At 38.4% G+C, this 72,089-nt stretch overlaps 1 protein-coding gene across 1 annotated transcript; it reads right to left on the bottom strand.

The window, feature by feature from the left end:
• Window positions 1–44,086: 44,086 nt before the first annotated feature.
• Window positions 44,087–44,695, bottom strand: LOC125869795 (uncharacterized). Its single transcript, XM_049550230.1, has one exon. It carries the CDS (start codon window positions 44,693–44,695, stop codon window positions 44,087–44,089), a length of 609 nt encoding a protein of 202 aa, XP_049406187.1.
• Window positions 44,696–72,089: the final 27,394 nt, after the last annotated feature.

The raw sequence follows: 72,089 nt of genomic DNA, 5'->3' as shown, positions 1-72,089 counted from the left end.
TTCCTCCTTGGTTGTATGCATTTAGATGAACTTGCATCAATATGGGTTACTAGTTTAGAGTCCTTTTCTTCATGTGATGTGTTGAATCTCATTGGAGGATGAAGGATCCCAAGGGGGAGATTATGTAACACCTCGCATTCGAGAAAGGACTAAATAACAAGTTTCAGGATTTTCTGGTGCCATCCTACGGAGGCCAACCATAGCCCGTGAACTAAGCTATGGACTGTAGGTCTGGTCCGTGAATGGTCACCCAAGATTGTCTAGAAGTACTAGAACCAAAGCCGGACCAATGGACCGTCCTGGGGGTTACAATCTGCGTTTGAGGGTCCATGGTCAAGACCCCAAATTTCCAGCTTCTAACGCCAGATGACGGACCAACATGATGGACTATCAGTCAGAACACTGTCCATCAATTAAGGTTCGTAGGTCGTGGGTCGGCATTTATTTTTAGGGGAAGTTGGGTCTTTTCCAATTTAGTCTAGCCTAATACTATGTTGTTTTACCCTTCCCTAAAATTTCTATATAAGTGTTTTAACTTTAAAATTTTGCCATTGAAAATCATTCTCTTAACCTCACCAAAAGAAATCAAGTTCTTCCTCCCAAATAATTCTCTCTCTAGAAAACATGAAGAAGAAGGGTCCAAGCTAGGGTTAGCAAGTCAAGTCTTCAATTTCTCCATTGAAGTTAAGCAATTGGTATTAAGGTGTGATAGTTTTCTTCTGTGGATTCCTTCAATTCATGTTGTTCCAAAATTCTCATATTTTCGAAGTAAGAATTCCCCAATTGCGTTAGGGTTGTCTTGTATGTTATTGGTTCTCCTAATTTTTTTTATCTAATTCATTTATTTATGAATCTGTGATGCATGAAATGTGTTAATCTCATTTTTTTATGACGATCCCCCGTGAACCCATGTTTTCCAATTATGAGCAAATAATGTGGGTCTTGGACTATGAAAGAAGAGGTATATGAAATCAAGCATGAATTGATAAGATTATATAAAACTATGATGAATTTCTATGAACCTATGCCAAACCCGTGTGTTATAGATGTTGATGATTGAAAGTCGGTTTTGATCCATGAACGGTGAATTATGGAATTATGAATGTCTTATGAAATCGATGTAAATGTTTTAAGGATGCTTTGAGATTGAAGTATCACTCATGTTTCTATTGTTGTGTTGTTGAAAAGATTTCTCATATACACATGTAATCATGAATTGTCAAAGGTTTCTCACATGATAAGAGTTCTTAGGGTTGAAAGGCTTTCTCACCTTAAAAGAACCAATGTTAAGAAGCTATATTAATAATGAGGCAAGAGGCGATTACCCATGCTCTCTAATTAAATGACAACATGCAATTATCCGTGTCATATGATGTAAGGACGCAAGGCGATTACTGATGCTTATCGTGACCAACGACAATATCCTACGGTATGAGTGTCTACGATCGTCGATAATATAGCAACCCAACCAAGAGTTGGGGTCGTGTCCCAAGGGAGAGGTTTTAAGAAGCAATAGCCAATTAGAATTTCGTTTGAATTAGTCGTAGCTAAAAATATTTGTGATAAAATACATTGTAAAATAAAAGGGGTGACACAGAAGTGTCAAATATCAAAAGGGGTTTTGTAACAGGTGATAAAACAACAAAATAAACAAGAAAATCAAGTATGGGGAAAGTTCTTGGGATGTGACCGCAATACAAGTTGAGATAAGTCGTTGGGTACATGCTTTCAATAAGAAATTTGCAAGACAATAGTGACTAGGCTAAGATTAAAATGGAAATAAGTTCCCTCTCGGGCAACTTACCCCTTTTCAAATGAGTTCCTCTCGAACACCCATTTGTAACATGAAGACTAGCCCACGCCTTACCCCACTCACTCTCTCGAGCTGAGTGTTAGGATATGGGACTAGGGCTCACCTTCTCGGGCTGAACCTCATGTCGACCCACTCCTTAGGCCATCAGTCTAGTAGTTTTGGTTTTGTGACCTCCCTCTTAGGCAAGCCGAAAACACATGGGTGACTTTGTATTTTCAACTACAAACCTTTTAGATTAAACCACAATCATTAGGTGAAATCACCATTAAAATACATCTAACCTATCAGTAAGCAAGACCCAACAAGAATATCAACCCATATTTGCTAAATCACACCACAAGAATGGGGTTTTTTTAGCCACACATAAAGAAATAAGAAATTATACCTAACATGATAAAGAAATCAACTAGGTATAAGAAATTAAACCTTGAATTAAGCTATGAAAGAAGAATAAAGAATACCCACTTCCAACTTAGGGAAGATGAACTCCTTTCTTCAAGTCTCCACAAAACCCTCTCCAAACTTGAGAGAAAAATACTATAGACTAATAATAATTTTTACTCTAAAATGTTCCACACTAAGACTAAAACTCTAACTAGTATTTATAGTTTCCATAGATTGTGCTGCAGAGGATCGTTCAGCGACATTAGTTTAGATCGCTGATGAACTCGGCGATCCGCCCTTTAATCAACTCATCGCCTTCAGTGTCTTGCCTTCAAGATCCTCGTATTCTGGATCATTGGGTGGTACAGTACTGCTTCGCGGAACTAATCGGCGACTCACCGACTGCTCCTTTCCTCGCCTTTTGATCCACTTCCTTCAATGCTTCGTGTACTGGAACAAAGGGCAGTGCATGTCAATTCGAGGACTCGCCAAGTTGGACTGGACGATCCGCAGACTTTCATTTCTTGTTCTTTTCAACCCTTATTGCTCTGTTTTGTGCCTAAGTGTCTATGTTTCTAGTAAAACTTCAAATACCTGAAACTTAAGCAATTTAATCAGGTATTGAGATAAAACAAGCATTCGAGGACACTATTTCTATTAAAATAAAGCCCTAAATGAGTCCAATTTGTGGACTCATCAACACCCCCAACTTAAACTTTTGCTTGTCCTCAAGCAAACTCAAGTTCAGCAGTTCAAATAGGGTGCCTCAAGTAGTGCTACAGAAGACTAAATCATGAATGCACACAACAAGACTCAATTTTCTTATGCAAGGATCACTTGTGTACTCAAAGATTCAAATTGTGACCCATTACCAAAGATTCGCATGCTCGCATTACTTGCTACTTGTGCAGGTTCAAGCTTAACAAAAGTATCTAAATGCCCTCACCGTAAGAATGATTCTATATTCACACACACATATATGAGTCAATTTAAGATCAGGAATCAGATACAACGCTCACACTCAAAAAGAGGAATACAATGCATGTTTTCACCAATAGGTTTGCCCTTATTTTCCAATTGACTTTCGATTCAGCTTACTCAAGATCAAAAAAAGTCTTTCTAAAGCTTGTAATAAGGCTGAGTGTAAAGGTATGGTCGTTAGGGCTCAGTGACTCTTTCCTCATGAGATGTGGTATTCTCAAGGCATTCCCTTCTTTTCCTTTATCAATTATTTTTCTAGTGCTTCTAAGCCATCCTTTTATTCATTTCCCATGAATTACTTGGAATCCCAATATCCTTTGTGCTTTATTCCACCAATTTCTTTTTCATTCATTTTTTTAGGAGGTTTCCATTGTTCTGCAACATCATGGGTTAAGGGCGATTTCTTGTAGCACTTCTTGACTACTCATTTTCCTTTTCACCATACCCCCAACTTAGGCTTTTTGTCCTACGTTGGCTATTCACTAAACCACAATTCAACAGGATTGTAGGTAGTGGATCTAGTAAGGTCTAGGATTTATCAAGGTTCTTAAAAAAAAGTAAGGTTCAAGGGGTGTTCAAGAGAGTTTCACACACTCACGGGTAGGCCACAAAAAGAGGTATATGTTAAATTGGTTCACACTCATCAAAAGTTGCCTAAGATCATCTCAAGACTACACCTTTCTAAATCAATCAGACTAACGGGGCAAATTATACGTTTATTCATGCATGGTTCAAAGTAAGCTAATCACAGAAGGCGAAGATACTTCAGTCAAACAAGACTAGACACGTTCGCTAGGATGCAACGGTCTTCACAAGAAAATCAATTTGATAAATGGCTAGTCACAACGAGATGCAAAGAGTGTCCATATTGTCTACATAACTTCATTTGGCCTCGTCGTAGCCGTGCATTAATATTTGTTCAATTGGGACCACTATTCAAGTCATCGTTATTGATCGAAACTGACATTCAATTTTTTTGCAAAAGAATACCTACTTTCAACACAAGAGGTGGCGAAATTTTTTCGAAAGCATCAAAATTATTTTTAATTAGAATAATAGGAGCCATGAGCTCAAACATCCACAGAAAAGCAGTATTTAAAACACAAATTAAAGCAGACAACCCAAATATATATAGAACAAAACATGAATGTCAACACAAAAGGTGTGGGCCTCACCCCACTACAAAAGAAATGTGTTTGTGCTCAAATGCAAGTAACAAAATATTCAGAATCTAGAATAGAGAAAGACAAAGCGGGAGGTAAAAAGGTGATCCTGTCTAAGCAATCGCTCCATCTGTCTAGGCATCAGTGCCTTGAATATTATCATTCTGACTCTAGTTCTCTGCTTCAGCGAGATTAGCCTTAACCATATTATCAAAATCATGAGCTGCTCCAAAGGCATGTACCACATTGATGAACCCTCGGGTCCACGAAGGGACATTAGGGTCAATGGGAATCCTCCTACTAGACTTGGCTTCCTTGCTCTTGCTCTTTGCTTTGGTCTTGTTTGGCTTTTCTGCATCTCTTCTAAAATTTTGTGCTCTTATGTGTCGGGGTGGCACGTCTCTTTCTGCAACTTTGGATTTGGCCATGTCTGCAAAATCTTGAGATAATGTAAGAACGTTTTTGACAAACTAAGCAGAGATATTCAGTTGTAGGTAGATGGTCAATCTATTCAACTTGTCGCCGAATACCTTCGGTGAGCCACGGTTAGTTCGCCAAAGGTCATAGTACAAAGGGTTTAGGGGTGCAGAAAAAGGGCGATTAAGATAATATTCGGTGAGTCACCGAGGGTACTTGGCAATCCCATGTTTCTCGCTGAAAGTTACTGCAGGCACAACAAATAAAACATGATAATACGGGAAAGATGGGGCACTTAGGCGAACCGCGGAGTGGTTTAGTGAGCTCGTCACAGCTCGCCGAATGACCAAACGTACCTACTTTTGACCCAACTTGTTGAAATAGGCCCTGCAACCCCCGAAAACATAATTTAGGCACAAATAGCATAAATTTGACCAAGACCCATAACATACGAAGACCACCCATCACACATTAACCCTACTTCATGCATTAGAAAACAAGGTTTTAACAGTTAAGGTAGTTTATGTGAGGTTATCTCAGACAAATCGACACATAAACAATTCAATCTAATCAAGGAGGTTCAACAGATTTCATCATAGCATTTGCAAATAAGTACAATTTTGACAAGACAATCACGGGGTTTGAGAAACTAACATTTTGCACTTCTCAAATGGTTATTGAAATGCTAGGAAGTAATGTGATCCAATCCTGCGCACAAATCAACTAACCAAAATACTCTGAAAGTGTAAGAAAAATATAACTATAGTGCAGGTGTGAGTTTGTGTAGGTGGAAAAGTGATGGAAAGATAATGAAGTTAGAACTTTCTAAACCTTTGGCTGAAAGACCGTCCAGTACTTGTCCATTTGGTGACATTAGTCCCGATCGCCAAACCTCTTGGCGTTTCGCAGAGTGTTAACTTATCACGCAGAATTTTACATGACCTTCCGTCGAGATGAAGATCCAAAAGACAGTCTGCATCGAAATCGCTGATATTATAGGTGAATAGCCAATAATTTCGTTGAGTCCGCTGAGTTTTACCAACCCAATCCTAAACTAGGTTGAATCAAACGGTGGAGTGCATCAGGGTTGCCGAACCACTCAGCGATTCACCGACCGGGCTTTCCGTTTGCCAATCTACACCTCTCATTCAACTTCCACAATTTCACGTGCGCAATGAACACACCATTATTTCATCAATGTAACTTAAAATAATAAAAAAAGGTTTTGGGTTGTCTCCCAAACAACCCCTTATTTGACATCGTGCATGACACAAGTTCTCACTCAAGTTCCATTAGTGAGGCTTTCCTCATTTTCATGAGGCCACCGCTCTTTTGGCTCTGGGTAGAGAGAATATAGCACTTGGTCCATTTGGGACCTTTGTCATAATTCACACTCATTCTTCCTATTTCAACACACAAACAAGCAAAAGAAAACTAAAATTTAAGTTAGTAAAACTACAAGTATTAAAAATAGAAATTTTACTTAACTAAGAATTCCCAAATAACACCACTCCTCGGCAGTGGCACCATTTTGATGCTTATCGTGACCAACGATACTATCCTATGGTATGAGTGTCTATGATCGGCGATAATATAGTAACCCAACCAAGGGTTGCGATCGTGTCCTAAGGGAGCGGTTTTAGAATCAATAGCCAATTAGAATTTCGTTTGAATTAGTCATAGCTAAAAAACATTTGCGATAAAATACATTCTAAATTAAAGGGGGTGACACAGAAGTGATAAATATCAAAAGGGGTTTTGTAACAAGTGATAAAACAGCAAAATAAACAAGAAAATCAAGTATGGGGAAGGTTCTTGGGATGTGACCGCAATACAAGTTGAGATAAATCGTTGGGTACATGCTTTCAATAGGAAATTTGCAAGACAATAGTGAATAGGTTAAGCTTTAAATGGAAATAAGTTCCCTCTCGGGCAACTTACCCACTTTCAAATAAGTTCCTATCGGACACCCATTTGTCGCATGAAGACCAGCGTACGCCTTACCCCACTCACTTTCTCGAGCTGAGTGTTAGGATATGGGACTAGGGCTTACCCTCTCGGGCTGAAGCTCCTGTCAGCCCACTCCTTAGGCGATCAGTCTAGTGATTTTGGTTTCGTGACCTCTCTCTCGGGCAAGCCAAAATCACATGGGTGGCTTTGTATTTGCAACTACAAACCCTTTAGATTAAACCACAACCACTAGGTGAAATCACCATTAAAATACATCTAATCTATCAGCAAGCAACACCCAACCAGAATATCAACCGATATTTGCTAAATCACACACCACGAATGGGGTTTTTTAGCCACACATCAAGAAATAAGAAATTATACCTAACATGGTAAAGAAATCAACTGAGTATAAGAAATTAAACCTTGAATTGAGCTACGGAAGAAGAATAAAGAAGACCCACTTCCAACTTGGGGAAGATGAGCTCTTTCCTTCAAGTCTCCGCAAAACCCTCTCCAAACTTGAGAGAAAAATACCTTAGACTAATAATAATTTTTACTCTAAAATGTTCCACACTAAGACTACAACTCTAACAAGTATTTATAGTTTTCCTAGATTATGCTGCGGAGGATCGTTCAGCGACATTAGTAGAGATCGCCGATGAACTCGGGGATTTGCCCTTTAATCAGCTCATCGCCTTCAGAGTCTCTCCTTCAGCATCCTCATATTCTGGATCATTGGGCGATATATTACTGCTTCGCGGAACTTATCGGTGACTCGCCGACTGCTCCTTTCCTCGCCTTTCGATCTACTTCCTTCAAGGATTCGCGTACTGGGACAAAGGGCAGTGCATGTCAATTCGGCAACTCACCAAATTGGACTCGGTGATCTGCAGACTTTCATCTCTTGTTCTTTTCAGCCCTTTTTGCTCCGTTTTGCGCCAAATTGTCCATGCTTCCAGTAAAACTTCAAATACCTGAAACTTAAGCATTTTAATCAGGTATTGAGTAAAAACAGGCATTCGAGGACACTATTTTTATTAAAATAAAGCCCTACATGAGTCCAATTTATGGACTAATCGATTACCCATGTCCCATAACTAGGTGCCAACATAGGATTGTCTAGATAAACATTAGCTAGTGGATCCACAATAGCTAAAAGTTCATGGTCCTTACTGTGGAAAGTATGATACCTCTTTTCGGTGTGGGGTAGACAATGGATTCCATGTTGGTTGCTCACATAGTCTTATATGTCGGTTAAGGCTACTTTCCACAATCAAGTAAAGTTATGATGAACCAAGTTTACTTAAAGAAGTATCGTAAATGTGTTTCAAGATGATATTCACCTGCATTGATCATGTTTTATGGCTTATGCTTTCCACAACATCAAGATTCATGTTTTAACTTGATCATTGCATGTTCATGAAAATGTCCGATTTTAGCATGACTTAAATGTTTATATGCATGGCTAATATACATGGTACATTATTTTGTACCAACGCATACCCTTGCCTATATTTCTCCAATTGTAGAGTCTGATAGTCAGGTTTCTTAGTTTTGTGACTAGAGGTTGACTTGAGAGATTTTGAGCTTTTGTGAGTCCTCATGCTTTGAGAACGGGTTTTCATTGTTTTCAGTCTTCTTTATTATTTCCATATTTTGAACATGATGTATGGTCTAGGCCCAATTTCATTCTATTGTACTATATGGCTATTGAGACAAAGTGGTTAGACTTCCGCTTTACATTTATAAAACTTTTGGGACTTGAAATGTATTCCTTTTATCTCTTTGTTGTATTTATTATTTTGTGAATGCTAAGTGGATTGTATGGTTTTTGGAAGGGCTTACTTTGATTGCCTTTCCATTTATTGCATTGACCCAAAATAAAGTTAAGTTCTTATGGTCAGAAGGGTGTGAGAAGAGTTTCCAAGAATTGAAAGATAGAGTTACCTCCGCTCCGTTGTTGACTTTACCAGAAGGTTCTAATTTGTTCATTTTGTATTGTGATGCTTCAAGAATTAGATTAGGATGTGAACTAATGAAAATGTGAAATTCATTGCCTACGCTTCAAGGAAACTTAAAATTCATATAAATAACCATCCTACCCATGTCTTAGATCTAGCAGCAGTTGTTTTTTCTTTAATTTTTTTTAGTCATTACGTGTATGGTTTTCATGTTGATGTCTTTACCAAACATAAGAGCTTGCAATATGTGTTCAAAATAAAAGGATATATACCTTCACCAACGTACATAGCTAGAACTCCTGAAGGATTACGACATGAGTGTCCTCTATCACCCTGGTAAGGTGAATATGGTGGAAGATTCTCTTAGTTTAATATCAATTTGTAGTGTTTATCATATTGAGAAAGAGGAAAAGGAGTTGGTTGGTGATGTTCATATATTGGCCCAATTGGGTGTTCAGTTGGTTGATTCTATTATAGTCGGTGTTATTGTTCATAATGATTTAAAATCATCAACTGTGTTGGATGTGAAAGCCAAACAAGGTCTTGATCCAATTTTTTTTGAGTTGAAGGAAGTGGTTCTTAAAAAGTCTGTTGAGGTTTTCTCCTAGTGAGGAGATGGTGTGCTTCGATACGAAGGTCATTTGTATTTTCCTAGTGTTGATGACTTGATAGAGAAAATATTATAAGAAACCCATAGTTCTTGATAGTCCATTAGCCTGGGAGCCACAAAGATGTACCGTGACCTATAGGAGGTCTATTTGTGGAATGTGGTGAAGAAGGATATTGTTGAATTTTTGGCTAAGTGCCTAACTGTCAACAAATGAAAGTTGAGCATCAGAAGCTAGTAGGTTTGTCCGAAGATATTAGCATTCCTTCTTTGTAGTGGGAAGATTTGAATAAGGACTTTATTATTAAATTACCTCATACCTGGTAACAACATTACTCAATTTGGTTTATTGTACATCGTACCACGAATTCAATTCATTTTATTCCCGTCAAGGTTTCCTATTTTTTGGAAGATTATGCTATGTTGTATTTGAGGGAAATGGTTAGGTTGGATGGAGTGCCCTTATCCATTATTTTCAATTGTGGTACACAATTCACTTCTCAAATTTGGAAGTCTTTCAAAAATGGCCTCGGTACTAATGATAATCTTAATACGCCATTTCATCTTCAAATGAATAGGAAAGCATAGCTTACTATCAAAACTTTAAAAGATATGTTGAGAGCTTGTTTTATTGACTTCGTAATTGGGATGATCATTTTCCTTTTATTGAATTTGATCACGTAGTGGACTCTGGGTTTCCAAATTAATCTCATGAGATGGAAGCCTTCACAAAGTGGAGTCTGGGTTTCTAGTATCATTCTCTTTATCACATAAATATGTGCCAACATAGGTTGATTAGCTAGTTGATCCACTTAAGCTAGATGTTCATGGTTCTTCCTTAGACAAGTAGAACAACCTCTTTTCGATGTGGAGTATACATCAGATTCCATGTTATAGCTCACATGGTCTCAATGTCGGCAGCTATTTCCTCACAAGTTATAATGAACTACGGTTAGTTAAGGAGTATCACATATGAGTTTAAAATGTTAAACAAGAAGTTACAACTGAGCTATGCTTAAAAATCGATAAGGAATTATCTAAAAAGTATGACCCTTTCTACCAACATTGGCTATATGGTTTATGATGACTTTGAGTTATCTTAATTCGTCCCATATAGATTCTCAATACTACTACAAAAATATATCTTAGCTCATATGTTTACAAACATTTCCTCATTCTTAAATTTGACATTATTACTGAAAAGATTTCTCTTAAAAGAGATAGTATTCAAAACTCCTCGTGAACTCCTTCGGAAATCGGTGTTTCCCCTTAGTTTATTATAAATATAAAAATATTTACTCTTGGGAATACTTAGTTCCCATACATTAATTTTGAAAAATTAAACTCAACTCTCCTCATCCTCAAACTAAAGTACTCAAGCCTTAAAACATGTTTTAAAAGATAGTAAAAGGCTCCTCAAAATGACTCGAAAGAACTCTCAAGACTTTACTCTTAATTCTACCTTGAATTTGAATCATGAATTCAGAGGTTATGATTCATGTTATTAATAATCACTAGTTATTTAACGAAGATTTTAGTGTGGATATCAAGTAGAAAACATAGGTACGATTCGAGGGAATAAAACACAAACTTCAAGAAACTCATAAAGAATTTGTCAAGAACTCAATGTTCTCAATCTTATGGATGAAATTCGAATATATAAATCATGATTGGTGTGTGGGTGAACGAACCCAATACTATGAAAACTTAAATACCTCGATTTGGCAAAACAAATCCTCGATTCGCAAGAGATCTTGTTTGTTTTTCCTTTTCTCCTAGTTTCCTCTTCTTGAACTTCTCTCAAAACCCTAAGTAATTTAGGATTGCCAAACTGGCCCAAATCAGATTTGACCCCAAAAATAATACTAAAAACGTTTTAAGCTGATGGGATAAGGAAAAGACCAAAATACGCCTCACAAATTAGGCTAACTTTCCTTAACTGGACAGGCTGACTTCAAACGGGCATATTCTCCCTCATACGAGCTCAAAAATTAGCAAACTCAGTGGCATTGGAAGAGGGATTCAAAGAACTTTCATATGATATCTTATGGGTCACCTAACTCATCATGTACTAAATGTTATGATCATTTGAAGAGTATTCAAAACTCATAACTTAAGCTTAACTTGAACAAAACTAAATTGGCTCTTTTCAAATTATTTCTTTCTAGTTTTTGTTCTTTCTAAGGCGCGATGTTACAGATTAGGGGAGATACATATAGATTTACAATCTATCCCATAGGTTTAGAATGATGAAAGAAGTAGAATTTCCTAAATATCTTATAGCATCTTATCAAAAAATGTTGTGTGTTTCACACGAATGAACAAGACGCTACTTGACATATCTTGTGAAACATCCTAAAGACTTTCAAAACCTTATTCTCTGATACCAAGTTTGTCAGGATCCAAAGTATACCCTAGACGTAACATAATGTATAAAACCTCGAAAGTTACTACAAAAGCCACTTAGCATACATAATAAGAGATAATAGAAATAAAGACTTCAAAAGACTATCTGATACAATAAAAAGAGTTTAAAAAAATTAAAGTGGATTTCTAACATAAGTCTTAATGACAAGACATCTACTACATAAAAAGATATGTTTGGGATGTAACCTATACACCACATACAAAACTTCAACTGACATAAAACTATAAAATTGTCCCGACCCTCAAATCATGAGAATTTACCAATCTTCAAAAGCCAAATGGATCAACTAACCACGAGTGCGAGTGGTAGGAGCATCGAACCCTACATTATTGAAACCATGTAGGCACAAATATGCATTAGTACATGTAATGTACTAAGTATGATAGCAATGCATAAAAGGTATGAAATCATGTTAAAAAGTACTTTACATGACATGCAATGACCAAGCTACATCATAAGATAAAAGGGTTAGAAAACATAAATCATAATCATGGTCAATGCAATGTAAGCCTAACATATTTAAAATACTTCGTGAAATACTTTGAAAGTGACTTAGTTCGTTATTGTTGGAAGTTTATCACATAATTGAAATATACTATGTAAGCAATAACATAAAATCAAGTGTGTGTCCCACAATGAAAAGGGATGCGTTTACTTGCCGAGGTAAGAACTATGATTTGAGCTAAAGTGGATCCACAAGGTAGTGTCTATCTGAGACAAACCCTATAGTGGCACATAGTTATGGGATAAGGAGATTTCTACTAGAGACCCAACCTTTCCTAACGGAAGACCCTCTATCTCTTTTTCCTCTCGGTGCTAAGGATAAATCCCATGGAATAGTCATTAATCATATTCATATTATCATCCATGGAAAAAGTATAGTTAAATTACTAATCCAAGCTAGAAACATAATAAATTAGCTCCTTAGTCCATGTGTGAGAAAACCTTTCACTATCCATGATCATTTCATAGTAGCTTCATATGACCCATAATCATTAAATTCATACTAATAGTGTCATACATCTAATGATATTAGTTTTACAAAAATAGATCCATTATCATTAATGTAATATTTGTCTACAATACTAATCAAGATCTAATATAGGATAATAATCAAAAGCCTTGAAGGTAAATCTAGATGTCATTCATGTCATGCGGCCAAGTTTGATAGAACATATAGATACTTTCATATATAAGCTTAGTTTAATCATAACCATTTCTTTCATATAACATGTTCATAGATTCATAAATTCATTATGTATTTATAGTCAAAGTATCCTGAAATTCATTTACAACAATATCATAAAAGCATGCATATCTTCATAAAGATCATAGTTCATGGTTCATAAGCTTCATGATAGATTCATAGTCTAGAATCATGGATCATGCATGAGTTTATGTGAATTCAACTCAAAATCATGTAATTACTTCAATTCATGCATTAGAAGTAAGAAATTAATCAATAAAATCACAACTAAAGAGAACCCATGAAGATTGATTAAAATCCTAACTTTGAATTTAGAATCTAACTTGTAAAGCTTAAAGAATTTAGAAACCCCATGGAGGAAAGGACTACGAAGGTAAATACTAACATACCTTAGTGATCAATGCCCAAAATCTATGGTGAACTAGAGTTCTTGAAGCCAACCCTAGTTTTTTCTTCCTTAGATCTTAATAGGATTTTGGGGGTCATCTTGGAAAGAAACTTAGGAATTAGGTTAATGATTTTGAATGGGTAGTTTTAGGAATTACTTCACTTATATAGGTCTTGAAATAATGGTTAAAATGATGTAGCTTAGGTACCAAACACTTGGGGTAAAGACTAAAATGACCCTAAATTAAACTGACGGTGACCCTAGATAGACCCCTAAACTGACTGCTTAGGGCTTGATTGACCGTTTTGGGAACCGGCTAGGTGGTCCCTTTTCAAAGCTACCGTAAACAGTTGGGTTTTTCTCCCTAAACGGGTTTTACAGCTCTTGATGTACAATTAAGAGAGTCGTCCAGGTAACTCCAAATCCTGGCAACACTGGATGGCCAATCCATTTCCCTTAAATGGCCAGTTATCCCTAAACGGACCGTAAAAGGGTATGGTGAAGGGTCCCTGACCTATTTTTGGCTTGTGGACTTGCCCTTTAACCTTCTTAAACCTTTTTCCAAAGTCTGACGTATTACAGTATGCATAACATACAATAGCCTAACTAGCATGGTACTACCCTCGTAAAACCCTGAATCAATCCTAAAACGTGGTTTCTAAAAAGAAAAGAAGGGACAACTAGGTACACGACCCCAATTCACACTAATCCTCATGAATTTACACATCCATGTTTGATTTCACGTATCAAGACACTTCATCTATTACTAAGTGCTAAGGATCCTTAGTCAGTAATATAGCCCAACTAAGTGAGTTGGGTTGAATCCCACAGGAGTGGTTTGTAATTAAGAATTAATAGGAAAGTAAGAATATTATCAAGTAAATAATAGCTATACACATTTACGAATAAAAGCATGGTTTAAATTAAGAGTGCCACAAGTGTCAAATGTTATGGAGTTTGGTTTCAACTAACAGCTACAACAGCAAATAACACAAAAATATGAATATAGAGACGGGTTCTTACGATGTAATTGGACTATGGGCTAAGGTAGAAAACCAAGTAATTGCAATTAATAGTAAATAGTTGTAAATCACTGATTAAGCTAGACTTTAGTGGGGTAAACTTTCTCTCGAACAATTTACCCGGAATCAAATTGGTATCTCTCGAACACTAATAAGTAGCAAATAAGCACAACCTTCGCTTTAGTCCATTCATTCTCTCTAGCTAAATGTATAGAAAAGGGTTTAGGATTCACTCTATCAAGCTGAACCCATAACAAACCAATACCCACAGACCATCGATTCAGTAACTTTTGTTTTAAAACCTCTCTCAAGCAAGCCAAAAACACGAAGTTAAGATTGTATTTGCAACTACAACCCATTAAATTCATCCATAATTACTAAACAAAAACACCTTTAAACAACAATTAAACTATCAATTAACAATACCCATCAGTTAAATCAACCCATAATCATATAATCACACCCGAAAAATTAGGGTATTAGCTACACATCATAAAAAGGTGAAAAATATTAACAAATTGTGTTTCCATCAACTGGGTAAGATTGATAATGCCTTTACAGAAGTCTAAGATGAAGAATCTTCAACACCCACTTCCAATTTCTTAGAAATAGAAATATTCAAAGCTAAGAAAATATTGTCTCTCTATTTTCAGTTCTAAGCACTCAACTCAAAAACTGAATAATAATGAAAACTATTGAATGCTAGTTATTAAACTAAGAATTTTAAAATGTATTTATAGTTGCCAAAAAATATGTTGCGAAGGACCATTCAGCGCAATAAGTCGGGATGACCAATCCACTCGACGATCCGCCCTTTGGCCAATTCCACTGCATTTCTGCTTTTGCCTTTAGCATCCTCAAGTTCTGTAACTTTAGACAATTTGTGGACCCGTTTGGCGACTTGTCAACTGCTCCTTTCTATCGGCAACTTGATGTTCTCCTTCAGGGCTTGGCAGACTGGAACATTAGGAGAGACCATGGCTATTAGGTGACTCGCCCAACGGGTTAGTCGATCCTCATGCTTTCTTTTCTTCGTTCTTTCAACTGCCTTGTTCCTTTTTGCTCAATAGTATCCATACTTTGTTCCTCAATCCAAATACCTAAAATTCAAGGATTTACATTAGTTATTGGCACAAAATATGCATTTGAGGACACTAAATCTATTCATATAAAACCCTAAATGAGTCCAAATTGTGGACTCATCAACACCCCCAAATTAAACTTTTGCTGGTCCTCAAGTAAAACTCGTGTTCAGCAGTTCAAAAAGGATGTCTCAAATAGTGCTACACAAGACTCAATCATGAATACACACAAAAAGACTCAACTTACTCATGCAAGGATCAATTGTGCACTCAAAGATTCAAGTGGTGACTCACCATTACCAAAGAATCTCAAGCTCACAATACCTGCTTCAAATGCAAGTTTAAGCTCAACAAAGGTAATCTAATGCCCTCACACAAAGAATGATTCCATATTCACACACAATGGTTCACAATTTAAATCTCTGGAATCAAATGCAACGCTCACACTCACAAAGATGAACACAATGCATGATTTCACCCATAGGTTTGCCCGTATTTTCCAATCAACTCTTGTTTCAACTCACTCAAGATCAAAAAGGTTTTTCAAGGCTTGTAACGGGGCTGAGTGTAAAGGTATGGTCATGTAGTCTCGATGGCTGCAATCCTCATGAAATGTGGTGTGAACAACACTTTCTTTCGTTTTCTTCATCATTTTCATTTGTGCTCACAAGTCATCCCATTATTCACTTTCCATGGATTGTATGGAAAACCCATTTTCTTTGCATTTTCACAACTTTATTCCAGAACTATTTCATTCTCTTTTTTTTGCATTCTTTTCCTCTTTCTTTTTTTTTTGTATGGAGGGGTTCCATTTTTCTCCTAACCATGGGTCAAAGGGGACTTTGTTGCACTTTTTAATTTAACTTCTCTTTTCACCACAGTCCAACTTAGGATTTTGGCCTAAGTTGGTTGTTCAAACGAACCACAAATCATGAGGATTATGGGTAATGGATCATGAAAGGTCACGATTTTATCAAGTTTTTTCCAAGAAAAGGTTAAGGCTCATAGGGTGTTCAAAAGGGGCTCACACACTCACAACGTAGGCCACAAAAAGAGGTATAATGTCAAATTATTTCACACTCTTCAAAGTTTCCTAAGATCATATCAAGACATTTCGTCATCTAGTCAACCAAACCAACATGGAAAATTCTAGGTGTCATCATATATGGTTCACGGTAAGCTCATCACACAAGGCATTGATACCGATGTTAGACAAGACTCCACATATTCACTAGTGTGCAATGTTGATGTTTACGTAATTAATGACACAACTTCCGATGCAAGTGTCTACGATCGTGCAATAGTATAATAACCTAACCAAGGGTTGGACTCGTGTCCCAAGGGAGTGGTTTTGAGAATTAATAGAAAAATAAAATTGGTTTTAACTAGTCGTAGTTAAAGACATTAACGACTAAAAAAATTGTAAATTAAATAGGGTGACACAGAAGTGTCAAATATCAATTGGTGGTTTTGTCACAAATATAGCAAAAACAGTAAAAATAACAAAGAAATCTATGAATGAGAGGGGATTCTTGGGATGTGACCGCAATATATATTGGTATAAATAGTTGGGTACATGCTTTTGATTGGAAATTTGCAAGATAATAGTGACTAGGCTAAGCTTTAGATAGAAATAAGTTCCCTCTTGGGCAACTTACCCCGTTTCAAATGGGTTCCTCTCGGACACCCATTTTCAGCATGAAGTCCAGCCTACACCTTACCCAACTCACTCTCTCCAGTTGAGTGTTAGGATATGGGACAAGGGCTCACCCTTTAGGGTTGAACCTCATGTCGACCCACTCCTTATGTCATCAGTCTAGTGGTCTTGGTTTCGCGACCTCTCTCTCGAGCAAGCCGAAAACACATGGGTGGTTTTGTATTTTCAGCTACAAATCCATTAAATTAAACCACAACCACTAGGTGAAATCACCATTAAAATACATCTAACCTATCAGCAAGCAAAACCCAAAAATAATCTCAACACATATTTGCTATCTCACACCCCAAGAATTGGGGTTTTTAGCCACACATCAAGATTTAGAAATTTATACCTAAATGAGCTTGCATTCAAATGGGTAGGAGGATTTATGTCTTGTTATAGGTCAAGAGTGAAGAATCCAAGAGACCCAAGTCCAAATCCTTGGAGATGAAACCCTCTTCTTCTTCAAGTTTCAAAACCCTCTCAAACTCAAAGAAAAACTACTAAAATTATATTAATTATTTCACACGAAAAATATTATGATACTAAAATCTAATACTAAGCTATAACTCTTAACGAGTATTTATAGTTTTCAAAAATTTATGCTGCAGCGGGTCATTCGGCGACATTAGTCAGAATCGCCGATCAACTCGGCAATTTGCCCTTCTTCTGGTTCATCGCCTTTTGTGCTTTGCATTCAGCATGTTTGTGTCCTGGATCATTGGGCGGTATATCCCTGTTTCGCGAAACTATTCGGTTACACACCGACTGCTTCTTTCATTACCTTTTTTATCCTCTTTCTTCAGGGCTTCGCGTACCAGAACAAAGGGCGGAGTAAGTCCCTTCGGCAACACGCCAAATGTGCTTCGCGAAGCTCAGGCTTCATTTTCTTCGTTGATTTTAGCCTTTTTGCACGTAAGTGTCCATGCATTCACTCAAACTTCAAATACCTAAAACTTTAGAATTTTCATCAGATATTGAGATAAAATAAACATTTAAGGAAACATTTTAAATTAAAATAAAGCCCTAAATGAGTACAATTTGTGGACTTATCAGATGTTCATCACAAGAGACTCAATTCGATACTTGGCTAGTCCCAACGAGATGCAAAAAGTTCACAAATTCACTGTGCAACTTCATTTGGCCTTATCGTAGCCGCACATTCCTTTTTGTTCAATTATGAGCACTATTCAAGTCATCAGTATTAATCAAGAGCAAGACTCAAATTTTCAAGAGAATAGCCACATTCAACACAAACAAGAAGTGGCAAAATTTTATATAAGGGTCCAAAATTCATTTACAATTCAAAACTAGGAGCCACAAGCGCAGTCATCCATAATAACAGTGTAAAACACAAATTTATCTCAAAAGCCCAATATATAAACAAAACATATTCACGAAAGGTCACAAAAGGTAGGCCTCACCTCACATAAAATAAAGTCATTTATCCTCAAATGCAAACAAAAATATCCAAAGGTCAAAATAAAGAGAGAGAGAGGGAGGTAAAGAAGGGATCTTATCTACAGAGTCGATGCATTTATCTGGGCATCAGTGCCCGGTGTATCCACCTGGACTTGGGCATCGGAGCTTGAAGTCAACTCAGAAGGAATAGTAACTGCACTAGGTTAAGCCAAAGTTGTCTTCGCCAAAGAAGCTTGCACAACTGCATCTACCATGGCCTTCTCAGTCTCAATAAGGCCCTCATATAAATCTTCTTGAGCCACCTCAAGCATCTTCTCATCAGTCTGTGCCTCAGACTCGGGATCAGTTGTCTCCTTAACTGTAACCTCATCTCCGGTGGAAGCTAGACGTATATCTGGCACATCTTGATGTCCACCACCCCGAAAATCATGGACATCGGTGGACTTCAGCTGATCAACATCACTCCTCAACACAGTAATAGCGGCCTCCAAAGTCGTCACCTCCTCGGTGGACCCTTGGCCACACTTAAACACAGTTATCCTAGCCACACGAAAGTCAACGGTAGCACTCAATAATGTCATAGCATCAGCCAAGGCAGTCTGAATCATGCATGTAATGGAGGTAATCAGCAACTCGACAATCGGTAGAGTGCATAAGTTGCCCCATCCAGAGTAAGAAAGCCTGGTGACAGCAGCAGTAGCAGGTCTAGGAGGCAGTGTAGCATCAGAAGAACTTGGGATGTCAGAAGGTACTGCACAAGAAGTACCTGAAGGCCTAGGGGCAGGAGTAGGTGAAACTGCCTCTGCAGGTACTGAATCTGAGTCAACAACCGGGGAAGAGTCCATCGGGGTTGCCTTCTTCTTCCTCTTCGCCTCATCCTTCAAATATTCTGGCTCGATCCTCTGGATATCATTAGAGGATGTGGGAATCACTTTCACATCCTTCTTTGCATCTCGAGGGATACGAGCCCATCTGCATAGCTCGGTGATCAACACCGAGAAGGGAAGTGAGGTTTGGTGCTGCTTGGCCCTCATGACCATCTCTTGTGCTATAGGGGTCCCCAAATTTATCCTGGTCTCCTCTATGATGCAACCCAGACAAGCTGCCTTGGCTAGGCGGAGGATCAACTCATTCTGGGATGGCATGATAGTGCTGCTGATGAAGCCAAACCAGAACCGTGCAACAATGTTAAGATCCTTCTTTGAAATTTGTGCTCCAATCTTTAGCCATTTAGGAGTACCGTCTGATATCAGTGAGGCCAACCATTTCTTTATATTTTCCAGAGTCTTTGTCTTGATCAGATGGTGGCACTCGCCATCAGTGTCATCAGGGCAATCTTGGACAACATTAATAACTTCACCGTCACACTTGACCTTCTTTCCCCAGATAACTACATAGTCAACCAGTTTGAATGTTATTGCCTGCTTCTTCCTCTATGGTATCAAGGCCCCATAAGAAGCGTAGAACTCCCTGACCTAATTTAGAATATATGGGCCATGGGGTTTTGTGAAGATTTGGAAATTATGAGACTTCAAACAACTCATAATCTCTGGGTACCTATCCATCCCATCACTGGACAGGCGTTTCTCCTCAATAATCATCCTCAACCCCTCAGTCTTTAATCTGTTCATCGACTTGGGAGGAGGAACCTGAAATGGTGGTGCAAGCACCACTACTTATGCTGGAACTGGAGGAGAAGTGGTGGTAGGCTTAGGATTCATGATCCTAGAAGGATCATTCATCCTTTTTACCGCAACCCTTCCCTTTGTGCTGCTACTAGCTTATCATCAGCAAAAGTTGCAGTCTCAAGCTCCTGATGCTCACCCTTACTCTCAGAAGTGGTGAGTTGAGTTGCATAGATCCCGTTACCATCAGAGCTGACTTTTGGTGACGCTGGTGCTTTCCCTTTTCTTTTTCCCTTACCACCAGTTGTGGGAAGTTTGGTGGCATTGGCCCTGGATGCAACTCTATCTTCATTAAAGATATCCCCTTAGCCTTCTTTGGGGTGGCATGTTTCTACCTCCGATATTTTGTCTAGCCATGTTTGCAAAACATTAGGAAAATTTAGAAATATGTCAACGAAAAGAAAAGAAGAAGAATTGCAGACAGACTCGCCGCATCACTTTGGTAAGCTAAATCGGGCTCATCGAAAGGATTGGCTCAAAATTCTCAAAAAAATTTGGCAGGTCGGCGATGGGAAGGACTTTTGGTGAATCACCGACATCCTTTATCGAGCAAGGATTAGCCAACCTAATGTTATAGTGCATTCTAAGCTACAGGGGAGCAGAAAAAGGGCGATTAAGAAAACTTTTGATGAGTCATCAAGTCCCTTCGATGACCTAAAGTTTCTCGCCGAAAGTTACAAGGTCAAACTACTAATTTAGCATAAAATTAAAGGCGCGATAGGGACCTTCGGTGAACCGCTGAGTGGTTTGGCGAGCTGGACCCAGCTCCACAAATGACCCAACATGCGTATTTTCAACCCAACTTCTCGAATTCAACCCCAAAACACCCGAAACCCAAATTAAAGCATGCACTACTAAAATTAAAACAAGATCCATAACACCCATTACCCTGGGATACTCTGACTTCTCTCGATTTTGCCACTTTTGGCCATTAGACAGTTTTTTCCCCTAAGAATGACGTCACCCGCTCCATAATTGGGCAAACTTCGTTATTTCGTACAACTACGGGTTACTTAGACTTCACTCTACTAGACCCAACAACATACATGCACAACCCCACAAAAATATAGTCAACTTTAAGGCAACAAATTATTGGATTTCAACATTCAAAACACTACGGGAAAGATTATCAAATTAAAACAGGCATTAAAGCATACTAACACTATCAGAGAGGCCCAACCCACTTCAACAAGATAAAATTATTACAAATGAGTACAAATTCAATAAAAATAAACTCCGGGTTAGGAAAACTGTCACGACCCAAGCCTAGGGCCTAGACGTGACATGGCGAATGAGGAACCCGAAGGAACCCCAAACAAGCCTCTCAAACTTGTCATCACACTTCATCGGTCGCGGAAGTACATTCAACATTTATTTAACGGGAAATAGGGACTAAGGGAAAACCATTTCAAAATGACATCATAGAACAAGAGTCAAGCTCATTTACAAAATACTTGTCCAACGCACACCTCTACATACATAGATAGGACGGGGCCATGACATACTACCGGCTCCCCTCATAGTCAAAATACAATTGCAAGCTAAAGTCTCAAAACATAGGAGTAGGAAACATAACATAGCCCTCGAATCATTGAGGACTCACCAACAACTCGGATAAGCACCGTACTAGCCACGTGAATGGAGAGAAGGATCAAGAGTAGCTCCGGTCCCTACATGGTGACATCATGTAGGCAAAATATGCGTTAGTACTTGGAATGTACTAAGTATGCGGGGTGCAACACAACAATAGACAAGGACACAATCGAAATACAAGAAATAGTTTCATAGGCATTATGAATAACAATATGAGGATGCATGATCAAAGTGAAGTCAAAACATGTTTAAGTAAATCTATACTAATAGTAGATATCATATGTGTATGCATGATCCAACCAATCTATAACCCCAACTTAGGATGGGGGATGCCGTTCACACCCGGACACCCTGGTGGCAAGGTATAAACCCCTCACATGGTTGATGTTGGTCACACCCCAAGCATCCTAGGTGGTGAGATATAAACCTCTCACATGGTTGATGTTGGTCACACCCCAAGCATCCTAGGTGGTGAGATATAAACCTCTCACATGGTTGTCCGGTTCTTTTCCCCCGGACCGGGCATGGTCATGCAACACTTTATATAGGAAATTCCCATTAGGCTCTAATGCAATCTCACGTATGGAATGAACATATACACAAGCTTAGTTTGTCATCAACACATCTCTGGATTGCCATACATCTCATAACTCAAGCTTTAAAGCATCGATTCATCAATTCTCCATAGTTGGACATTTTGTCAAACACCTTGAAGGCATGTAATGGAATCAAAGAGCATGGAAAATAGGGTAGTAATTATGCAGCCAAACCAGTGAACAACCTACAACAACACCTTTTAACACCCACAATACCACATGAAAATCTCCACATCCATTCCAAATTTAGATTCAAGTTCTAGAGTCACAACATGCTCAAAACAATCACTTTTCATGTTTAAAATTCAATGTGCAGGAAATTATTACAAAGAACAAGACTAATTTATGAATCTTAACTTAAACCATGAATTAGTGAGTAGAATAGAGTCTAGGCACTATGGGTGGAAGGACCCATGAGTTCAACACCACATACCTTGAGTTCTTATGAAGGTCTTGAGAGTGTCTTCAATGGAAGCTTGGAACTTGGAGCAAGAGTCTCTTCAATCTTGAGGAAGGTTTTGGATTAGGGTTCTTGAGAGAACTTGAGAGAAAATGTGTCTAAGTATGGGAGAGGTGTTTTGGGAAATGTTTTAGAGATGGGAATTGAACTAATGGTATATAGGAAATAACATATGCCCTTTGGAAAAATGGTCCAACACTTAGAAAAAAAAATGAGGCTGGTGAACAGTAAAAACGCTCACTGGAAATTGTCTTTCCTGCCGGACAGATTTTACGAAAATGGGCATAACTTCTTTGTCCGAACTCCGAATGAGGTGAAACGAAGTGCGTTAGGTAGCTAACTCAAAGGTATTTCCATGGATATGTTATTGACCACCCAATAATTTGTGTGCTAGGAGATATGACCCTCCAAAGTAGACCCTCAAAAAAAGCTTCACTTGGAAATTTTGGATTTTGATACGGTTACTTTAAAATTTGGGTTAAACCCATTTCCCACTCAATTTGACCCCCTAAACAAGAATATGAAGTTGGATTTTCGAAAAATGAAACTGATTTTTTTATATATATAGCTAAACAAGTTTTCGGTAACTTCCGAAGCACATTTTTAAGAACTTTTTGGGTCATTTCAAAAACAATCTTTAATGCTGATTAAGATAAGATTGAAATGCTGGGCGACAATGTAATTCCAATCCGAGCACAAATCAACTACTAAAATGCTTTAGAAATGCAAAAATATAGAAAACACTAAATAGGTGCAAGTTTTGGAAGATTAAAAATGAGGGAAAATGAAAGAGTTGGAAGTTTAAACATTTGGCCTTTTAAGAAACCGTCCAGTTTTACCAATTCGGCGACATTAGTCGTGCTCGCTGACCCACTCGGCGACACGCCGAGTGGTTACTTACCTCGCCAAGATTTACAGGACATCCAGTTAATTTGGGGATTAAACGACGGTCTAAATCGTGATCGCCGACCTGGTCTGTGATTCGCCAATAATTTCTTGGGCTTGCCGGGTTTTACAGACTCCAATTTAAAGTTGTATTGAGTCCAATGGCGATCTAGGTCAGGGTCGCCGACCTCTTTAGCGATGCGCTGATTGGACCTTTAGCTCACCAACCTGCACTTTACAAACACTTTCCACACTTCGACATGCACAAATTACACACCGTTATTTCTAACACAATTATAAAGTGATAAAACCTTGGGTTGCCTCCTAAGAAGTGCCTAAGTTAATGTCGTGGCACGACACAACTCCCCATTTAAGTTCCATTAGTGAGGTTTGCCCCATTTTCATAACGCCACCCCTCTTTTGGCTTTGGGTAGAGAGAAGACAACAATTGGTCCATTTGGGACCCCAACAATTGAATGTGCATAGAATGAGAGGTCGTCATTTGGTTCAACATCAAGACATTCTCTCTTATCTCTTCCAACACTCTGTCGTGTTCTTCATCTTTGTGCAGAATTAATAAGAGGAGCTTTTCCATTTTTCCACCCTCTTGCTTCTTCATCTTTCGACGCTCGTGAGGGGGGATGTACTTGTCCGTCATTTTGGACAGTACCTCCAAGTCTTTAACCTTTTGGGCCAAGATATCCAGCTGACCCAAGAATGTGGCCAAGTGTTCGTCCTTCTCAGTCTCCTAGTTGGTTTTGGCCACACAATGAAGGAGTTAGGTTGTGATCTCATAGTCGTGTCGAATCAAGCAGCCCGAAGAGAGTTGGTCAGCCATTATTCTATATTCTGTGCTAAGACCCTTGTAGAAACAATCCAGAAGTAATTTATCCGGAATCGAACGAGTTGGGCATTGCTTCAATAGGATTTTAAATCTTTGCCTCAACTCATACATGGGCTCACCCTCCAATTGCTTGAAATTTAGGATGCTCTTGCTAAAAATCATCAATCTTGAAGGAGGGTGATCCATTAGGTTATTGTTCCTACAAAATATGCTCCAAGTCTCTTCTTAAAACAACAACAAAAAAACCAAAACTAAAAATTATGTAAGGCTAACTATGACTAGCAAGAACAAAATTCAACGTAACTAACAATTCTCAAGTAACACCACACCCCAGCAGCAACACCATTTTGATTTAACGTATCAGAATACTTCATCCAATACTAAGTATCAACGATCGTTAGTCAGTAATATAATCCAACTAAGTGACTTAGAGTCAAATTCCTCAGGGAGTGATTTGTAATCGAGAATTAATAGGCAAGTAAGAATATGCTCAAATCAATCATAGCTAAAAACATTTACGAATAAAAGCATGGTTTAAATTAAGGGTGACACAAGTGTCAAATATTAGAGGGTTTGGTTTCAACTATCAACTACAACAACAAATAACACGAAAATACGAATTTAGAGATGGGTTCTTGGGATGTGATTGGACTATGGGCTAAGGTAGACAACCGGGTAATTTCCATTAATAGTAAACAGTTGTAAATCAGTGATTAAGCTAGACTTTAGAGGGGCTAAACTTTCTCTCGAACAATTTACCCCAAATCAAATTGGTTTCTCTCGAACACCAATAAGCAGCAATTAAGCACAACCTTCGCTTTAGTCCATTCACTCAATGTGTGGAAAAGGGTTTAGGATTCATTCTCTCGAGCTGAACCCTTAACAACCCAACACATACAAACTATTGATTCAGTAATTTTGGTTTTAAAACCTCTCTCTCGAGCAAGCCAAAAACAAGAAATTAAGATTGTATTTGCAACTACAGCCCATTAAATTCAATGATAATTGCTATACGAAAACATCTTTAAACAATGATTAAACTATCAATTAACAATAGCCAACAGTTAAATCAACACATAATCACACCCCAAGAATTAGGGTTTTAGCTAGACATCATAAAAAAGTAAAAATCGTTACCAAATTGTGTTTCCATCAACTGGGTAAGATTGATATTGTCTTTACACAGGTCTAATATGAAGAATCTTCAACACCCACATCCAATTTCTTAGAAATGGAAATCTTCAAATCTTCAAAGCTAAGAAAATATTGTCTCTCTATTCTTAGTTCTAATCTCTCAACTCAAAAACGAAATAATAATTAAAACTATTTAATGCTAGATACTAAACTAAGAACTTTAAAACACATTTATAGTTGCCAAAAAATGTGTTGCGAAGAACCATTCGGCGCAATAAGTCGGGATCGCCGATCCTCTCTTTAGTCAATTCCATTGCCTTTCAGCATTAGATGTGAACATCTTCAAGTTCTATAACTTTCAGAGATATGGCACTGCATCACAGAACAGTTCGGTAACTTGCCGACTGCTCCATTCTATCGTCGACTTGATTTTCTCCTTCAAGGCTTTTCACACTGGAACATTAGGCGAGACCATGGTCGTTCGGCGACTCACCCAATGTTTCAGGCAATCCTCAGACCTTCTTTTCTTCGTTCATTCAAGTGCCTTGTTCCTTTTTGTTCAATAGTGTCCATACTTTGTTCTTCAATCCAAATACCTTAAATTCAAGGATTTACATCAGTTATTGGTACAAAATATGCATTTGAGGAAACTAAATCTATTAAAATAAAGCCCTAAATAAGTTCAAGTCGTGGACTCGTCAATGCTTAATCTAAATAAAAAGGAAGTAGTAGAATGTCGCAAGCCCTCCAAACCACATTGCAAGAGCTTTTGGTTTCTAAATAGCCTTTGATCGTTGCCATGCTATCAAAACTAGAATAACAATGTAAGTACGGTCGTTCAGAAACAAAATGTAACGACTTGTTTTTTTCGTTATTGAAGAGCCAACGGGGAAAGAATTTTGGCCAGAAAACTTTTGAGTAGTGACTTGGAAATTATTAGCCTAGTGCATATTAGGATGAAGTTTGAGTTAGGTGAGATCTAGGGAAATCTGGTAATAAAAGATAGTTAATTAAGAATTTGATCACATTAGTGGATAGAGAAGACATTAGGGATCCCGTACGACTTTACAGAATCGAATTCAGGCAAGTAGAACTCCTGAAAATGATCTTAGCGTGAACGAGTAGTTTTTGAACATCAAAGGTGGAAGGTGTGTTGTGAAATGGGAGTTTGTAACTCAAATTCTGACTTTCTATCTCTCTACAAGCTACCAGGGTGGGATTAATCCCGCTAGGGTGAGGCTGCTATGGCTGGTGGGGTCATGTTATGGCGGGTTGGGGTATGGTAATGGTTCTCCCACCAGAGGGTTAGTGTGGGTTTCAATCACGACGGTCTGGTTCGTGACAAAGTTGGTATCAGATCCTTCGGTTCGTTCATCTCATTGTACCAAAATGAGTCTAGTAGAGTCCTACGAAACGGTACGAAGACATCTATACTTTTCTTTGAAAGGCTATAAGACATTAGGAAATCTCTCTGTCTTCTTCTCCTTTCGTGTTATGAATTGATTCCAATTGGTATCTAGTGATCCAAATTGGTATCTAATCTCTTTAACTCTTCTGTCTACTGATGGTTAATATGAGATACAATGGCGTCAGGCCCGTTGCCCCCACCAATGAGCCAACTAAGGATCCCATAGCAAGAGGCCGCGGTCGAGGAAGGGGTAGAGGAAGAGGTAGGGGTAGAGGCTGAGGAAGGATAGCTCCCGCCAGGAGTGGAGCCTATTGGGAAATGCTCCCAAAGAAGAGGCCCTTCTTGTACATAGCAAAGAGGTAGAAGAGAATGTGGAGGTCGAAGATGAGGAAGAAGTGGGAACAAAGGGGGATGCACAGGCACAGACTACAGGTTTTCCTTCCTTAGATGCAGTGTTAGCTAAACATATTATGATGTTTCTGAAAGGATTGGTCAACTCTGGAGTCCTTCCCACAGTTCAAGCGACTCAAAATCCAGAAAATCCCCTATTACAATTGAGGTTCCCAAGGAGTGTAAAAGAGTAGGTACTGCTGCTTTTTTTTGTCCCTTATTGGGTCCTATGATGGTTGTTAATGAGCATGAGATGTTGACTAAGTTTCTAAAGTTGAAGCCGCCTGTGTTTCATTGTTCGGAAAATGAGAACACCTATGAGTTCATCTTGGATTATTATGTGAGGCATCATAAGTTGGGTATCATACATCAGAACGTACTAGAGTTCGTGACCTTCCAGCTTCAGGGTGAGGCTAAAATGTGGAATACAGATCGCTAGTCTTGCCCCCGCTCACTTCGACACAGTTCCATTCCTTATTTCTGGAAAAGTATGTGCCTCGGGCTTTGAGGGATCACAAGAAGGATGAGTGCATGGCATTGGTGAAGTGTGGTATGTCTGTAGCTATTTATGAGGCTAAGTTCCATGCTTTGTCGAGATATGCTACACAATTAGTGACTACTGAGGAGGAGAGGATTCTTCTATTCGTCAAGGGACTGAACCCCGAACTACATGTATTATTTATTCACATGACCTATGCAAGGAAAAGTTTAATGAGGTGTCAGATTTTTTGAAGAAAGTGGAGGGAGTTCGAGGTGATGGCCAAGTCAAGGCCTTGGCTAAGAAGCTCAAGAGCACAAGTAACTTCCATAGTTCCTACTCCAAAGGTTCAGGTACGCCAACTCTTGTAGCCCGGTCAATTCAGTCAGCCTTTCTAGCTTCTACAGGTAGTTACTCGGGAATTCCACACTAGAATTTTATTCAAGATAGCTAGGGAGATGCACCTTCAGTGGGCTTCAGGTTGTCTTTTTACTGCACTTGTTATAATTGTGGAGAACCTGGTCATATGAAGAGAGATTGTCCTCATCCATGCATGTTTGACTCCGTGCAACATCAGACTAGAGGAGTGGTACCCGCAGGAAATGGTAATAATGACAAAAGACGTCCACACTGGAGTTGAAGAGGGAATCATCGAGGCTGTGGAGGCCAAGGAAATGGTAATACAGGTAGAGGAGCAATGTAACCAGTGAAGGAGGTTGTCCATCAAGATGACATGGCTCAATGTTATGCCTCTCCAAGCAAGAGCGAGGCAGAGTGTTCTGATAGTGATCACATGTACTAATCTTGTGTGTGACCGGATGGCAACTGTCTTGTTTGATTTAGGTTCAACCTATTCATATGTGTTAGTTCAATTTGCCTTGGGATTTGATGCAGTTTGTGAGGTACTTGATGCCCCTATCCATATTTCTACCCCAGTTGGAGAGTTTTTCATAGTTACCCATGTATATCGTGCTTATCCAATTATGTTTATGGGTTTTCAGACTTGGGATGATTTGGTTATTTTTGTTATGACTAACTTTGATTTAATTTTAGGCATGACTTGGTTGTCCCCCTATTATGTTGTGCTTAATTGTAATACTAAGTCTATGACTCTAGAGATCCCAGGTAGGGAAAAGTTAGAGTGGGAAGGGGTGTACAAGTCTAACCTAGCTAAGGTCATATCTTCTATTCGGGCTAGAAAACTTACGGGGAAGGGGTGTGTGGCATTTTTAGCTAATATTCGGGATGTTGATGTTGAGTCTCCCTCTATCAAGTTTATTCCTGCAGTGTATGAATTTGAGGAAGTGTTTCCTACCGATATGTCTGGTATGCCTCTAGATAAAGACATAGATTTTTTCATTGTCCTAGAACCAGGCACTCGCCCCATATCCATCCCTTATTATCGCATGGCTCCGGTGGAATTGAGAAACCTTAAATCTCAAATCCAAAAGCTTCTTAATAAAGGTTTCATCCGTCCTAGTGCTTCCCCGTGGGGTGCTCATGTCTTGTTTGTTAAGAAAACTGATGGTAGTATGATGATGACCATAGACTATCGACAATTGAAAAAGGTCACCGTTCGAAATAAGTATATGTTGCCTCGGATTGATGACATCCTTGACCAGTTGTAAGGTGCGTCGATTTTCTCTAAAATTGATCTAAGGTTTAGTTACCATTACTTAAAGATTAGGCCTGAGGATATACGAAAATTGGTATTCAGGACGCGCTATGGGAACCATGTGTCACGACTCAAGGCTAGCCCCTAGATGCAACACGATGTACTTGTCCCCAAAGGGGTCTCATACAAGCCTCATAACATTTCATTGCATTCGATAGTAGAAAATAGTACGGAATTAAAACTTTCTATAAACCATACAATCAAAGTACTTATTTAAAACACTTGAAAATCACAGCGGAAGTCTATTGTCTCACATGGCCATCTAAAGACAACATCTGAAACATAAGTAGGGACATGACCCTTTAAAGTCAAAAAGTCTAACAATAGTCTTTTACATGAAAGAAAATGAAACTTTTAAACACTTGTCTCGATCTATGAGGTAATACCACTTAATCTTGGAGAATCTTGAACCCAAGCTTCAACTACAGAGAAAGTAACTCACTTGCTGGATAAAACATGAAGAAGAATGTGTTAGCACAATTAAGTACTAAGTATGATAGTCATGCAAAAACATGCTTAAAACGGACATTTTATTTGGAAGTCATGCTTTAATACCATTTTGACAAAATTTGATGAACATAAGTATAATATTCAAACATAACCAATATACAAGTCATTTATCCACATTAGGACATAATCAACATAGAAACCATTACCTTCACATCAAGCCTTCGCCTCAAGTAACCCTCAAGCTATACTTTGTGCAATGTATGGATAGCGTCCCATACCACCATTTACACTAAAGTACCACATTAAGGTCACCAAAAGTGAACTTACCATTCAACCTTTCCATCTTCATACAATACTCATACACAAGAGACATAAACATTACATAAGTCATATCATCACAGAAGGAACATCACCTAAGACAACTCTAAGTTATACTTAAGCAATGTGCAAGTAGCATCTTATACTACTACTCACACTAAGTACTCTTTTAAAGTCACCATCGGCAAGGCACATTCATACTCATTAAGTCATTACAAGGAAGTAACTCATATTATAATCCAAGTGTAGCATACATCATTGCATTTAGGCGTATAAGTGTCAACATTCTTCATTAACTTCATTTAGGACACATTCATACATTAGTCATTAAGACTTAGAGAAGTCACTATGACCCGCTCAAAGCCTACTTGTGCAATGCATGGATGACATCCCATACTACCACCCACACTTCATAGAACTTCTCAAGAAACCATAATGCACATCTCACATGATGGGAATAAGCGGTTAACCGGCATAGACCATGTAAGATAGACATGGAATCCGGTGTCATGAAGCCCCGCACCGTAAAGAGGTGGTCTACTTTCCTAAAGTAAGACCGGTAACATTAGCTTAGGTTGATACACTATCTAGACGTATGTGGGCACATAGTTATGGGATATGAAAGATGTTCATTGAAATCCGGCCTAACGTAGGGAGAACCTCCATCTTACCATATCCTCTCGGTGTTTATCCTACATTCTCATAGAGTCACTTCTTTTAAATTACATTATTGTACTTGAGAGGGCCACCAAAATTAGGCCTACCGCCCCAAGATACATTACACATGAAAGAGCCACCATCATTAGGTCTACCGCTTCTTCGTACATTACAAGGATAGCTCATTGACTTTCCTAGAAAGGGCTACTATCATTAGGTGTACCGCTTCAAGGTTCATCATTTCATACAAGAAAGGGCCACCACCATTAGGTATACCGTTCCAAGGTTTAAAAATTCATTAGTTCCTATACTCCTCATGAAGGGCCACCAACAATCCGTCTACCGATCCAAGGTTTAGCCTAGAAAACTTAATCATTCATTCATTCATGAAAGGCTACCAACATTAGGTCTACCAATTCAAGACATTAAGACATTATGTCAAGATACATTCTTTATACAAGAAAAGGGTGTCTAAGCCTACCAATTCAAGATACCACAATCACATTTTCATTCATTTGTACAAGAATAAGATGCATAAGCATACCGATTCAAGATATACAATCCATAGAAGAAAACCATTCATATTCCATCATCATCATACATGAGTGTTAATTGAGAGTTTGCTTTCAATCACAACACTATTACATTCTAAACATGATCATCATACTATCATTGAATTCACATACATATCCTTCACATCATATTCATACCTTAAGCTTCATACCTTTCCCTTCAAGGCCATGGATCAAATTCACCCACACACCTTAGATCAATACAATAAGGCAAGAGTAATAACTATTCCCAATCACAAATCACAACATAGGAATTTTGGGGAAAACACGGGTTCTATAAAGATATCATCTCAATTCCTCTTTAAAACCACAACTAATTTATAAATCAATTCAATAAAGCCTTTGGAAATCATTTTGAATCGAACCCATGCATAGATTGAAATCTAGGGTTTTTGGGTAAACATTGGAGATTTGAAATAACTTCTGAAATTGGCTCCTTGAAAGAAACTAAGTCAAGGATGAACACCACCATACCTTTAATGGAAGAAATCCAAGAAAATTCCCTGAAAAACATAAAGTCTTGACCTTGGAAGCTTGATGTCTTCACCTCCAATGGAGGTTTCTAGAAAGAGAACTTTTGGCGGGGAGGGCAGGTTTTGTATTTTGGGTTTTGAAATAATGAAGTCTAAAATATGTTTTAATACTTTAAAAACCCTTAAATTACCATAAATAACTAATTAAAACTGTCCCCCAACAAAACTAGACTTAAGGTGAATTTACCAGTTCACCGCCAACTTGGCCTAACGATTACAACATTTGCAGGTGCAAACAACGCCCCCTCACTTACGAACCGTAGATTGGGCTACGCCCCGTCCTACAAGTCCGTGGTTTGGGGTTTCAGCATTTCAATTTGTCCCTTGACCTACGAAGCAAGACCACGAGGCGTGGATGGACCTACGCCCCGTAGCTCCCATCCGTGGTTCACAACATTCTTGGCAGCTTTTTGGTTTCAAGGGACCTTGGGGGTTAGGCTTTAGGGTCATCCTAAAGGACCCCTAGGGTGGTCCTTGGGGAGTCGTACCTTGACTTTTAACCCCTCAACCTAAGCTCGAAACAACACGATACAACCACAAACCTCACATCAACTCTAAGACACACTAGTTAGGCTCTAGTTTAACTTATTCGCCATACGGATTGTTATTGTCACAACCCAGGGGTACCCCCTAGACATAAACATGGTGTAGTCGACCCCGAAAGGGTATCATACAAGCCCTAGCATCATCATGACATAACAAAGTATAAATAATACGAAAAATTAAAAATTTACAATTGAAGTTCAAATTTCATTTTCATAAAAAAAAATAATAGGAATCTAGACTCTTCGTCTAATACGCCATCTAAGTTCAATAGAGAATTTCAAATAGGGTGAATAGCCCTTTAGATATAATAGTCTCATAGAAAGAGGTACATAGAAAGTTTAAAAGTCTATTACAATAAGAAAGAACATAAAGTGGCATCAAATGCTTGTCCTCAGATCTTGAGGACCTACCACAAGTCTTGGAAAAGTCTACTCCAAGTCTTCTTCAAAGTAGAGGGTGGAAGTCACCTAGCTAGAACCTACACTCATAAGATGTAGAAGGGAAAAAGGGGTTAGCACATAATATGTAATAAGTATGGAAATATGCATAAAAACCTTAAAACATGCAAAAAGGACATTTTTATGAAAGATATGCATTTATGAGGTTTTAAAACCAATTTGTATCATCCACATAAGCTACAATCCAATATCACAAATATATTCACAATATAGTAAAGGCATGACCTTAGCAACCCCATAAGGTTCACTTGTGCAATGTATGGTTGGCATCCCATAATACCAACCTTACTAAGCATTCCTTAGGAACTACCTTAATCACACATATTACCTTTAGACTTCATCACATTCAATAATCATAAGTAGAGAATTAGTTCTGTATACCATTCAAACATAAGCACAAGTCATACATAGTAACTATCCATTCAAAATACATGCATTCATGTCATCACATAATATAAAGGAACCATCTACAACATCCCACCAAGTCTACTAGTGCAATGTACAAATTAAGTCCCATACCCCCACTCTTACTTAGCAAACTTACTAAGAGGTTATAAAGTAGTTAATGCTTCATGCATTATATGACCCAACCTCTTGAATTAACGAAAGGGTCTTTTCCTCTTTGACAATATCCACTCAATGCCTTGTATTATTTCCCAAATTCATCTAATTAGTCTTTCAATTGTATCTACATGTGTGAAGGATTGTTCAACCTTTCATTCAATACAATTCAATAAGTAGCTCGTATATTCATTACGTGAGAATGCACTTTCAACCTAGAATCAACATTAGTATGTGAGTAGAACTTACACATTATCATTTATATTGTCTTCATGAGAATCACACTTTCAATCAACACAATACATAAACTTCATTCTAAACAATTCATAAAGATTCAATGTAAGGGCTAAGGGAAGAAAGACCATTCACCAATACCTCACTTTGCACTATTGTCATAAAACCTTTACCTTTCAAGTAAATCCCAAGTTCATATACAACATTCCTCAATATGTACATAACCCTAGAAATTTACCACTTTCAAGCTCATGAATCAAGTATCACAATTACCCCTAAAGATACTACAATAGGCATGAGAAAACAAGATTCAACTACTAAATAATCATCGATACCATTCACAGTAATCATCTTGCATCAATACATTCACTAACATTCGTGAAATTGGGGTCATGGGGGTGCACATCGGTTCATGGGGATTTTTACAATAGAAATCACCAAATAACAACAATTAATCCATAATATAAGTCAAATAACATAATGAAAACGTTTTTAGGATGAACCCATGGCTAGAATAGAAACCCTAGTTTTTAGTCAAGATACAAATTTCGAAATAAGAGTTTTGAAGGGCTTCATGAAGAAACTACTCCATGAATCAAGATCCCCATAACTTAGTTGATGTTTATCTTACGAAATTGTAGTGAAGAGGACAAATCTTGATCTCTTAGCTTGAGTTTGTTCTTTGTGCTTCAATGTTGTTTAGATAGAGAATGTTATGAGAGGGAAGTGGGTTTTATTTTGAGTTGTGAGTTGTGAGGGGTTAAAGACTTGTTTTAATGCTTAATAATACTTTAATATACTTAAAATAACTATTTAAAATAGTCCTAACCCCTAAAAAAATTAATTAGGAAGTTACTAAACTACCTCCACCTAGCCAACCTAAGGCAGCCCACTCAAGCCACCATCCATGAGTCCCCGTTCGTGGGGTGTGGTCCAAACCACGGACCGTACTTGTCACTCGTGGTTTGGATCAGAGAGGGGTCATGTGAGTCCTTTGTGAGGAGACTAAGTCTCAAGTCACGAGACCAATCCACGAGGCATGAAACAGTCCAAGATCCATACTGTCCACTCGTGGATTGGGGCTGTGGCTAGGCAGTTTGGGGCGTGAGTCAACCTACGCCTCGTAGGTTGCCTTTTCGGGAGTGAGGCTGTTTTGGACAGCTTTTTTGACCTTCCCTTGGGTCCTCTTCAAGGGCCCTTGGGGGGTCCTAAGGTGGTCGTGCCTTGACGTTTAGGCACTAGAACCCTAGTACTAAGTTAGGAGGTTCATTTTAGGACTTAAACCATACATTTAGACTTCATTAGGCTATTGATTACACATTAGGCCCTAGTTTAGGTCATTAGACACATGGGGTGTTACATTATCTCCCCCTTGGGAATATTCGTCCCCGAATGTCGACCAAGACACCAAACTAAGTTACAACTCCAAACCAACAACCCATTCATGCAAGAACATCAATACTGTGCAAAACTCAAAAATGCACTATTTACAACCTGCACTATTCGACAAGGAGGAAACTAAAACTCCCATTCACAACGTAGTCAAAGCAATACAAGAAAGTAGGAACTACTTCTACTAACTCAATATGCAAGCAGTCATTAATTCACATAAGCATGGGAGGAACTAACTTCTCCAACATCAAGTAAGCCCAAATCACAATATAGAGCAAGGAGTGCCATCTCATCAACACATTATTAAGCAAATTAATCAATTCATCTCATCGAGTCAAAAATTCAACCGTCATACAAAAATGCAATTAAACATGAGGAACATATGTATCACGAAAACTCAATGCATAATAAACAGGAATTTCCACAAGAACATGCACTATATAGGGAAATCATGAAATTCAAGTAGCACACATGACTCCCAAAATACTAGACTCAAGAGGAACTATTTACCTCTAGCTTGAATAGGAGTAGGAGGAAAGAGATGGGGGTAGCAGGACATCATGTCCGCCTCAGCCTCCCATGTAGCACCCTCAACAAGGTGATTCCTCCATAGAACCTTAACCTACTTGCTTATTTCTCAACTCTTCACTTGCCGATCCAAAATCTCAACCGGGACCTCTTCATAAGAAAAGTTCTCATCAACTCCTAAACCTTATAAAGGAATGATGGACACCGGATAACCAATACACTTTTTGAGCATGGAAACATGAAACACCGGGTGAACCGGGGCCAACTCATTTGGCAAGTCCACCTTATAAGCAACTTTCCCAATACGTTTCATGACTTGGTATGGGCCCACATATCTTGGACTAAGTTTCCCCTTCGTTCCAAACCTCATCACACATCTCATAAGTGAGATTTTTAAGTAGACCCAATCACCAACCTCAAATTCAAGATCCCTCCTTCTATTGTCGACATAAGATTTTTTCCATCTTTCGGACGTCTTCAACCTTTCTCTAATGAGTCAAACTTTTTGAATGTCATCATAGACTAGTTCGGGACCAATTAGAGCAAACTCACCCACTTCAAACCACCCAATCGGAGATCTACACATTCTACCAGATAGTGCTTCAAACGGAGCGATGGGAATGCTTGAGTGGTAACTATTATTGTAGGCAAATTCTATCGGAGGAAGATGATCGTCCTAATTACCATTGAAATCAATCACACACTCTCTTAACATGTCTTCTAGGGTTTGAATGGTGCGTTCGGCTTGACTATCTGTTTGAGAGTGGAAAGCGGTACTAAGTTTAACATTGGTACCAAGCCCTTGTTGGAATGCTTTCCAAAAATGTGAAGTAAATTGAGCACCTCTATCCGATATGATAGACAAAGGACACCATGCAACTTCACTACCTCTTTGATGTACAACTTAGCATAATCTTCCGCCAAAAAGGTAACCTTGACGGGAATGAAGTGGGCTGATTTAGTCATCCTATCAACAATGACCCAAATAGAATCATGTTGTTGTCTACTACTAGGCAACCCCACAAAAAAATTCATATTCACCTCCTCCCACTTCCATGTGGAAATATTTATATCTTGTAGCAAGCCTTCCAGTTTCATGTACTGAACCTTGACTTGTTGACAATTAGGACATTTGGCTACAAAACCCGCAATATCCTTCTTCATACCATTCTACCAATATACTTCCTGTAGGTCACGGTACATCTTGGTGGCTTTCGAATGAATGGAATATCGCACACCATGAGCCTCTTCTAATATTTTCTTCCTCAAACCATCAACATCCGAGACACACAACCTACATTAGTACCTAAGCACCCCATCTCCCCCTTGGGAAAAAACCTCAATAGACTTGTTGAGAAGCGATTCTTTCAATTCCACCAAAATAGGATCAAGTTGTTGCTTAGACCTCACGTCAACTACAAAGGATGATTCAGAACTATGATGAACCATGAACCCACCCTTGGTGGAATCCAGTAGTTGGACACTTAACTGGGCCAATCTATGCACATCACGAACCAATTCCTTCTTCTCCTTTTCTACATGAGCAACACGTCCCATAGACAGTCTACTTTAGGCATCCGCAACCACATTAACTTTTTTGGGGTGGTATAAGACACTCATGTCATAGTCTTTCAAAAGATCCAACCACCCTATTTGTCAGAGATTCAAATATTTTTGGCTAAACAATATTGGAGACTCTTGTGGTCGGTAAACATATCTACATCCCATAGAGATAGTGTCTCTATATTTTCAAAGCAAATACCACCGCCGCTAGTTCGTGGTCATGAGTCGGGTAGTTCTTCTCATGAATCTTGAGTTGTCTTGAAGCATAAGCGATTACCTTACCATGTTGCATGAGGACGCATCTGAAACCTAGTCGAGAAGCATCACAATATACAATAAACCCATCGGTACCCTTCGGTAAAGTCAACACCGGAGCGGAGGTAAGCCTATCCTTCAATTCATGGAAGCTTTTCTCACAAGCCTCTGTCCATTCAAATTTGGCTTTCTTTTGAGTTAGGGTTGTCAATGGAGATGTAATAGAGGAAAAGCCCTCTAAAAACCTCTTGTAGTATCCGGCCAAACCTAAAAAGCTTTGAATATTGGTAGGACTTACTGGTCTAGGAAAAATTTTAACCACATCCATTTTCTTCGGATCAACTTATATATCCTCACTAGAAACAATGTTATCGAGGAAAGCAACCGATCTTACCCAAAACACGCACTTGCTAAACTTAGCATACAATTGTTGGTCCTTAAGGACTTGCAACACCATCCTCAAATGATCCATGTGTTCTAAATCAAAATATCATCTATAAAGAAAATCACAAATGAATCAAGATATTGTTTAAATACCCTATTCATAAGGTCCATGAAAGCTGTCGGGGCGTTTGTGATACCAAAATACATGACAAGGAATTCGAAGTGATCATATCTTGTTCGGAAGGCTGTTTTAGTAACATCAACTCCTCTCACACTAAATTTGTGATAGCCCGACCATAAGTCAATATTTGAGAAGTAACTCGCCCCTTGGAGTTGGTCAAATAAGTCATCGATCCTAGGGAGCGGATACTTATTATTTCTAGCGACCTTGTTCAATTGTCGGTAATCAATACACATCCTAAGGGACCCATCTTTCTTCTTCACAAACAAAACAGGTGCACCTGATGGAGATATGATTGGTTGAATAAAACCCTTATCTAGCAAATCTTTAAGTTGAGCCTTTAATTCCTTCAATTCGGTCGGGGCTATCCGATAAGGGGGAATAGATATGGGGTGTGTATCCGGCAAAAGATCAATGCCGAAGTCAATTTCCAATTCGAGAGGTATTCTGTGCAAGTCATTGGGAAAGACTTCGAGAAACTCCCTTACTACGAGGACCGACTCTAAAGGAGTAGTCTCGGATGCAAGGTCCTTAACTCTTACAATGTGATAGATACACTCCTTGGAAATCATTTACAAGCTTTTAGACATGAAATGATTCGACCTCTAGGGATTAAGTTTCCCCCCTTACATTCCAAAACGAGCTCATTAGGAAATTGAAACTTCACAACTCGGGTTCTACAATCTATGGACCTAAAACAAGCATGCAGCCAATCCATCCCCAAAATGACATCAAAGTCCAACATATCTAATTGTATCAAATCAACCAAAGTGACTCTATAGGACAAGGAGATAGGACATTTCCTATACACTCTTTTAGCTATAACTGAATCACCTATCGGGGTAGACACGGAAAAAGGTTCTTTTAACCTAATAATGCATAACCATCAATTGAAAATACTTGTAACATATCGGTAACAACATTTGGAAAACCCTCTTGATCACTCCTAGATTGGAGAGCACAGAAGCGATTCTTCTTGGGAGCATCGTAGTTGGAGCCACTAGGAGGAGCTTGATTACCTTCTCTTCCCTTGGTCGTACGAGTTGGAAAATCTTTCAATTGGTTGCCACTTTTTCTACATCCTTATAAAACACCCATACTGGCAAGACACTTCCTTTCATGCTTCTAACCACAAGAGCCACTCCTATTGCCTCCTTGAGGCTTAGGGTTAGCCACCTTTCCTTTGTTAGGGCTAGGAGCATTGTAGGGGCATTGGTTGGTAAACCTCTTCTTAAACCGTGGTTTACCTTGACCTTCAAACATACCCTTAGATGAATTTCCCTCATCGGCCCTTGGCCTTTTCACCTCTATATTCTTCTTTCTAAGCCTTGACTCTTCCACTTGTTGAGCATGTACCATCAACCTAGAGATATCCATGTTGTCATGGAGCATTTCCGCTCGACATTCTTCTTCAATAGCATCGGACACACCAGTGACAAAGCGACTCATTTCATCCCTTGGAGTATAAACCAAAGAGGGAGCATATTTGGATAACTTCATGAATTTTAAAGAGTATTCTTGGACACTCATCCCTATTTGGTGGAGATTCATGAACTCCTCAACTTTTGCCTCTCTCTTTTCACGGGGGATTTTCCCAAGGCCCCACATCTCGGTTAGCATGGGCCGTCAAGGATTGTGCTTGTATGGTGACGGCTTGAGTTTGCACCATCATTAGTTGAGTTAAGGTGTGAAGCGCCGCTCTTCTCTCCACATTTTATATAGATCCTTCATCTATATGGACTTGAGGGTCTTGAGGAGCATGAGGGGGAACCTCCTCATTCACATTTTCCGCTCCGGCTCTCCTAGCATTTTCCCTTCTTGTATTCATAGCCTATAAGCACAAGAAATGGGTTAGGAGAAAGGACTTCATAGAGTAAGGGCTTCAAAGCACGACTAAAGAGTAATGAAGAAAATGACAGGTCCTAAACATCTTATAGCCTCCTATTCATAAGTGTGACGCGCTTCACACTCATGAATAAAACTCTACTAGACGCGGTGTATAAGACATCAACCTAAAAAATATCCCAACAACTTATGCTCTGATGCCAAGTTTGTTATGACCCAGAGGTACCCCCTAGACGTGAACATGGCGTAGTCGACCCCAAAAGGGTCTCATACAAGCCCTAGCATCATTATGACATAAGAAAGAAGAAATAATGCAGAAAATTAAAACATGACAATCGAAGTTCAAACTTCATTTTCATAAAAGGAAAATAATAGGAATCTAGACTATTCATCTCATACACTATCTAAGTAGAATAGAGAATCTAAAATAGGGTCAATAGCCCTTTAGACATAATGGTCTCATAGAAAGAAGTACATAGAAAATTTACAAAGTCTATTACAATAAGAAAGAACATAAAGTGGCTTCAAATGCTTGTCCTCGGATCCTGAGGACCAACCACAAGTCTTCGAGAAGTCTATTCCAAGTCTTTTTCAAAGTAGAGGGTGGAAGTCACCTAGCCGGAACTACACTCATAAGATGTAAAAGGGAAAAAGGGGTTAGCACAAAATATGTACTAAGCATGGAAATATGCATAAAAATCTTAAAACATTCAAAAAGGACATTTTTATGAAAGATATGCATTTATGAGGTTTTGAAACAAATTTGTAACATCAACATAAGCTACAAACCAATATTACAACTATATTCACAATACAGTAAAGGCATGACCTTAGCAACCCCATAAGGTTCACTTGTGCAATGTATGGTTGGCATCCCATAATACCAACCTTAATTACTAAGCATCCCTTAGGAACTACCTTAATAACTCATATTACCTTTAGTCGTCATCACATTCAATAATCATAAGTAGAGAATTAGTCATGTATACCTTTTGAACATAAGGAAAAGTCATTCATAGAAACTATCCATTCAATATACATACATTCATGTCATAACATAATATAAATGAACCATCTACAACATCCCACCAAGTCTACTAGTGCAATGTACAAGTGGAAGTCCCATACCCCCACTCATACTTAGCAAACTTACTAAGAAGTTATAGAGCAGTTCATGCTTCATTCATTATATCAATATTTAGGGAATAAAAACCAAAACCGACATAGACCATGAGAGCTACATGGAATCCGGTGTCTAAACCCCACAACAAAAAGAGGTGTTCTACTTGCCTAAGGTAGAACTAAGTATATAACCATAAGGTCGATCCACTAGCTAAGTCCTATGTTGGCACATAGGTAAGGGATAGGGAAATTGCTTCTAGAAACCCTACCTCTTGCATTACCAGTGGAGTTCATATCTCATGAGTTCACTAAGATGACCCAGCCTCTTACATTAATATAAGGGTCTTTTCCTCATTGACAATATCCACTCGGTGCTTAGTATTATTTCCCAAATTCATATAATTAGTCTTTCAAGTGTATCTACACGTGTGAAGGATTGTTCAACCCTTCATTAAATACAATTCAATTAGTAGATCATAGATTCATTAGGTGAGAATGCACTTTGAACCTAGAATCAACATTAGTATGTGAGTAGAACTTTCACATTATCATTTATATTGTCTTCATGAGAATCGCACTTTCAATCAACACATTACATTAACTTCATTCTAAGCAATTCATGCAACATCAATGTAAGGGTTAAGGGAATAAAGACCATTTATTAATACCTCACTTTGCACTATTGTCATAGAACATTTACCTTTCAAGTAAATCCCAAGTTCATGTACAACATTCCTCAATATGTACATAACCCTAGAATTTTACTCCTTTCAAGCTCATGAATCTTTATTACAATTACACCTAAAGATACTAAAATAGGCATGAGAAAAAAGATTCAACTACTAAATAATCATAGATACAATTCATAGTAATCATCTTGTATCAATACATTATATAACATTCATGAAATTGGGGTCATGGGAGTGCACTTGTGTTTATGGGGATTTTTACAATAGAAATCACCAAATAACATCAATTAATCCATAACATAAGTCAAATAACATAATGAAAACGTTTTTCAGATGAACCCATGGCTAGAATAGAAACCTAGTTTTTAGTCAAGATATCAATTTCGAAATAAGTGTTTTGAAGGGCTTCATGAAGAAACTATTCCATGAATCAAGATCCCTATACCTCAGTTGATGTTTATCTCACGAAATTGGAATGAAAAGGATGAATCTTGATCCCATAGCTTGAGGTTCTTCTTTATTCCTCAATGTTGTTTAGAGAGAGAATGTTATGAGAGGGAGGTGGGTTTGATTTTGAGTTGTGAGTTGTGACAGAATAAAGACTTGTTTTAATGCTTAATAATACGTTAATATACTTAAAATAACTATGTATGACCGTCCTAACCCCTAAACAAATTAATTAGGAAGTTACTAAACAACCCCCACCTAGCAGACCTAAGGCAGCCCACTGAAGCCACCATCCACGAGTCCCCGTTCATGGGGCGTTGTCCAAACCACGAACCGTACTGGTCACTCGTAGTTTGTATCAGAGAGGGACGATGAGAGGACTTGGTGAGGAGACTAAGTCAACTCACGAGACCAACCCACGAGGCGTGAAACAGTCCACGCTCTGTACTATCCACTCGTGGATTAGTGTTGTCGCTAGGCAGTTTGGGGGGGTCCTTGGTAGAAACCAAGTGTTGACTCACGACCCCAACCTACGGGGCGTTAGTCAACCTACGCCTCGTAGGTTGCCTTTTCATGAGTGAGCCTGTTTTGGACAGCTTTTTGGACCTTCCCTTGGGTCCTCTTCAAGGACCCTTGGGGGTCCTAGGGTGGTCGTGCCTTGACGTTTAGGTACTAGAACCCTATTACTAAGTTAGGAGGTTCATTTTAGGACGTAAACCATACGTTTAGACTTCATTAGGCTATTAACTACACATTAGTCCCTACTTTAGGTCATTAAACACACGGGGTGTTACAGTTACATTATCCCCCACTTAGAAACATTCGTCTTCAAATGACACTTTAAACATATAAAGTGGTTAACAAATCAAGACTAGCAGCCCATCATTCATGCAACATCATAAACAAAGAAAAAAGTTAGGAGGAAACATCAAATCTACATAAATAAGCTTAATGCATTACTAGAAGGTAGGAACTACCTCTACAAACTCATTATGCATCAAAACTTCAGATTTCTCATTACATTGGACGAATTACCTTATCCAACTCATATCATGCTCATCATATCATCATTAAGCACATTATGTAAATTCCTCATAAAAACACATTTAGGCATGTTCAACATTTCAACCTCATGAAGCATATAGACAACTCATACTACATGCAAATCAACATGAGGAACATAAATCATATAAGCAAATTTTAACATAATCTCATCAAGAACATGTATATCATAAGGAGACCATGGAAACACATATTCATTCACACAAACCATGGAAACACATATTCACACATGACAAGGAACTCTTGGTCTCAAGTTTGAATAAGAATAGAAGGAAAGAGATAAGGCTATCAAAACTCTCAACAACCTTACTATTCAACATACTATCCCCCACTTAGGAGAAAACCCAACTAAGGCTAACATGAAAACAACATAGGAACCTCAAAATGACATTCACAACCATAATGAACTATCATTTACCGGTGCCTTCATCCGGATTAGATCCTTTGCCCTTATTAGCTTGAAGAACATAGAAACGGTTTATCTTTGTAGCATCAAGATTCGGGCCATGAAGAGAAGCTTGTTTGGCCTCCCTTTCCCTATCCATAAGAGTAGGACAATCTTTCACTCGGTGATCATATATTCCACAACCATAGCCCCCACTAGTACCGGCTTATCACTTCCCATGATGCTTCTTTCCACAATTATGGCACCTATGTTTAGCAAATGGAGGTCCACTACCTCTCTCTTGGTTAACCTTAGGACTAGTTGAAGAATCTTGGTTTGGAGCTCTCATCTTGAACCTAGGTTGACCTTGGTCCTCGGATCTACCCCTATTTAACTCCTTATTTTCCCTCTTAAGTTTGGACTCCACAATAGATTGAGCATACACCATAAGTCGAGAAATGTTCATGTCATCATGGAGCATTGTCATACGGCACTCTTCCTCAACTAGGTCTGGTACACCGGTCACAAACCTACTCATCTCATCTCTAGGGTTACACACAAAAGATGGATCATTCTTAGACAATAGGGTAAAATTCAAGGAATGCTCCTCAACATTCATTCTACCTTTCTCAAGAATTATAAAATCCTCCACCTTACATTGCCTCTGCTCACAAGGAAAGTACCTACCAACGAACTCTTTCTTAAACTTCGCCCATTCTATAGGACCCGCTCCTTTAGGCCAATTGCTTTTCCATTGAGTGAACCTAACTTGGGCAACATCTTTAAATTGATAAGAAGATAGTTCCACTTTTTCTCTATTTGTCACCCCCCATAGCATTGACTATCTTATACACCTCATCAAAAACACTTGGGGATCCTCTCCTACCTTGGAACCTAGGAAAACCAGAGGATTCATCCTCCCAAAGTCTCTCAACCTAGAAGCCATAGTACTCTCCATAGGGTTCACATTATCCTCAAGACCCCTAGTGGCTTAAGCCGTCATGGTTTGAGCTTGGATAGTTACGGCTTGAGCCATCATCAAAAGATCCAACCTAACTTCCTCATTGGTCATAGACGGAGCTTCAACTGGAACTTCATTCCGTTGAGGAACTTGGTCACCTTGAGGACCTTGGTGATCTTCGGGAGGAACTCCCTCATTCACAATCTCCTCTTCCGCTCTCCTTGAGGTAGTCCTTCTTGTATTCATGTCCTAAAAACACAAGAGAAGGATTAAGAAAATGACACTTATAGAGCTAAACTCTAAGGCGCGACTTCAAGAATAATGAAAGAAGTGTAACTTCCTAACGTCTTATAGCCTCTCGCTCATATATGTGTCACAACTCAAACTGATGAACAAGACTCTACTAGACATGGCTTGTGAGACATCAATCCTAAAAACCATTCCCAAATCTTGTGCTCTGATATACCATGTTTGTGACGACCCAAGGCTAGCCTCTAGATGCGACACGACGTACTTCGGGGTCTCATACAAGCCTCATAGCATTTCATTGCATTCGATAATAGAAAATAGTACAAAATTAAAACATTCTTTAAGACCATACAATGAGAGTACCTATTTAAAACACTTGAAAATCACAGCGGAAGTCTATTGTCTCATGGCCATCTCTAAACAACCTCCGAACCATAAGTAGGGACACGGCCCTTTATAATGGAAAAGTCTAACAATAGTCTTTTACATGAGAAAATGAAACTTCTAAACACTTGTCCACGATCTATGAGGACATACCAATTAGTCTTGGAGAATCTCAAAACCAAGATTCAACTAGAGAGAAAGAATGGGTTAGCACAATTAAGTACTAAGTATGACATCCATGCAAAAACATGCTTGAAATGGACATTTTTTTTAAAGTCATGCTTTTATGCCATTTTGATAAAATTTCATGAACATAAGTATAAGAGGCATAATATTCAACCATAACCAACATACAAGTCATTTATCCACATTAGGACATAATCAACATATACACCATTACTTTCACATCAAGCCTTCACTTCAAGTAACCCCCAAGCTATACTTTGTGCAATCTATGGATAGCGTCCCATACCACCATCCACACTAAAGTACCACATTAAAGTCACCAAAAGTGAACATACCATTCACCCTTTCCATCTTCATACAATACTCATGCATAAGAGACATAAATATTACATAAGCCATACCATCATATAAGGACCATCACCGAAGACAACTATAAGTCGTACTTGTGCAATGTGCAAGTAGCATCCCATACTACTACTCACACTAAGTACTCCTTTAAAGTCACCATCGGCAAGGTACATTCATATTCATTAAGTCATAACAAGGAAGTAACTCATAATACAATCGAAGTATAGCATACATCATTACATTTAAGCATATAAGAGTCACCATTCTTCATTAACTTCATTTAGGACACATTCATACATTAGCCACTAAGACTTAGAGAACTCACTATGACCCTCTCAAAGCCTAGACGTGCAATGCATGGATGGCATCCCATACTACCACCAACACTTCATAGAACTTCTCAAGAAACCATAATGCACATCTCACATGATGGGATTAAATGTTTAACTAACATAGACCATGTAAGCTAGACATGGAATCCGGTGTCATGAAGCCCCACACCGTAAAGAGGTGGTCTACTTGCCTAAGGTAAGACCGGTAACATTAGCTTAGGTGGATCCACTAGCTAGACCTATGTGGGCATATAGTTATGGGATATGAAAGATGTTCGTTGAAATCCGGTCTAACGTAGGGAGAACCTCCATCTTACCATATCCTCTTGGTGCTTAACCCACATTCCCATAGAGTCATTTCATTTGCATTACATAATTGCACTTGAGAGGGCCACCAACATTAGGCATATCGCCCCAAGATACATTACACATGAATGATCCACCACCATTAGGTCTACAGCTTTATGGTACATTGTAAGGATAGCTCATTGACTTTCCTAGAATGGGCCACGACCATTAAGTCTACCGCTTCAAGGTTCATCATTTCACACAAGGAAGGGCCACCACCATTAGGTCTAATGATCCAAGGTTTAACATTCAATTAGTTCCTAGAATCCTCAAGAAGGGCCACCAACATTGGGTCTACCGATCCAAGGTTTAGCCTAGAATACTTCATCATTCATTCATTCATATAAGGCTACCAACATTAGGTCTACCAATTCAAGACATTAAGACGTTAAGTCAAGATACATTCATTATACAAGAAACGGATGCCTAAGCCTGCCAATTCAAGATACCGCAATCACCTTTTCATTAATTTGTTCAAGAATAGGATGCATAAGCCTACCAATTCAAGATGTACAATTCATAGAAGAAAACCCTTCACATTCCATCATCATCATACATTGTTAATTGAGATTATGATTTCAATCACAACACTATTACATTCTAAACATGATCATCATACTATCATTGAATTCACATACATATCCTTCACATAATAATCATACCTTAACCTTCATTCCTTGCCTTTCAAGTCGTGGATCACATTCACCCACACACCTTAGGTCAATACAATTAGGCAAGAGTAATAACATAATTTCAATATTCTATATACATATACACATAAACAATTCAAATACTTCATAATCAATCAAATCCCAATCACAAATCACAACATAGGAATTTGGAGGAAAACATGGGTTCTAGGAACAAATCATCTTAATTCATCTTTGAATCCACAGTTCATTCATAAATCAATGCAATAAAGCATTTGGAAATCGTTTTGAATTGAACCCATGCATAGATTGAAATCTAGGATTTTTTGGGTAAACATTGGAGATTTGGAATCACCTTTGAAATTGGCTCCTTGAAATAACCTAAGTCAAGGATTAAGTCCACGATACCTTTAATGGAAGAAATCCATGAAAATCCCTTGAAACACTTGAAGTCTTGACCTTGGAAGCTTGAAGTCTTCATTTTCAATAGAGGTTTCTAGAGAGAGAACATTTAGTGGGGAGGGGAGGTTTGTATTTTGGGTTTTAAAAGAATGAAGACTAAAATATTTTTTAATCCTTAAAATATCATAATTAACTAATTAAAACAGACCCCCAACCGAACTAGACTTAAGATGAATTTACCAATTCACCCCAACTTGGCCAAACCATTACAACTTTTGCAGGTGCAAACGACTCCCCCTCACCTACGAACTGTAGGTTGGGTTACGCCCCGTTCTGCAAGTCCGTTGTTTAGGGCTGCAACATGTCAATGTAGCCCTTGACCTACAGAGCAAGACCACGAGGCGTGGATGGGCCTATGCCCCGTAGGTCCCATTCTTGGTTCACAACATTCTTGGCAGCTTTTTGGTTTCAAGGGGCCTTAGGGGTTAGGCTTTAGGGTCCTCCTCAATAATACCTAGGGTGGTCCTTGGGAAGTCGTACCTTGACTTATAACCCCTAAACCCATCAACCTAAGCTCGGGACAACACTATACAACCTCAAATCTCACATCAACTCCAAGACAAACTAGTTAGGCTCTAGTTTCACTTATTCAATTTACGGGTCGTTACACCATGAGTTTTTAGTAATCGCCTTTGGGTTGATAAATGCACCTGCAACTTTCATGAGTTTGATGAATGGTGTGTTCTAACCATTTCTGGATTCTTTTGTTACCATCTTTCTTGACGACATTTTGGTTTATTCGAAGAGTAAGGAAGAGCATGCTGACAATCTGCGTATTATTTTTGGTGTCCTTGGTAGAAAATAGCTATATGATAAATTATCCATGTGTGAGTTCTGGTTGACTTCAGTTGCCTTTTTGGGAATGTAGTTTCAAAGGAAGGCATAATGGTAGATCCACAAAAGATCAAAGAAGTCAAGAATTGGGTCCGGCCTAGATCTGTGACTGAAAATAGAAGTTTTGTGGGGCTCGCCAGCTACAATCGTCAGTTTGTAAAGAATTTTTCTTCTATCGCTACGCATCTTACAAGGCTTACCAGAAAAGAGGTTCCTTTCTAATGGAGTGAAAAATGTGAGGAGAGCTTTCAAAAGCTCAAGACTCTTCTGACCCCAGCACTTATTATGGCACTACCGGTGGAAGGTAAAGATTTCATTGTTTATTATGATGCTTCACATTCGCATGTGGGTATTGTGTTGATGCATGATAAGAATGTCATAGCTTATGCATTGTAGCAGTTGAAGGTGCATGAGAGGAACTACCCGACATATGATTTAGAGTTGGCAATGGCAGTGTTTGCTCTTAAGATCTGGCGGCATTTCGTTTATGGTGTAAGTGTGAGGTGTTTACGGACCATCTCAGTTTAAAACATGTTTTCACTCAAAAGGACCTAAATCTGAGACAAAGAAGGTGGATGGAGCTACTTAAAGATTATGATGTCACCATCCAATATCATCCGGTTAAGGCGAATGTGGTGGTAGACGCATTAAGTCGGAAGGCGATGAGTATGGGTAGTCTAGCCTCCTTGGGTGTATCCAAGCGACCTTTGACCAAGGAGATCCAGACTTTGGAGTCTAAGTTCATGCAGTTGGGCATCTAAAATAAAGGTGGGGTGTTAGATAACATTGAGGTTAGACCCACGTTCATTGAGGAAATCAAGGCCAAACAGTTTGAGGATGAGGGTTTGAATGAGCTTAGTGACTGGCAAGGCACAAGATGCGAATCTTGATGCGAGGTATGTGCTCAGTTTTAAGGGAAGAGTTTGTGTTCCCTGAGTGGATGACTTGATTCAAAAAATGATGGCAGAATCCCAAAGTTTGTGGTATTCCATTCATTCGGGTGTCAAAAAGATGTACCGAGATTTGAAACGACTTTGTTGGTGATCTGGCATGAAGAAAGACATAACTGAGTGTGGCTAAGTGCTCTATGAGTCCGAGATTTTGACTCATTTAGGGCTTTGTTTTGATAGTATAAGTGTCCTCAAATGCCTAATTTATGCTCTAAACTGATGTTAGAGTATTGATTTGCATCATTAAAGGCTAAGAGCAATGCAAAGACACTACCAGGCATAAAGGAGAAACAAAACGCTTAAGAAGTGAAGAAAAGCGATTCTGGTGATAGCCAATACCACTCGGCCAACCTCCGAGTGGATTTTTAGCTTAAAAAAAAATCCAACATGCCAACCCTGGGGAAAAACCAGTTTGGCGACAGGAATGGCCAGTAGGCGGATCACCGATCAACTCCATGACAACAACTTTGATCACCTAAGTTTACAGAATTTTGAGGACGGATGGCCAATGCAAATTGGCGATGGATGCTGCGGATTGCCGAAATGGTTGGCGAGGTGTGACTGACTTCTCCCAATGGCCTTTCAGCCCAGAAACTTAGCAACTATAAACTGAAATTTAAAATAGAGTTGAAGGAGTTCTGTTCCCCAAGTTTGAGAGTTAGAGTTTTCTTTGAGTTTCTCAGTTCCCATTGTACACTTTGAAGATTTCTAAGCTTAATTTTGAGGATTTGTAAGTGTGTTTTTGAATGGAATCATTTTGGATCATTGTGAAGATTTGGAGACTTCTATCCCGTTGATGGCTAATCTAGTTGGTAATTATTTTTATCTTTTTATGATGTTTAGCTAAGACCCCAATTCTTGGGGTGTGATCATTGGCTTAATTAGCTTAGGGATATTGTAATTTACTGATTTATATGCTTAATTAAAGTGGATTTAATCATTAGCTATGTATTAATCTATGAATTGTAGTTGCAAATGGAATTCTAACTTACAGTTCTGGGCATTCTTGAGAAAGAAGTTTTAGAACTAAAGTTATTGATTAATTGTTGTAGTTATTGGGTTGATATGGGTTTAGCTCGAAAGAGTAAATCCTAAACTAGATTCTACCTATCTAGCTCGAGAGACTAGATGAATTAAGGTTTTTAGTTGTTTATATGGATAATCTTGTTGATGTTCGGGATAAATCACTTGAATCTTAGTAGTTGTTAGAGAGAAAACTATTACACTTATAGTCTAGTCTACCCACTGAGATTTAGAAATTCGTTAGTCCTTTGAGTTACCCATGTAGTGAAATTAGCCTATAATCGATCACATCCTGAGAATTCCTCTCTATATTATTGTTTCCCCTGCTTTCGTATTTGTTTTAGCTAGTAATTGCCAATCAAAACCCCCCACTTGACATTCGTTGTCAACCCCTTAGATTTGTCATTATGTTTTTGATAATTTTTATTCCTATAACCCATTAGAACACAATTTGTAACTTCATAACTGAATTCAAACTTGTACCGCTCCCTGTGGGTTTGACCCCAACTCTTCTTTGAGATTTATACTAGATACGATCGTCTACACTTAGAATTGGAAGAGGTGTCATCTGAGAGTTAATTAAAATGGTGTTGCTGCTGGGGAGTGGTTTTTAGAATTCTATTATTGAAGTTGAATTGTGTTCTTGTTTTGTAGTTGAATGGACTTACATTGTTGTGTTTGTGTTGGCTGTGTTGAGCATAAGAAGAAATGAGTGTGAATGAGAGCAACGGTAAGTAAGTTGGCCACCAAGATGATATAGGAAATTTAAACGATGTTAACGACCCTATCCAATTGAGTGGTGTCGGGGCTACACGTCTAGCTCTTGTTGAGGGAAATGTTGTTTTTCATGACATTAGCACAATGCTTCAGGTCTTACAAATGAAAGGATTGTATGGGGAGGGCTGGCTCATGAGGATCCCCATGATCACATTCTGATTTTGTCAACATTTGTGGACCGTTCTCGTTCAAGAATATCTCTCAAGAATCGGTCCGTCTTCGATTATTTCCATTCTCTTTGATGGGAGAATCTATAAAGTGGCTAGCTGATCTCCAGAGAAATTCCATTACCATATGGAATGAGCTTGCCGTAGCTTTCTATGTAAGATACTTTCCCCAGTAAAAAAGATGACATTAAGATATAGTAATCAAGGTTTTAAAGGGTTGGAAGGTGAACCAATCCACGAGACGTGGCTGAGATTTCAGAAGTTGGTACTTCAATGTCCGAGTCACGAACTTCCCAACAATGTCTTGTTGCAATAATTTTATAGGAGTCTTGATTCAGTGAACAAAGGGGTTGCTAATCAACTTGTTCCAGGAGGTATAATTGATTAACGTATCAACCACACCTCAGCCGATACTTGGTGTAAATGATCGTTAAGTAGTATAAACCCAACAAAATAGTTGGGGTCAATCCCACTGAGAATCATTATATTTTGAATTCAAATATGAAATTACAATAGTGAGTTTTGTAGCTAACAAACTAAAGATTTGTTGAAACTAGTAATGATACTAGAGGGTTGACACAATGTTAGAGTAAGGAATTTGTCGATAAGAAAATAGCCTCAACAATTAACTGAGATCAACCAAATAGGAGAAAGGTACTTGGGGGATTGACCAACCAATTGCTAAACTCAACTCAATGGGTGCAACTTACTAACCAAAAGTGCTAACTTATCATAGGTAAGGTGAACTTTAGGTAAGGGACTTTTCTCTAGAACAACTAGCTTCTTTCAATTGATTTCTCTTGAACCTCAATGCTTTAGGCTTAAAGACCAGTCCACAACCTCACCATATTCACTCTCTCGAGTTGAATACATAGTATGAATTATAAGAATCACACTCTCGAGCTAACTCGTCATGACCCACTAACTATGAGTTCCAACTTATCACTTTAGCTTCATACATATTTCTCAAGCAAGCATAAAATAGTTAAATTAGATTGAAATAAACATGCAATAGAGTATTTAAACCACAACGATAAGTAAGACCCACTTTGAATTAGTACTATAGTTGATAATAACTAGAACCCATTAAGCCAAATCTAGCAATTTATCACATTGTCAAACTCCCAAGATACGGTTTTAGCTAATCATCATAAAAGGAATGAATTCAATACCTAAAACATACTCCATAGCTGGGTATCGAAGATCGAGTATCTAAGATGAATAATATCCTGTCTATTGAAATCTCTCGCCAAAATTCGATAAAATCAACAAAAATAGTGTTTTTGTTCTGTTTATTTTGCTCCTAATGACTGAATGCTTTCTCTCTCTTCCAAAAATCAATTTATATTGATATGAGGTGTGGCATTATGGGATCAATCGGTGAGGAATGTCAGGCATCCCCGACTAGTCCGTGACTCACCGATCATTCTTGTGTATGGCCTTCTTTCTTCACATTTTCCTAGTTCAAACACTGTAATTTAGGCAATCTAGATTGGGATCGTCGTTTCGTGATACGTCCTCTAGTCTTTTAGCTCACCAATTTGAGTTCACCTTGGTCTCGACCAGTACGTTTGGCGACATGATCATGTTTTGCCAATGTAGTCGGCCATTCGTCGATAGGAAATGCAGTTTGCCTAAGTTTTTCTTGTTTCAGGCTCAGTGTTTTGTAAATTTACGCTGTCTACGGGTAACTCGACGATTCGCCCATTTGAGGACACTAAATCTATATACACAAAGCTCCAAATGAGTCCAAATCTCAGACTCATCAACATCCCCAACATAGAGTTTTGCTTGTCCTCAACTAAAACTCAAGTTCAGCAATTCAACAAGGATGTGTCAAAAAGTGCTACAAAACACTCATCATGAATGCACACAACAAGACTCAACTTACTAATGCAATTACCAATTGTGCACTTAAAGATTCAAATTGTGACTCACCATTATCAAAGATGCTCAACTTCACAATACTTGCTTCAGATGCAAGTTCAAGCTCAACAAAGGTACTCAAATGCCCTCACAACAAAGATAATTCCAAATTCCCACACAATTCTTCAACAATTTAGAGTTCTAGAATCACATACGACTCTCACACTCACAAAGATGAACATATGCAAGACTTCACCCGTAGGTTTGCCCTTATATTCCAATCAACACTTGTTCGAGCTCACTAAGATCACAAAGGTCTTTCCAAGGCTTGTAACTGGGCTAAGCGTAAAGGTATGGTCGTTTAGGTTCAGTGGCTTCTACCCTCATGAAGTGGGGCCTGCACATCACATTTCTATTTTCTTTAACATTTCAAACAAACTCATAATCCACCCCATTGTTGAACTTCTTATGAATTACCGGACACCCCATTTCTTTTGCAATCTTTTATCACTTATTTCATAACTTCTTCATTATTTTTTTACCATTCTCAAAGAGGGATTTTCATACGTCTTGAATTACCTTCTCTTTTCATCACACCCCTAACTTAGGCTTTTGGCCTAAGTTGGCTATTCAAACAAACCACACTTCATGAGAGTTATAGGTGAATTGATACAGAGAGGTCACAATTGTTCAAGTTTCATCCAAGAAAAGGGATAAGGCTTTGGGTGGTTTAAGCAAGGTTCATATATCTAACAAGTTTGGCCACAAAAGAGGTATATTTTCAAATTGTTTTACTCTTTAAAATTGTCGCCTAAGATCATTTCAAGTGCTTGCATCACTTGGTCAAGCGGACCAACATGGCAAATTCTAGGTGTTATCACACACATTGTTCAAGGTAAGCTCATCACACAAGGCTTTGACACCAATATAAAATGAGACTCCACACTTTCTAGCTAGTGTGCAATGTTCATCACAGGAGACTCAATCTATAACCGGCTAGTCACAACGAGATGCAAAAGATCCACACATAGTCTATGAAACTTCATTTGGCATCATCATAGTCGTACATTCATTTGGTTCAATTAAGAGAACTATTTATGTTATATGTATTGATCATAGGCAATACTAGAATAACTTTTGAGAGAACAAAAGACTTAACAACTCGACTCCTACCACCCCCACCAAAAGCATTTGCATTATCCTCAATGTGATTAGAGAACAAACATTAAAAGAAACAAAACTACAGGTAAACTATTAGCACATAAATAAACAGAGTAGGGAGACAAAGAATCTTCACTAGATGCCCAACTAGCGAAGGGGTGTTGCAATCACATGATTATTCGGTGAATCACCAAACTGATCGAGTTTGCCAAATTTTCCAGTGTGCGACCACCCCATTTTGGGAAAGGAAGGCGGACATGAGCAAGTCCACTGAATCACATCCGCGCGTCACCTAATATATGTGGGACATCACCAAAAGAGCTATCAGGGTTGGTGACAAACGGCGGTGAAAATTGAGTCGCCCAATCACCTCCGCGAATCGCCAAGTAGGCATGTAACCCACCTAATGTTCTAGTGTCTTAGCCAACTGTTGACGCCATGGTGCTGATCAAATTCATAATCGCCGAGCTTCCTCGGCATACCGTCGAACAGAGCATTTACCTGCAGAATCACCTACACCTTCACATTCAACACGCATTATTCAAAACAACTAACACTTGGGTAGCCTCCGAAGAAACACCTTATTTTACGTCGTGGCACGACATGGAAATTCTCTCAAGCATCTTCCAGATGCACCACTTCAATCATGGAAATTTCATGACATTCTCCAAAATACAACTTCAAGTGTTGCCCATTCACTTTGAAGGAAGGGCACTCTGTGCCTTCGATTTCGATGGCTCCATTATTGAACACCCATGTTACTCTATATAGGCCTGACCATTTTGATTTGAGTTTTCCCGTAAAGAGTCTCAGTCGAAAATTATACAGCAACACCCAATCTCCAACTCGAAACTCTCTCCTAAGGATTCTAGAATCATGCCACTTCTTCATTTTTTCGTTGTAGAGGGCTAAACTTTCATATGCTCTAAACCTTAATTCACCCAATTAATTAAGTTGATAGACTATCTCTTTCGATGCATTGGCCCAATCCATATTTAATGCCTTTAATGCACAAAGTGCTTTGTGTTCAAGTTCGATTGGTAGGTGACAAGGCTTCTTAAAAACCAGCTGATATGGGGACATGCCAATTAGTGGCTTGTAAGCAGTGTGATATGCCCAAAGAGCATCATCTAACTTTCGAGAGCAATCAATTTTGTTTGCATTTACGGTCTTTGCCAATATACTATTAATCGTGCGGTTCGAAACTTCCACTTGGCCACTTGTTTGGGGATGATATGGTGTAGCCACTTTGTGTTTCATGTCGTATTTACTCAATGTAGTTGCAAACAAGCGATTGCAAAAATGCGACCCTCCATCACTAATAATAGCTCGAGGGGTGACAAATCCTGCAAAGATGTAGTGTTTTAGAAATTGAACAACGCTCTTCCCATCATTGTTAGGTCGTGCCACCGCTTCCACCCATTTGGAAACATAATCCATAGCCACCAAGATATACATGTTACCAAATGAGTTCACGAATGGCCCCATTAAATCTATTCGCTAGACATCAAATAACTCAACCTCCAGAATGAGGAAACTCATTTCTTTTGGACACCCTCCCCACCTTGTTTTTGGCATTGTACGTATTTCTTGACAAACTCATCAGCATCTTTATAGAGGGATGGCCAGTGGTACCCACTTTGATGAATTTTAGCGGCTATGCGTACACCGCTATGATGACCCCCAACCGGTGAAGCATGACAAGCATAAAGAATATTATTTAACACTTCCTCAAGTATGCATCGCCTAATGATATGATATGTACATTCTCTAAAGAAGTAAGGCTCATCCCAAAAGTATTTCTTGACATCAAAATAGAACCTCTTTTGTTGATAGAAGTTCAACCCTTCCGGCATCAATCCACATACCACACAACTAGCAAAATCAGCAAACCAAGGAACTTGTTTGAAAGTGACCGAGAAGACCTGCTCATCAGGAAAAAGGTCATTGATATCTACCTCCAGCTCTTCATTCTCCTTGCCTTCTAACCTGGATAGATGGTCAACCACTTTATTTTCACACCTTCTTCTATCTTTGACTTCAACGTCAAATTCTTGCAGCAATAATACCTACCTTATCAATCTTGGCTTCGCGTCTTTCTTCGCCATCAAATAACGCAAGGTTGTATGATCAGTGTGAACAACCACTTTGGTGCCTAACAAATATGCTCAAAAAATTTCTAGTGCATATACCATCGTAAGTAATTCCTGCTCCATAATAGTGTAGTTACGCTGAGCACCATTCAGTGTTTTTGGTGCATAGTAAATGGGATGGAATAGCTTGTAACATTTTTGTCCCAACACCACACTAAGGTCATACCACTGGCATCACACATCACTTCGAAAGGTGTTGACCAATCGGGGCTAATGATAATCGGAGTAGAGATCAATTTTTCGTTCAAACACTTAAAAGGCTGCCATACAAGAATCTTCAAAGTAAAATTTAACCTCCTTGACCAATAATTTGCACAATGGCAGTGCAATTTTGGAGAAGTCTTTGATGAATCTCCTGTAGAACCCTGCATGCCCCAAGTAACTACGAATACCTTTTATAGAGATTAGTGGTGGTAAATTCTTAATCACCTCAATCTTCGCTTTATCAACCTCCAACCCCTTTTGCGACACCTTATGACCCAAAACTATACCTTTCCTAACCATGACGTAACATTTCTCCCAATTTATGACCATATTAATTTCCACACATCTCTGAAGAACTTGTCCAATATGTGCCAAACATGTTTCAAAAGAATCGCCCACAACTGAAAAGTCATCAATGAAAACTTCCAATGAATATTCTACCATATCAGCAAAAATAGATAACATGCAACGTTGGAAGGTTGCTAGAGCATTACACAACCCGAAGGGCATCCTTTTGAAGGCAAAAGTACCGTATGGACAGGTGAATGTTGTCTTATCCTGATCTTCTGGTGCAATAGATATTTGATTATACCCGTAGTAACCATCCAAAAATCAATACCATCCTTGCTCCGAAAGTCGATCAAGCATTTGATCCATGAATGTCACTGGGAAGTGATCCTTTTCTTTCCAGGAATTAGCTTGCGGTAATCCATGCAAACCCTCCATCCGGTTACCGGTCTCATCGAAACTTGTTATCCTTTCTCATTCGAGACTACCGTGATGCTCCCTTTTTTTATTAAACATTCCACCGGGCTCACCCATTTTCTATCCGCAATAGGGCAGATCACGCCTGCTTCTAACAACTTGATGATCTCATTTTTCACTACCTCTTGTATTAGTGGGTTCAATCTCCTTTGATACTCGACACTCGATTTGCATTAACTATCAAGTTGAATTTTGTAAGTGCATATACCGGGTGGAATTCCCACAATGTCAGCTAGCATTCACCCTATAGCTTTGATGTACTTTCTCAACACCTCAAGAAGTAAATTTTCTTGCCATTCGAGAAAGTCAGCAACAATAACACCGGTAAAGTGTTGTTTGCCCCCCAAAAATGCATATCGCAAATGATCAGGGAGTGACTTTAACTCCAGCTTGGGTGGTTCCACCGTAGACGGTTTTACGGGAGGGTTTTCTCAATTTTGAAGATAAATATCTAGCTTTACTAGATTCATTGAGCATTCCCCCAATCCCGTAACAGCAGCTACCACCTCATCATAACCTGAAGGTAGGAACTGATCAGACTTACCAGATATAGAAGCCTCTATATCCTTTTTTGATGTTCTTAACTTATTCAAAGGTACTATTCTGGATGAAATAGGGTTTTCGAATAGGATTAGGCTTCTTTTCTCCCTTTGCAATTGTAAGGGGATAGTCTCCCTTATTTACGTTTTCTAATATCTTTGTATCGGGAGGAGTCCTCTCATAGTTTTTTAGATGCTAGGTTTCTTCTTATAGTACTGGGGAAGAGTTGGTTAACTTTAGTAGGGTAACCAACTTTTGAACCATCATAGGATTGGAGGCAAGGTTTATGTCCCCCTCTTTGTACTTATTATGTTTTTATTTATGCTAAGGTCTGGGGGTATTGTTACGCCCCTGACCCCCCCCCCCCTCAAAGGGTCGTTAATAAAAAAAATCATATATTACTCAAATAGGGAGAGTCCATACAAATTATCAAAACTAGAGATCGGATTAAATCTAGTGACTCGTATTAATTTCATATGATATGGAGGAAGGTCTAAATCCAACACATGAACATAATACTTCACTAAAATTTAGTCATGAAGACCATAGAGAACAATGTCTATCACCACTATATCATAGTTGAGTAATTTTCAAGATACAAAGAAATATCTAAAACCATTACCTAAACGACCTCAAATTGCTAAATCACTTCATAACAATGAGTATTTTAAATTTGATTGTTTCTGATGAACCTACCGAATTTCAGATCAATTAGATTTCAAAAATAATATTTATCTCCAAAGCTATGATCAATTTCAGATTCAAACTATTTAAGGAAAAATAATCAAATCTATATCCTTATAATATATCAATTCATGTTAACTCATCATGTGTAATTATGTACCATATATAACATAAATAAAACCGATATAAAGGTTGTCATTCATAATATATCACATTTTAATTTCAAAGAACAACTTTAAAATCATTTTAATGAGCTCAAAGAAATTATAACCACAGAGCAATTAGTACTTTTCTTACAAGGTTGTTATCAATGAACTCACCAAACTTCAGGTGAACTGTAGTCTATATAGAATTTTTATTTCCAAAGCTATGACCAACGTCAAATTCAAGTGATTTAAGCATCTTTTGGTATTAAACAACAACCTACATTCTTATCATATATTAATTCAGGTTAAATAACCATGTGCAATCATGTTCAAAATTTAACATAAACATATCTGACATAAAGTGTCACGCACCGAGGCTACCCCCTGGATGCGGACACGGGATCTAGGATCACGAGTGACCCCAAGCTAACCCTGAGCTGGCATAATCATAAGCATACATAAAGATTTACTCAAATAGAAATATTGTGCGGATGCTTAAATCATATCATAATGAAAATGATGGGGAATACCATTTCTTTCTGAAATAAAATAATCTGAGAAGAGTTCAATAACATCTGAAGATGAACTCAAAACTAAAGTTAAATCTAACTATGTCTGAAAATAGCCTCTAACTGACTAGAAGTGCTAGGACATGCCCAGCTAAATCTAGCAAATACTAAAAACTAAATACTTAAAGAAAAGGAAAATAATTATGTCAATCGTCCTCGAAGAATGAGAACTCACCACAGATGTTGTTGAACTGAAGATCGGAAATCGATCTATGCGTGATCTGGAAGCTGAGAACCTGAACCTACATCACGAGAAGATGTAGCGCATAGTATGCGACTATGCGCCATTACTTGAAAGGTATTGGGCATGCAGTATAGAGTAAAGCTGAATAATAACATAACTGAACAAAGCAATAAAGCAATGATATAATCTGAACATGATAAGGATACTGAAAAACACTGAGGATGAGCTATCTGGATGCAATGACCAAGTTTATAACATGCTGAGACTAAATACTGAACTGTACTGATAACATGGTCAATGCAATAGAATTTCACTGAACTGTGGGAGCTACTAATAACTGACATAAAACCATATGAGCTAAATGTGGAGTCGGATGTATACACCCCATAGAGAGGACCCAATATGCCTTGTCATAGGTACAGAGGCATGACTGGTGTGATCACTAAGTATAATGCCCGCATAGGGGACTTATCTACGGGGCACGTTGTTTTGGGACTATGAGGGTGACTGACCCTTGTCCACTCGGTAGTAAGCTACTCCCAAATGATTATGTAATTAACAATTTATGACTAAATTTCTGTAATATTGGACAACACAAAATATTGACATGCAAACTGAGAATGTAACATTAATATATTGATATGAGACATTCGTAAATTGAGGCATGCATATATATCTGAATTAACTGACCTAGAATGTGTAATTCATGGACTAAAGGAACTACATAGCTAGGGTTCAGAATTTGTGGAAAAATCTACACAAAACGATATTGACTTCATGACAATCTGATTTGGATTATTCTAATAGCTGAACCACAACATAAATCTGAAATTCTAGAAACCCTAGGTCTAAACATAATGTTGAGAATCAAGAATCTGACTAAAATCAAGGGACCTAATGGGCCAAAAGAACCACTAGTGAAATCCCACATACCTAGTGACGAATTCCACAGAGAAATCTTTCGATTTTGGGGCTGGAACTGATGAAAACTTGTTGCGTTTTTGAACTAGGGTTGCTGGACTCTTTCTCCTTCTTCTCGTTCAACTTGATGAATTTTTAGGAGAATGAGTTGACTTGGGAAAAGTCTAACTAAGTTACTAGTCTAAAACTGACCAAAACTACGTAGTTTAGTGTCTAAACGACGTAGTTTAGGGGTCCAATGCATAGGGAAAAGACCAACAACCCCTGACTTAACTGTTATCGGGACCAACCGATGGACCATGGTTGGACTGACGGTTCGTGCTGGTTAGCCATTGTTCTATGACTGGGAGTTGAATAAGGAGGGTCTGACCAACGGCCCTGGACCATGGACCATGGTCTGACCTATGGTCCGTAGGTCCTGGCGTAGGTCCAGACTTGGCCAAAAATTTATGGGCTTTTTGGGAGGGGCTACAGGTGGCCATCCACGAACCACCAGGACGGACCGTGGGTCACCCTACGGTCCGTAGGTGGTGCCCGTCTGTGGCACATGTAGCTTCTGAAATTTGCAATCTAGTCTATCTAGGATACGGGGTTTTACATAAAGAGTGATCTTATCATATTCAAATCAAATTTTAATCCGACAAACTATCTAAAATCTATCTAAACGATTTTCGATGGAACCATCAAATTTCAAGTCAACTAGATATCATAAAATTCATGACCCCCTAAACTATGACCAAATTTGAAAAATAACCGTTTTAGGCATAGTTAATGACTAAAATAACATGATTCAAATTTTCATTCTCTGTTAATAATTATCTCATGAGCACAAAACATACTTGTGTCCTATCTTTCGGCTAAGACACAACTAACCTTTCTACGACATAGTGTTCTCTCAATTAATACACTTTGAGAATTCAAGATATTATATTTCTCCCTTTAAATCGTTGAAAATCTTTAATAACTCTTCACATGAATTAATTTAAGTGTTACTAGTATCTAAAGGTAAATCTCCTTTCAAGTGAACAAACCTTAACTAGTATACATTTATGAAGAACAATCCATACATGATACATTGAGAATATTCTAACGACCCAAATAAATAGACCACTTTCGTAGATCCTATTCATTTATCATAATTCTCAATTCATATATTAATACAACCTCACATGTATATAGTCTTAAGAAATTTCAATGATTCCAAATAAATAAACCACTTAAAGTGATAATTTTTTATTAATAAAAAATTTCTTAATTCATATAAATTAATATACATGTATAATAATTAATGCTCGTATGATTATTGAACAAACGAAAAAACCTAAAGTTTTCTTATTAAAAAGACTTCAATAGTGGCTGCCTCCACCACTATTATTCTCTTCACCAACCAATTATTGATTACATATGTAAATATGAGCCTAAGATAGAATTTAGACAAAAAAAAAAAAAATCAAAACACAACCTTCCAGTGAGAAAACTCCTAAAATAGGTGACTCAAGCAGACAAGTCTACTATGGCCGATCAACAGATTACCAGTCCCTCTTCTTTTTCTTTTTCTTTTTTTTAATTTTGAAAAGTTAATTCTTGGACCTTGCGTTCTTTTTCGTTTTCTGCTGGCGGCTTACATTCCAAAACTTAAACCAAAATTAATGGAACAAAGAATTGTTATTCCACTTTTCAAGAAAGTTTTACTTCCTAAACGACTTAGCCGTCATAGAAAACTTCAACACATCCTTTTTTTTCATGAATTATGTATATTCACGCATATACATATTTCATCTGGGTTATTTATTATAGATGAAAGCGCGGCTCTTCATGCCAATTGTTAGAAAACTATAAGTACAGTAGAAGCATATCAGGATCACATTGTTTACCTGAATAATAGATTACCAATAACGTTTATCCTAGAACACACATAATCATGCTTATTCACATAAACTTGCAGAAAATTAATTCAATAATTACCTCTTGAAGCGTGAGCAACCTTCAAGCGAATCCCCAAGTTAGATAGATTTTCAAGCGAAATCACAAGATAGACAACAACTATGGTCTTCTACAGGGATGCCAAGTTCACATTTGAAGTCTCTCAATAGTTGGGTGGGCAAATATCAAATAGAAAACTTTTTAAATATTTTTCTAGGTTAAGAGAATCCTTACTTATAGAGATTTGTTCTCAATCCAAAGAGGAGAACAAATCACACGTAATTTTTCTTCCATCAAAAAATACACGCCAGATTTTTATTTTAAAAGGAAACTAACGTCTCTCCCCATTTCCCTTTAGAAATAGGATTTTGAGTTCTAGTTAAATATGAGCATTGTAGGGACCACAAAATTAATTACTGAGTCTTCCTATTGTGGAAATAATTTCAAATAATAAATTTTAATTATTCTTACCATAATAAATTATAAATCATTCCACTAGAAATTCGTAATTGCACTCCTCTATTTATATTTCGTAATTCTCCATTAAACACTTATGTAATTCTCATATTAAAATTACAGATACGAATCAGTAAATTAAATTACTGACGAATTTAATTCAATGATTAATTTCTTGTAGAGCACTGTTTGACTTATTTCACGTGTCGGATTCATAAATCTACTTGCAAGGTTTGACATGATGAAAACCTATAAGTTTCTCAAAAATGCATATCAATCAATTTCTATAACGAATCATGGATTCCACCAAGTAACTTATTATTTTATGAATATATATTATTATCATCCAATCTACCAAGCACATTGACACATCTTAAAATCTCACCTTTTAATAAATAAAAACGTTAATTAATATAAACATAGCATAATAGTTATATCAGGATTAAAAATATAAGTACATTTAATAGTTTAAAGAATATGTTTTTGCCAGCCTGACTAAAACAACTATCTCTTCTCGGTCCCGTTCAATACATAAAAAATGCACTAGCACAAGAAGCTGGAACTATATCGTTCACATAATCAAGATAAATTACGTATAATCTTGTGCTCCAATCGTACCGATGGCATAAACGAATATATGATCTATTAAAATTTAATAAATATTTATTCTATAATAAATATTAGTATGTCTTAACATATGATTAATAGTATATATCCCAACAGAATCCGATTTGGATGATAAAAGAAATTCCCCTGCCTCCAACCTCTGCCCTAAACAAAGAGAAGAATGGGATATTTATAGGGAATTGAAGTCGATTTTTTTTCTTTTTTGAGGGGGGGATTCCATTGTAGGATTTCTGAATTTTACATTAATCTCCTCTTTTTCAAGGAAAGCAGTGAAACGGATGGGTAAGCCGTAAAAGTTGGGGAAAGAGGACGTGTGGAACAACCACAATTTAAGAAATATCTGTCGGGGCTTTTATTGATTGTCGACTTGGGGAAGGAGACACAAGGAACTTGGTATTGTTCTTACACGCCTATTGTTGGTGAGTATGTATTGCTATTGTATTGTTGTATCAGATGTCAATGTTGGGTTGCCGATGGATCTTCAAAATTGTTGGTTATAGGAATTGGTTAAAGTGTGGAGGCGAAATATAGCTGCAATTGAAATTGAAGAAACAACCAAATAAATTGTAATTATAGCCAATAGGAGTTCAGAATTTGGCCAATTGAAGAATTTGACTAAACTAATTAATAAAATACTCAAAATGACACAATTTTTCAAATGATTTTCGAATATTTATAAAATATATAATTTTATACATTATATTATACTATAGTATAAGAGTCTAGAGCACACAAGTTGACGAGGACATGTGTATTTCTTGAAATTACATTACTATTAAGGAACATTTTCATCATTTAAATGTCTAAAATAATTTTTAATAATTTATATATTTATAAATTACAAAAAATACTGTACAAATAAAAATAATTAATAAGATAAAAATATAAAAAAGATTACGGTCAAATTAAAATGTGATTGACTCTTCAAATTTTATTCGTGTCACGTAAATTGGGGCAAAGGAAGTAATATATATTATTTTAAATGACTAAAAAGTACTATAAACCACAATAATTAACAACTTAAAAAATTAAAAGACATAAAAAAAAATTGTAAAGCCATAAAATATTTGATTAACTTTCGAAATTCTATTTATTAAAAAAAATATATACTTTGAAGCACAATAATTAATTCAAAATATTTATAAATTATATAAGAAAAAATATTGACTCTCAAATTTCATTTATATCACATAAATTGAGATAAAGACAGCAACATACATTGAGCCCGTGCTGACACATGCTCCCATTGTCTAGTATTTATATAGAAATATACATACAATTATTTTAAAAATATAAAAAAAAAAAGGGCGGGGGGAGGATAAAATTACATTAAAATACTTGAAAATATTTTATCTATTTTTGGATTTTAAAAGTAATTATTTTAAATTATTTTAAATTAAAGAAGCTTGCTGATTATCCATATTGCGGAGGGCTAAAATTGGGTGTCAACAATGATCAAAATATTAATATAAACTTTATAGACCAATAAATAAGGAGAAAAAAAATAAAAGGGAAGAAACGTTTTAAAGTTATAAATGAAGGTTAATATGAATATCCTCAATCATAATTAAATTCATAAAATTAAGTGTGAGAATTAAAGTACTACTGCTCCTCATCCAATTACCGGTTCAATTAATTTCATACATTGAAAAATATTTTCATTGAATTTTTTTAAACTTATGGAGAAAAATAATACTATTTAGTTAATTTTTATTGTCGCGGCAAAATGATAATCTAACTTTAAGGATAAGAGCTTCTCACGTTTAATATAATATATAATACTAGTCTCTAGGCAACTGTGTTGCATGTTTGGCCCTTCTCATTATTAAAAGAAACTTCTAAGAAAAGTTAGAGTTATAAAATAGAAAATGCTATCAATATTCATTTTATCATTTGCATTGTATTTAGTAATATAATGACCCTTCAGGTCATTTTTGAGTTAATGCATTCATATCGGCGTTTAGAGTGTTCCTATAGCGACCCTAAGTCATTCATGACATGTTAGCACTAATTGTTCGGTCACTTGATCGTTCGTTTGGGTTTTAGGCCCGTTTCCCTGTTTTGGAGATTTTGAACCTTAAAAAGTTGACCCAAGTAAAAATAACAGGGTAACGACCTCAGGACGGAATTTTGATGGTTCCATCAGCTCTGGAATGGCCAAATTAGGCTAGAAGAATGGTCGGAACGAGTCCCGAGGCCTTCGGCGCGAGTTTGGGACCATTTGGCATTTTAGCCTTTGAAATTTGGCCGAGGGTTGACTTTGGTCAATATTCTTGGAAAACGAGCTCGGATGAAAATTCCATCAGCACGGTTAGTTCCAGAAAGTCGAGTTTTGTCTAGAACGACCCTTTGTTCGCTTCCCGAGGCTTCTGGTCTAATCCCTATGCCTGTTGTGGAATTTGACTATAAGAGGCATTTGGGTGTGGGACCCACTTTCAGTCAAAATGACCTCGTATGAGAATTTCAACGGCGCCATTGAATCTGGAACATCGACTTTAGTGGAGTAGCATAGTCCGTTTGCGTGCACGAGATTCCGAACGAATTTCGAGTACCCCGTCAGAGACTTTAAAAAATAGGAAAAGTTGAAATCTCGTGCAACCCTTTTAGTGACCAGATTTTGGGCATTTTAGAGACAGGGTTCGTCTTTTAAGTTCCCCATTTCAGCTTTCAGCCCTCATTTTCAAATTGCGATATATTGAACTTTAAAGCTCCAAATTGAGTGATTCAAAGCTCTAAATTGTGTGGTTTTTTCGTGGGAACGCAGTGGTGTAATCGGAATGTGCTGGGGAAGCTTCATTTGGGGCATTTTCTTGGTTTCAGCTGTTGTCCTCCTCTTGACTCTTCTCTTTAATGGAGGTTTTGTTTTCTTGAGCTATAGAGCTCCGATTTAAGTGATTCAAAGTGCTGGGTCTTCGAGTGGATTGTGGGTTTTCTGTGGAGTGCTTGGAGAAGTACGCAAATCGATGTTTTGAGGTAATTCCTGCCCTAAAGGGTCTGCCCTCTTCTTGATTTTCCCTATAGATCAAATTTTTGTTTCATGGTCAAATTTCTTTTATTCCGATCCTCGAATTGTGCCCCCATTTTAGGGAAGAAGTTCCATATTGCATTATACCCTCTTTGCGGTGTCAAATTTGGAATTCCCATCACAGGTCCCACAGTCCCGTTTTAGGCCCGATTCTAGGTCCAACTCTGAAAATTATGATTCTGGTGTCAAAACACTCCTATTAACGTTGTGATTCTATTTTTAATAGCGGGGCAGCGTTTTGAGGCCGTACGGAAGGGAAAGGCTCCGGCTACGTGAACTGGAGCGCACAGGGTCAGCCTACAGGTAAGCTATGACTTCCCTCTCCTTAGATTGAGCATGATTTTGCATTTTTTATGTTAATTTGTGTAATTTTGGGGGTAATTGGTTGGTGAGCATGCTAAATTGCTTGAAACCATGACTCAGGTTCTAATTTCGGGTACTCCGGGTTATGGAAGCATGTCTAATGTAATTATTGATTATCTGCACCTTGTGGTGCACCTTTTTTATGGCTTGTGTGTATATTTGAAAGCATGTTTTGCCTTAGTTTAGGCTTAGACTAGTGATTGCCATAGACTTGCATATTTTAGAGCCATTAGGCTTTGTAACCTCTCTGACGTCATTTCAGATGGCTTAGGTCTCAGTAGACTGATATAGCAGACGTGAGTCTAATAGTCTGGGCCTTAGCCAGAAAGTAACACTGCTCTTGGAACCTTATATCCATAATTCCTTGTCCCATCGGTTTCGATTTCTTTGAATTCTTGGTTTGGAAGATACTCGATGATTCTTGTTGGATATAGTTCGGGCTGGAGTTATTTATAGATGGCACTCAGTTTGGGGGTACTCCCCGTGACACTTGGTTGATAGTTGATCCTATTTCTAATTGACTCGCCTATACTCGTGGTTAAAGTCCCCAGTTCCCTCCACCGGGCGGGGTTCAAGTCCTTGCCTAGGTATATATCACCGTGGTTCAACTCCGTCGCCACTTTTAGCCTCGGTTCAAGCCCATTGCTACACTAACCTCAGTTCAAGTCCTTGGTCATATTTTATGTGGTTCAAGTCCACGATTATCCTTAACCTCGGTTGAAGTCCTTAGTCATATTTATGAGGTTCAACTCTACGATTATCCTTAGCATTGGTTCAAGTCCTCGGTTACTCCAAATCTCAATTCAAGTCCTTATTTACCTATTAGCTATAGGTAAGCTTCAGGCCCATGGATTAGTACGGTTCAAGTCCGGAAAGTTGTGGTAATCTTGGAAACTTCATCGGATCCTCTTACGTAATTTCAACTCTTCCTTCTTGGCACCCATCGGGCTTATAGGAGTCCGTTCGGGTTTTACTTTCTTATTGTGCACGAGCGTACCCACCGGGTTTATGGGAGCCCAGTCGGATTTAGTTAGCTACTTTCCTTCTCTTTGTGTGTGAGTACGCTCATGTACTTACCTATTAGATGTTCCCTCCTGTTTATTTCTGTTAGTGTGTTAGATTCTCGCATTTCATATTACTTTTGCTTTTCTTACACAGTCGGCCTGTGATACCTACTAGGTACCCATTGTTTTGGGTATTGATACTACACTTTGCATTTATTTTCATGATGGAGGTCCGAACACCAGTTATCGACGTTGATTTCGAGCCAACTGCAGTCATATTAGGAGGTGAGGGTGAGCACATAGCATCCTAGATTTGTCCGTCTCCTTCTGTATTTATATATTGACTTGTCTTTTACTTTCTGAGACAGTCTTGTTTCTGAGGTCCACTTTTGGGACGTGTGCTTATTTTGTTAGTAGCTCTGTACTTGTGACTTCCAGGTTCTGGGAGGGATCTTTTATTTTTATATAATTTTGGCTTGCTTTCGTCCTTGTGATTCATGTTGTTATTATTATTGTGTTGTTGGGTTTTGTTTTCTACCCTCAATCCCGTTACTAGATGTTCCGAGATACGGGCTGTCTTGCCTACTGGTGGGCTATAGTAGGCGCCATCATGACTCGAGGAATTGGGTAGTGACAAGTTGGCATCAGATCCTCAGGTTCACCGGTCTAACATGTACAGAGCTAACGTCTGGTAGAGTCCTGCGGAGACGTCCGTGACTTATCTTCGGGAGGCTACAAGATATCATTAGGAAGATTCCTAGTTTTGTATTATTTTTTGTGTATCGTGTGTCAGCAGCCCGCCTCATCTTTATTGATCCAGGATCCACTTATTCTTATTTGTCTGTTTATTGCGCTCCTAGATTGAGTTTGAGATATGAGCCCTTAGCAGTGTCGTTTCGCGTTTTGCCTCTGGTAGGTGATTCTTTAGTAGTGGATCAGATCTTTAGATCTTATTTGGTGACTATTCAGGGATGAGACACTCTGGCCGATCTTTTTTACTTGATCTGTTGGATTTTGACATTATTCTGGTCATGGACTGGCTACCCCCTCATCGAGCGATTTGGGATTGCTATGCCAAGACCGTTACCTTAGCCATGCCTGGTATTCCACCGGTGGTGTGACAGACTCTTGTAGTAGCATGTCGGTTGGGGTAATTTCTTGCATTCAGGCTCGGAGGTTAGTGGCTAGATGATGTTTGGCTTACTTGGCTTATGTTAGAGATTATAGTAGGGAGGGCCCTACGGTTGATTCAGTGTCTCTAGTCCGAGAATTTGCTGATGAGTTTCCTACCGCCCTATATGGCCTACCCCCCAAATCGAGTAATCATCATATTTCTATCTCATTGTACCGTATGGCCCCTGTAGAGCTCAAGGAGCTCAGTTTTTAGCTTTAGGATATCTTGCGTAAGGGATTAATTCGGCCTAGTATATCGCCTTAGGATGCCCCAGTCTTGATTGAGAAGAAGAAGAACGGTACTATGCAGATGTGTATTGATTACAGGTAGCTGAACAAGGCGACAATGAAGAACCGTTACACCATGCCTTACATTGATGACCTATTTGACCTACTTCAGGGTGCCAAGGTGTTTTGTAAGATCGATTTGAGATCCGGTTACCACAAGTTGAGGATTAGGGCAGCAGACATCCCTAAAACCGCATTTAGGACTTGTTACGACAATTATAAGTTCCTGGTGATGTCTTTTGGTTTGACTAATTCCTCTGTTGCCTTCATGGACTTGATGACTCGTGTCTTTAGGCTGTACCTCGACTCCTTTGTTATAGTGTTTACCGATAATATATTGGTATACACGCGGAGCCGGAGTCAACATGAACAACATTTGAGGATAGTGTTCTAGACTTTGAGAGATCATTAACTTTATGCCAAGTTCTCAAAATACCAGTTTTGGCTTTAGTCTATAGCATTCAAGGGGCACATGGTGTCCAAGGATGGCATTATGGTGGATCCGGTGAATATTGAGGCTATCTATAACTGGGCTAGGCCCACCTTTGTGACTGAGATTAGTAGCTTCTTCGGATTGGCAGTATACTACATGCATTTTGTTGAGGGCTTTTCTACTATAACGACACCTTTAACTCGATTGAGTCGATATGAGGTTCCCTTTGAGTGGTCGGAGGAGTGTGAGAGGAGCTTTCTGAGGCTTAAGGAGTTGCTTACCACCGCTCCTATATTGACTCTTCATGTTGAGGGCGAGGAATTCACGATCTATTGTGACGTATCCGACATTGGTTTGGGTTGTGTTTTGATGCAGCAGGGTAGGGTTATTGCTTATACGTCGAGGCAGCTTAAGCTGCATGAGCGTAACTACCCTACTCGTGACTTAGAGTTGGCGGAGGTAGTTTTCGCGCTTAAGATTTGGAGGCACTACCTATATGGAGTGCATTGTGAAATCTACATTGACCCAGGGAGACTTCAGTAAGTTATGAGCCAAAGGGATCTTAATTCAAGGCAGCGCCATTGGATTGAGCTACTGAAAGACTATAACCTCTCTATTCACTACTATCCGGGCAAGGCGAATATAGTAGCGGATGCCTTGAGCTGAAAGATAGTGAGTATGAGTAGTTTAGCCTTCTTTTCTGTTTCAGAGCAGCCTTTGGCTTTGGACATCCAGTCCTTAGCAAACCAGTTGATCAGAATTGATCTTTCAGATTCCAGATGGTTGTAACCTCATGTGGGGGTTTAGTCATCTTTGGTAGACCGGATCTGTGGGTGACAGTTCGAGGATGACTCTTTGGTAGCACTCAGAGATAGAGTATTGGCAGGGGATGTTGGGCTGGCTACTTTAGATTCAGATGGGGTGTTGAGGTTTGTCGGCCGATTGTGTGTTCCGAGAGTTGGGGGTTTATTCAGTTGATCCTTAGCGAGGCCCATGATTCTTGATATTCCATCACTCCAGGCACCGGTAAGATGTATCATTACTTGAGGCAACATTAATGGTGGAGCGGTATAAGGAGAGGTATCTAAGACTATGTGTCTCATTGCCTGGGTTGCATGCAGGTGAAGGCCGAACATTTGAGGCCTGGTGGTGAGTATAAGAGATTACCCATTCGGAGTAAAAGTGAGTGTATTACCATGGACTTCATTGTGGGCTTGCCTAGGACTTCCAGGGGTGTTGACAACATTTAGGACATCGTTGATCGATTTACCAAGTCAACACAGTTCCTCTCCGTTCATAGTTACTTATGTAATGAGAGATTGGCTCGTATCTACATTTGGGAGGTGGTTCGTCTTCATGGTGTACCTGCTTCTATAATTTTAGACCGGGATTCACAGTTTACTTCCAGCTTTAAGAGGGTCTTTCAGGAGGAGTTGGGCACCCGTGTCGACCTTATCACAACATTTCATCTGTAGACTGATGGTCAGTCGGAGAGCACTATTCAAGTCCCTGAGGATATGTTGCGGGCCTGTGTCATGGACTTTTGAGGTCAGCGGAATCTTTTTTTGCCCTTGGTGGAGTTTGTGTACAACAATAACTACCACTCTAGTATTCAGATGACCCTGTTCGAGGCCTATATGGTAGGCGTTGTCGTTGTTCGGTTGGTTTGTTTGAGTCTATGGAGCCTAGGCCAGGTGGCACAGACTTACTCAGGAGGCCTTAGATAATGTGAGGATGATTCATCATAGGCTCAGGACAGCTTAGAGTAGACACCAGAGTTACGCGGATCGTAGGCGCTAAGCGTTGAGATTTGCCGTTGGTGATACAGTATTCCTTCGAGTATCCCCCATGAAGGGCTTGATAATATTTGGGAGGCGGGACAAGATTTGCCCCAGATATGTCAGGCCTTTTGAGATTTGAGGATAGTTGGTGAGGTTGCCTATGAGTTAGCTTTGCCTCCAACATTCTTAGCTATCCATAAGATATTCCATGTTTCGATGCTATGCCGGTATGTTCATGACAAGTCCCATGTGCTCCAGTACCGTGTTTGAAAAGCTGTCTTGGGTATATCCTTCT

This window comes from Solanum stenotomum, chromosome 7, assembly GCF_019186545.1.
Source record: "Solanum stenotomum isolate F172 chromosome 7, ASM1918654v1, whole genome shotgun sequence".
Taxonomy (NCBI): domain Eukaryota; kingdom Viridiplantae; phylum Streptophyta; class Magnoliopsida; order Solanales; family Solanaceae; genus Solanum; species Solanum stenotomum.
The sequence above is the reverse complement of the archived record's forward strand: the minus strand, read 5'-3'. Positions and strand labels throughout refer to the sequence as shown.

Excerpts from the sequence above, each read along its gene's own strand:
- LOC125869795 (XM_049550230.1), bottom strand. The coding sequence starts at position 44,695 with ATGCTATGGGGGGTGACAAATAGAGAAAAAGTGGAACTATCTTCTTAT.